Source organism: Lactuca serriola, chromosome 2 (assembly GCF_051521515.1).
Source record: "Lactuca serriola cultivar US96UC23 chromosome 2, Lser_US96UC23_V15, whole genome shotgun sequence".
Lineage (NCBI taxonomy): Eukaryota > Viridiplantae > Streptophyta > Magnoliopsida > Asterales > Asteraceae > Lactuca > Lactuca serriola.
The window spans coordinates 38,570,806-38,642,894 of NC_136409.1; the positions used below are offsets into that span (position 1 = coordinate 38,570,806).

The window sequence follows — 72,089 nt, forward strand, 5'->3', positions numbered from 1 at the left end:
AGAACTCCAACTCTATGCAAGACAATTTAACAATGTGATTCCAAGGATGAAATGATATCTACTCAATTCCACCTAAGTTGGTACTTGAAAGTGTTAACAAGCTCTAACACTTTCCATTCACCACAATAATTAACCAAAACAAGCTCTTTGATTAATCCTAACCTTACTAACCTAATCTAAAAAAGCTCTTAGAATTAGATTGGAAGATTGCATGAAGCTTTATGTGAATGTTCCCAACAACACCCAATACTCCTCATAAGCTCGGGAGTGTAAAAGTGTATGTGAATAAGATTTACACTAAATCCATTCAATGGAAATCAATTTAGTGTTTGTTACTTAGTTCAATTCACAAAACAATTACGGATTTTGCAATTTGATAACTTGAATGACCTAACCCTAATTCAAATGGCCAATAAGAATCACAATTAGAATCAAACATTCAATTGAAACAAAATCAAATTCAATAGGTAGGAATTAGAAGCAAACATCAAATTACATGATTGAAATCACAACTAAAAAGTCAAGACATGAAGTTGGAGAAACTAGGGTTCTAGCCACTCATGACTAGAACAAGATCACAAATCTAGAAAATGAAATTAAAGTTCTTACAAAATGAAATCAAATGTTCCCAAGTGTTAATCAACTCCAAAATCCTCTAGAAAATCGCCTTCTTTGCTCCCAAAATCGACCCCCTAAGTAAAAAGTCGGTTCCCCCCTTTAAGAATGGTGAAAAACTGCTTTAAAACCCGCATTTACGTTTACACGGCCCGTGTAAATTAACACTGTCATTTACACGGCCCGCGTAAACGCAAAAATACACTGCGCAGAAATCTATGTTTACACGGCCCGCGTAAACGCAAGGCTTCCATTTACACGGCCGTGTAAACGTCTGTAAAGCCAAAATCTTCGTTTCTTTGATATATTGCTCCTCGGTGCTCCGCAAGTCCCGAAATTTTGTCCGTAACTCTTATTTACCTCCTCCAACAATATCCTACCTCCAAAATTCCCTGAAATATCACAAAAGTATTTGAATGAAGTTGCCTCATGAAAAATCCCGAAAAACATGCAAAATGCATGAGTTTAAGCCTAAATGCAATGTACTTTTATGAAATAAAGCTACAAAATGGTTACATGAAATGCACCTAACATGGTGCTTTTCGAGCGGTTGGTTTTTATCTATATGGTTTGATGAGCGATTTCGAGGGCGAAATCTATTTCAAATGGGGGAGAATTGTAACATCCCGAAAGTTAGTTGCATCTCTTAAACCCTTCTTCTTTTCCAACTTGTCAAGTTTAGTCATTAAAAGTGAACCAAGAAAATTGAGTACGCTGGGCGTACTAAGGAGTACGCTGTGCGTACTCAAGGGCGTGTTTTGGACGCGGACTCCACCCGGTATGCTGGGAGTACCTTGAGCTACGCTGGGCGTAGCGGGTCCAGACTCAAAACCCTAATTTAGACTTGAGCCCTATATAAAGAAGGCTATGGACTTATCTTTAGCCACCATTTGAGAGAGTGAAACCCCAAAAGAGAGCCAACCTTCGTTCTAAGATTGTCTGAGTGTTTTTGGAGCTAAAAGTGCATTTGTGTGTTAGTAAAGAAGAGGAGGAGATTCTTGTGAAGGCTAGAAGTTGGAGTGCAAGCTTGGATCTGAGTTCTACAGAGGGAGAAGCTTCACTTGGAGGTAAAAAGCTCAGAACTTTCCTTGTTGTTATTGTTGTGTGCTTCTTGGACCAATTTTAGGGTTTTTGGTCCCAAGGTGGAGACTTTATGAGCAAAAGGTCTCCATAAGCTTAGATCTTCTATATTTCAGAGTATTATGAGTTGTGGGTTCATAAAAATCCAAACTTGGATGTGGATCTTAAGTCATTCATGAGATGTAAGCTTTATGAGGAAAAAGGAGAGGTGTTAGAGTGATTAGTGACCCTTACAGCCATGCAAAGGCTTAAAGGTTCCAACTTTATGGAATAAGAGGCTTAAGGGAAGTCAGATTTGAAAGTTGGATGAGTGTATTAACCGTTTAAGACCCAAAGATCAAAAGAGCATAAAACTGGGAGTTACACGGGGCGTAACCCCGATTCTGTGAGTGGTCGGGTACGCCCAACGTACAGTTTTGGTACGCGCAGCGTAACCTGGAGGGATGACTTTTGGTTGACTTTTAGGGTTTAGTCAATGGGTGGATCTTTGAGTCATAAGAGGGGTAAAATGGTATTTTACCCTTCTAAGAGAACTTTAGAGATGAGACTATGAGAGAGTATTGATCAGGAATGTTATTTGAATGATAGGAGGAGGCTAGGTCGGGACATTGAGCATGAGAGTTTATCCGAATTCATTTGAGGTGAGTCTTCTCACTATACTGTACCTGGAAGGGTACCTATGTGTGACCGGAAGGTCTTATATGCTATGAGATGTATGTGCTATATGTTGTTATGTGATATGTATGTGTTATGTATGTTATGTACGATAAGGACCGGAAGGTCAAGATGACATGGACCGGAAGGTCAAGATGATATGGACTGGAAGGTCAAGATGACATTGACCAGAAGGTCATGAGGTTACGAACCAAAAGGTCGATACGGGTAGGACCGGAAGGTTTATCGGGATTTGGGACGGAAGTCCCCTGAGACACTTGGACTGGAAGGTCCCATAGAGTTATGGCCTGGAAAGGCGTGGGGAACTCACCAAGCATTTATGCTTACCGTGTTATGTGATATGTGTTTCAGGTACTAGCGAGGATCACGGGAAGGCGTCGGCATGATATGTACACACTGATGAAGATTTATGTACTTAAGATTCTGGGATATGTTTGTAATGATAACATTGGATACATTATGTTTTGATATTATCTTGTGAATAAAAGTATGTTTTAAAAATGAAAAATTGTTTTGAAACTTACGTTGTTACATCCTGTAGACACAATCCCATCTGCTGGATGACAGATTCTCGAACTATCAATATCAAAACATCACCCTATTAATAATTGGGTCCCAACACATAACCACAAGTTCTTGGAGTAACAGGCTACATTACCCCCATCTTGGCTTGATTCAAGCCCAAGGCCTAATCCAAAGACCCAAAAGTCAAACTAGGAATCAAAGCCCAACTGTGACATCCCTAATATCTCGGCCATAAAAGATCGATTTAATTTATGCTTTTTAAAATAAAATCAGAGAAATCTTGTTAAAAAATGTTGTGGAATTGGTCCCCAAAACAAAACATGATAAAGGTTTAGCAAAATATTTCTTTAAGAAATGTATAGTTTCATTTCATATCAAAACCTCGGGATGTCATGTTCCGATACAGATCAAAAGCATAAACAAGACATTATAAGCCTTTCAACAGTTATTTACAACTACTAGCCTATAATCCAAAAATCTCTCATCGTCCTCCGACTATGCTCGGGGTCTACTACCTGTAACATAAAAAGCTGAGTGGGTCAGGCTTGGGAGCCTGGTGAGCATATAGGGTTTTCAACCCACAATAATAATAAACTTATTAAGTTCATCAATCAACAATAACCCTGATTACCCGTTCACGTTATCCTCACTTTACGTCCCTAAACATTTATCACAAGGGACGTAGCCTAAGGAATATCATCGGGATGAACACTACTGCTATGGGGTTTCCTCAGCCATACATGTCCTAAAGGCAACTATGAGGGGGATGGAGTACAGTGAATGAACACCCAAGTTCATTAACACCTACAGGTTGCGGGCCTGCTAGCGTTCCACTGGACTGTCTAGAAAGTCTGTGGTCGTCATCCTAACTCCGCTAGATGACTGGATCACAATCACATCGAGGCCTCTCATCACTTTTATTTCATCATACATCACTATCTACCCATGTTTTACCCAACATATTTGTAGATAAAAATACATATACTGTTTAAAACTTGTATAAAACATCTATTCAACAGTTACCTCAATTAAACAATTAATATAATTACACGTAGCACGTATTTATAGAAAATACTTCATATCTAGGTGTAAGATGAAGGTGACTATACACTCACATGATTTGATAATAATCGGGCAACATTTCGTTTCCTAAAACGTTCGTTTCTAATAAAACCGGGAGTTTTATTGAGAAACCGGGCTCTACGAGGGTCGGGCTTCGAAACAGAAAAAATAAATTTCCTGGGCTTCTCGGGCACTCCGGGACGTGTTCCGGGGCGTTGGAAATGATCTCGGGGCTTCGGGGGATGTGAAAATAGCCAAAATATTGAAAAGGGGCCAAAATTGCCAATTTTCCAAAAGTACCCGGGAAGGCTCACAAGCCTTCTATATATAGGGCCGAGGTTCGGACCCGAAGCAGTGAGAAGAAGACACGCATCACAGTCTGCGAGGTTTGGAGGCTAAAGGCGTTGCGAGGCTCGGACAGGTGTTGTCGTCGGATTGGTCCAACTCCGGATGACTCACCTGCTTCGGATGACTCACCGAGCTCGGACACGGGGGTGCACACGCGTCGGATGTGCGAGGGACGAGACTTCGGTCGAATAAGGAAGCGACACACCTTGCCAACTGGCCTCGGGTGACTCAGAAATTCGGACACGTGGCGCGCTACGAGCAAAGGTGATGTGGCATTTCCGGGTGAAGCTCATCCATGCGAAGTTTCTCGAATTTTGTGCCAAAATCTTCTAAAATTCATAACTTTCGCATACAAGCTCCGTTTTTGATGTTCTTTATATGCACGCGTAGGTAAAATTACGCTCTACAACTTTCGTTTAGACTTTGTCAACTAATTTTGACTTTAATTTTTATATTATTATTTTTAACAGACCGGCACATGAAATCCGTTAAAAATTCATAACTTCTTCATCTGATGTCCGTTTTTGTCAGACTTTTTACCGTTGTGCTACTATTGACGAGACCTTCAATTCTCGTTTAGGCTGTGTCTGCTAAAAATCACTCGATCTAAAATTCGAGTTTTTAGCTGTCTACTGCTAAGTTGAAACTTAGAAAAATCATAACTTCCTCATACGAAGTCAAATTTGGGCGTTCTTTTTATACATACTCTTAGTTTAATTAACACCAAAACATTCATTTAGATAACCAAGGCGAAAAAGTGGTTTATCAAAAACTCACTTTTTACGACATTCAGCACCGTGCCGGTTTTGTCGCGAAACTTCGACATGTCATAACTTCTTCGTTATAACTCGGATTTCGGCATTCTTTATATATCCGTAATCCTTTTCACGACCACTACAACTTTCTTAATAAATATCGGCTTTATCTAATATTTATTTTTGACGCTCATTTTTATTCTTAATTAATTAAACCCTGATTATTAAGCATAAAACACATAATTCACATAATATTCATATCATTCCTTTTCATTTCTTCAAAATGAGTTACAAAGGTTAACCTAGACTATAACGTCAATATTAATGGCTAACCTAGAAACACGGGCATTACACCAACATATGGCCCAATTTTCCAAATTGGGCCCAAACCTTTACATGGTCATAATCAAAAGGCCCAACTACTTAGTCAAGTCGAAACATTTGGCATTTCCAATGGCCCTTACCCTAAGACCATCAACATATTCTAGTTCATATGATTATTCTTGGATGGCCTATTAATAATCCAATTACCAAAGCCCAATGGAAAGTCCCAACTCAAGGCCCAAGTGAAATAGGGTTTTCACATGAAATGACGATTAAGGTTAAGTGTTTCCCACTTAACCCATTAAGGACTTAATCTATTAAGTCCATTACTTTACTAGATAAATCATATGGTGTGATTGGTTGTAATTCACAATTCCATTCCAATGGCCCAAATGTGGGTTTCTTTAATGAAATGATGACTAGGGTTAAGTGTCCCTACTTAACAAATTAAGGACTTAATTCATTAAGTCCTATATTGTCTGAGATTAATTGCAAATGATTATTAATTAACATTTTAAGTTTATAAAATAGTTCTCGTGTGTGTGTCCCGATCAAGTCCCAAAATTAGGGTTTCACGACATTAGGGTTTTCCAAACCTTAATTAGGGTTTTCTACCCACTACTAGCCTATTGATCAACTGGTTGGGCTTTTAGGCCAAATAGGGCTTCATTGGGCCCATTAGGGTTTCATTGGGCCTACTAGGGTTTCATTGGGCCCACTTTGTCCAAACATCCCAAACGAGTCCAAAAATGCAAACGAGGCACACCGCCACCCAACACGGCAGCCAGTGGCGGCAACCACCACCTTAAGGTGGTGGTTATAGGTTTTTCCATTATTATTCGGGTTACCAATTACAATAATACACACAATAACCTAAAATAAACTTCCCATAACTATACCCACCACCACCTTGTGGCGGCAAACGGTGGTAGAGAGTGGCAGCCACCACCTCACGGTGGTGGTGGTGGCCCTCTTGTGACTCCATCCAAGCCAATCACACACACAAAACACACACTCTTCTGTTCACGAGGTAAGCCTAGCCACCCACCTGGTGGCGCGTGATGATGGCGGCAGTGGACAGAGCTGTAACATCGCACGGGTGATACGATGACGAGGGTGGTGATTTCGAATGACAGTCACGGTCCCAGTGGTGCAACGATGGCTAACGACGTCACGTGTTCAGCCAAGAGCAGCGGCGTCTATGAAGTCGTCGACGAGGGAAGATGCGATAGCAAAATGAGGTGGTGGTGATGGCTGGAATACAATTATCCGAACAAAGACAACCTCACTTCGGTTCCCGGTGGCCCTTAACGCCAACAACATGAGCTCCGTGTGGTTCTTCTGATTTCTCGCATCTTCCGACGGCTTGAGGTGGCGCTTTAAGGCAAGGCAGCGACAACTCGTGAGCAACAACAGCGGCGAAGGGGCACCTGCTCGAGTCTCCATCGGCAGCTCCAGTTCATCAACATGGTAGTAGCTTTGTCGGCGTCCATGGAAGGAGGTGGCGGCGGTTGAAGATGAGAGGGAGGTATAAGGGTGGCGACTGTATCAATCCATTAGGGTTAGGGTTGTGGACGAGCAATCAAACAGTTAAATACCCGACTCCATGCAAACTGTTGGATTAGTGTCTAAGTCCATAACTATTTTGGTATGTACTTGACCCGATGGTGCATGGTCCTTTTGGGTTGCCTTCACCAAAGCAACTTGATAGGATAAATTATGGAGAGAAAGGATTAAATATGATTTATTAATATATTATGGGAATAATATATTAAAGGAGAAATCATATTGTTTAAATTAATATTAGTCAATAATTAATTGGTAATTAGTTTTGTGACTAAAAGAAATTAATTAAACTTAAGGGACTGGAATTGTAATTATGAGATAATTGCATTTTGGGCCATGGATTGCCTTGTATTAAGGGATGGACGAATTCTATGGGAAACCCATATGGAAATCGTCCAAGGCCTTAATTAAATGAGTCCATGGGTTGCTTGGGGCTTAAGCATCCAAATTAGGGTTTCCTTATTAGATAACCCTAATAGCCTTACTATATATAAGACCCTTATGACCCAAAAACGTGGAGAAGACTTCTCTAGGGTTTGTAGACGTTTTTGGGCAGCCTCCATCCTCTCTCCTCTTCATCCTCTTGCTTATGGTGTTTGTGAACCATTAGAGGAGTGACAATTGTGACTCTATGCTTTCTAAAGTCAATACAAGGAGGAATTGGATTGTTATTGCTACATAACAATCAAGGTAATATCTTAAACCTATTCTTATGTTAATATGATTACTTGAATGCTAGAATTAGGGTTTATAGTCTTGGATAACTTGCATGTACAATAGAGAAACCTAGATCCAAGCATTAGGGTTTGTATGAGCACATAAGATGTCTTATGACCAAAACCCATCAGTGGTATCAGAGCCTAGACTGGTTTATATTGTATTGATGCTTGATATGATTGAAATTTTCGATTTTTGTGTTTCTGGGGGCTGAACTCTCCGAGTTTTTTAGATGAACTCTCCGAGTTCATGCTGAACTTGACGAGTCCATGCCTGACTCGACGAGTCGGCTGGTCAGAGTGAGGGAAAACCGGGATTTCTTGCTGTTTTTGCTTGAGGATACTTGCCTTATCATATTAGATCAATATAAATCCGATTTTTTGATATATATGACTATATTCTTGATCTAATTGAAGATATTTATCAATTAATAAAATATTTGTTTCCTTATGTGATAATTGATTAATTATTTTGATTAAATTGGTAAATTGCTTTGCAAGAAATCATTAAATAAATCAAATATGGATAATTATGTGATTAAATGTTAATTTAGATTATTTGTTATTTGATCCTTGTGCTTTGAAAAGTTTCATATTTCCCCTTTAGGTTTTATAGTTTAAATTTGAACCCAAAAAGTTTTGTTGTTTTGAAATTTAAATAGTTGAAACCCTAATGTTTTGAAAAAGGTTTCAAAACTTGCCCTCAAGTTTTGGAATTTAAATTTTGATTAATAGTTTAATTTTGATGTATATTTAAATTCTAAACCCTAATGTTTTGAAATGTTTCAAAACTTGCCCTCAAGTTTTGGAATTTAAAAGTTGATTAAAAGTTTAATTAGGAATGTAAAATTCTAAAACCCTAGTAATGTTTTGAAAAGTTCAAATCACTCCCTTATGGTTTTATTAATTAATTAAGGTATATAATTAAAAGAGGTTTAATAAATCCATAAAAGTTTAGGTTAACAATTTAATTGAATTAAAAGTATAATTGTTAAATTAAACGACCTAGTATTTTAAAAGTGTAAAATACACCCTATACTATATATAACATTAAAAGTATAACATTATATATATGTATGAGTAAAAGTCAGTCTTACCGTTAGTAGACCTCATTCACGAAGCTGGTCTATAAGGGGTGTTTAAGGAAATTGCCTATAAAATGGCGATTGAATGGGTATCCACTCTTAACCACCGCACTCTTGACTAGTGGAGGGTCGTTAGCCGAACGGGTAGGATAGGACGAAACCTTCCATTATAAGTATAATGAATTACTAAAGTAACTAAATGTTTTTCAAATTCCCAATCTTAGTTACTTAGGCAAAGTGAATTGATGCAATTCCCAATCTTAGAATATTGTGTTGGGTCCTAGCCTTAGTATCTTATTTGGGTGATTTACTAAGGACTCAATCAATCAACTAACTTGAATTCGTTTTCTCCCGTTTTGTAGATGTCAAAGTTCGACAACTATGGTCTTCCCAAATCCCGTGGAACAAGCATTCCACATGAAGATGGTATTCCACGATTCGATCGAGGAACAAGAAATCATGCTTCACTTCCTCCACCTCCTCCATTTATTCTCCCTAACCCACAAGTTCGAAGGCTTGAAAAGTTCAAGATCACTCAAGCCCTTTTGGCAAGTAAACATAAAGGAGGAAAGTCGGTGTGTGCACACGTCCTAGGGATGAAGTCACACATTGATAGGTTAAGAATGTTGGGATCCGTTGTTTGTGAGGAGATGGCTGTTGATTGGGTTCTTCAGTCACTTCCTAACTCATATAGTGAGTTCGTAAGAGAGTACTATATGATGAACCGCGACGTGACCATTATAGATCTCACCTATATGCTTATTGTTGCTGAATCAGCAATGGTTTGGCGCAATAGAAAAGCAAAGTTGATTGGTGAATCTGCCTTCAAGACCTCTATGGATATAGACAATGGAAGAGTCAAAACGTATGGCTCTGCTTTAGGTAAAATCCATTAATTAACTCTTTTATGCTCCTATTCTAGATTCTTAATACATAATGTGATAAGATTACACTTGATGTTTTGTAGGATCGAAGAAAAGAAAGAAAGCTTAAGGGAAGAAGTGAGCAGAATCTAACCGTGAAGAAATGGATTTCGATCGCATTACTTGAAGATTAGATTCTTGAGCTACTACTTAGAGTTAGAATTAGATTGCTAAGAAAGATGTATTAGCATAAGTTTTTCAATGAGTTGCATTGTAAGGACAAATTTTTCCGCAATAAAATAAAATTTGATTTTATAATATTTTTTTATCCTTGCAATGGCGTATATGAAAAATTGATGTTTTAATGTTTCTATTATTAGCAATAATGGATTTGGTTCTTATTATGTTATTTATGGAAAGTCGAGAGTTTACCAAATAGGGAGAGTTTCTCATCGCCCAAGTTTCAATTGGACAGAAACTTGGAATCATGCAACTTGGTTGCATGATGAATGAGAAATTTCATATTTGGAAATTAGACTAATTCATTGACAAAGTGTCAAGTGAAGGACTAGGAGATCGAATACACAAAGTTGTGTGTTGATCAAGTTCATCATAAGAGTAACAAAGATATTCGTCATGTTTTACTAAAAGTTTAGTAAATGTGATTATACTTACAAGATTAAGTGTAATTATGAATTGATTGAAAAGGTTTAAATCAATAGCAAAACGAATAAGAAGAATCAAGTAGGCAGAAAGATAAAAGTTTCTCCATTCTAAGAAGAAGGGAGAGTAGCTTTTATGCTTTATGATAGGACTTAATGATTAAGAACCATATCTCAATTGATCCTCTAAGTGAGTCTTAGTACAATTGTATGTATAAGAAGAGGAATCAAGAATTGAAGAAATGGTTAAATCAAGAAGTCAATCATACTTCGCTTCAAAACAAGTCTTAGAGTTAAGATTGTGACATTGAGTGGAAAAGTATTAAGAAGGTTTATAACATTCATCAAATGTGGAAAGTTGTGATGTCTTGGATAAGACAAAGACCAACTATGACCAATTTATGAAGAGTTTTGATAAAAGCTACACTAACTCTTGAATATTTGTTTGTCAAGAAATGTTTTGACAAGAGAATCTTATATGTCAAGGAGTCAGTGGGAGTCTTAGTTGTCTTGAAAGGTTTCAAGAACAAATCAAATAAACCTTATCGATCATCACTAGCACACGAGTTAAGGTTTACAACCTATCGTGTTGACATTATTTTGTTTCTGTGCCAATCCAATCGAGTTAATTATGCATGTGAGTCCTATGAGTTCTCATTTGAACGCATAAAAGGCAAGGCACCTTAATCAATGAAAGGTACATTGATAGGAAAGGGTGAGGTGCTTAACTACTTGGAAGAAGTGGTGAGCAGCTGTGCTACCATAAGGCAAGAAATCGAGATTAAGAAAGTTCGATCCATATGAGTTTGGATTTGTCGTAAACTTTGGTTTTGACAAATTCACATGGATAGGAACAAATACACCGTTTAAATCTAAGTGTCATAAGATTTCCTCCTTCATGAAAATGATTGTGAGGAAATACTTTCACTAAGAAAGATTTTAAGAAGATAATGATTGTAAAATTGCATTCTCGAATTCGATTATGGTTACGGTATCCCTTTCCATAATTTGAATTGTGAGGTTTGGTAATTGTTTACACACACATATGAACTATCTAAGGCAAAGGTGTATAAGTTCAAGAAGCCTTGATAAAAGATTATCAAAGCATTAAGTATTAGAAACATGAACTTAAGAAATTCAATAAGCATTGTTTTTCTGAAAGTTAAGTTGTTTCTGAATACATGTCAAAGCTAGTGGGAGCATAAGTGTTATGTTTTATAATAATCATCATGATAGTGGGAGCATAAAAGTTATGATTGTATGATTATTAAGCCACGTATTGCAAGTTGGCAATATTAATTATAGAAAACAAGAGTTATACCTTGCAAAGTCGTAAGGGTTGTAAAGTTGTTTTGCTATAATTAAGGGAGAGAATATTATGCTTCATTTCAAATATAAAGGATTAGGTTGAGAATTCATTTCAAATCTAAAGGATTAGGTTGAGAAATGTTAATAAATTTAGTCAAGGGTACATAGTGTGTTCTTAAAATTTCGATTATGATTACGGCATTCCTCTTCACAATTCGAATTTTGAGAACATAGCAAATAAAACATTATGCGTCGTGTCCCATACGCTTCGGGTATAGGATCGTTTGCAAATGGTTTTATATTTGACCATTCTAAAATTTTCCAAATGTCTAGCGCATTTAGAGGGAAAAGGGACTAGAATCGGTTTTGATTAAAATAATTAAACAACTATCAAAGGACAATCCAAAGTTCGACGAGGATTGGTTGCTTGTGAGTAGTTGGAAGCATGGTATTAGATGGACCATATCGACATTATTATGAGTAGAAAAGATTCTATTAAGAATGAGTTGTCATATGGAAATTATGGAAATGTTTCCATATTGGATGGACCATATCGACATCATTACGAATAGATAAGATTCTATTAAGAATGAGTTGTCATATGGAAAATATGGAAGCGTGTCCATATTGAGAATTGGATATTGAAAATCTATGTCTGGATTAGAAACTTTTATGCAAAAGGATGTTCAAAGGAATGTACCTTGAGGAATTGTCTTGTAACAATGTCCGATAGAGGACTTTGTAATATCATTGGCAATAGTCTTTGTGACTTTGGTGCAGTGATATCACGAAACGATCATTGCATAAAATGTTAGAGTCTAGCATGATCTATAAGTAGCAAGAATTTGATATTCTTTCACTTATGGAAAAAGGATTTGGAGTTGTGAAATGAGAATGATTGGGAATGTGCTCAATTTGGTCTATTTCACAAAGTAAGAACCATAAGTAAACATTGTGTGCATGCTAGGAGCATGGGACAAGTGTAATAATTCAAGTAAGAAGTTGATTACCCGAAACGACAAATAACGAGTAATCGATATGGTGATAAATAAAAGGAGTTTTATTTATACTCAAAGGTTTGAGGCCATATGGGATTAGTATTATTCTTGTGTTTCACATTTGCATGTTTTGACTTCCAGAATAATTGAGTTTATTAAGAATAATCGAATTATTCGAACGGGCCACAGTCGTTCATATGTTGGAAGTAGATATGAATAAAGACTGTCGTGGATTGGTGTGTGGATTGTCTAAAAGAGTATTAGACATAAGCAAATGTTTGTTGCAACGTTCATGAGTGCTTATGAATATGATTTGAGCATTGGATTAAACCCACTCTCACTTGGATCACTCCATGAATTGTATCACGAGTGATTGGTGAGACGATAACATCTTATATTCTTGAAACCGAGATGTGTGAGGTGTATCTTGCAAATCGGTTGCACATTGATAATATGTAAATGCACTAGTAACTTGGTGTTATAAAACATATTATTGTGTGTGATTCGGTGAGCGAGTGCAAGCAAGCATTGTATCAAAGTTTATCCGTTCCTTTTATCCAAAGTAGGATAAAAGCGATATCTTTGGGCCCCTCGATGATTTAGTGATGACAAACGTAAATGCTCGGCCGGGCTAGGGCTAATTTGATTTGTTCAATTAGTCAGTCGTCATAAATCGGGAATCGGGATATAGTACAAAGAGAATGATTTGAAATCATATCTCATATGATATCTAGAATGGAGGAATATATGATCCCTTATCTAAGGACACGCGTATCTGATAGGATCAGAGTTGACAGCGGCTTTGGAAAGCTACAATTGCAGATCAGGATCTGAAGTCATACGCATAATAGTTATTAGACTTATCCAAGTGGGAGACTGTTGGATTAGTGTCTAAGTCCATAACTATTTTGGTATGTACTTGACCTGATGGTGCATTGTGACATCCCCATTTTCACGGCCAGAAAAGACCGATTTTGTTTATGCTTTATAAAAATCAGAGTACTTCATTTTATAAAAATGTTGCGGAATTTGTTCCCAGAAAAACATGGTAAATACGTTATTAAAACATTTTCGATGAAACGTATTTATTTCATTTTAAAACGTTTGGGATGTCATCGTTAATACAGAAACATAAGCATAAACAGAACTTACAATTATTTACACTAGTGATCTACATCTCTTTAAATCTCTCAGTGTATTGTGACTTCATATCAACACCTGTGATAAAAATAAACTGAGTGGGTCAGGTTGGGAAACCTGGTGAGCACATAGGGTTTTCAACCCACAATAATATAATTATTATTTTTAAACATCAAACAATCAACCCAATTACCCATTCCCGTTATCCTCACATTACGTCCCTAAAACATCTAACACAAGGGACCTAGTCAAAGGACTATCATTGGGATGGAGTATATCTGGTGAGCACACAGTTCACACAGTTCGAATAAACACACAGTTCGAATAAACACACAGTTCGGTTAAACACAAAGTTCGAATAAACACCTACAGGTTGCGAGCCTGTTAGTGTTCCACTGGACTGTCTAGAATAGTCCGTGGTCGTCATCTATACTCCGCTAGATGACTAGATCATCAAGAACATCTATAACGAGGCATCTCATTATTTCATTTTATCACACAGCAACTAATACATCTACCCATGTTTTACCCAACACATTTTGTAGATATAAAATACATATACAGTTTAAATCATTGAAAACATGTATAAAACGTTCATCCAGCATAGATAGCAAGTATACAGATAATATACACACACAGCACGTAATTTATATAAAATACTTCATATCTATGTGTAAGCTGAAAGTAACTATGCACTCACCTGAGAAGGTGGTGACTCGGTACTGGGACAGCACTTCGTTTACTTTAAAATAATTTCCTTTGACGAAACCTAGTATTATCACCACTAGATTTTAGTCTAATATTACCGTGACTAATTATTAGTCTTATTATTATTATTATTATTATTATTATTATTATTATTATATAAGCGTTTAAACAATACTTTCCAACTACTATGTACAGACAGGGGCCAGACATAAAACACCGGAGGGCAGGACCATTTTGGCGTATAGCACTTCTGAAATCCAACAACCCTATGCGGCCCTTTAAACCAGATTCCCCGTACCGCGAGTAGTTAAAAGATATTATAACGACACTTATATAAGTCATAATAATAGCCCAAATATTTATTATAAATTTATAATAACAATACTAATTTTAAATATAAACTATATTTAAAATAGGGTAAACATAACTTACTTTCAAGGGGATTTTAGCTAGGAGTCGGGCTCTGCAGGGGCAGAACTTCGTCGCTGAATCTTTCTAAGAAAGATTCGTGCAGCGCTTCAGCGCTCACCTTACTATACTAAAACTACAGAAAGAGAAGTCGAATCACGAGGGACCGAAATGCTCGGGGGATAAGGAGAGAAAGACTCTTGAATCAAGAGAATGGTGCAACAAATATGAGAGCCCAAGGCTCTTATTTATACTAATTGAATTTTGAAAAACTACCCTCCATAATTACTTAATGACCTTTTAGTTATATAAACAACTAAACACCCCTCTATAATACTATTTTAAATGGATTTAATGATCTTTGTACTAAACTAATGTCGAAAGAACTCAACATTAGTTTTATAATAACCGCATCGTCGATACCTTTCTAATGATATATACATATGTATATATATGTGTACGTATACATGATTTATACTTTATTTTAATACGTAAATATACTACTATAATTTGTAACTCGCTCATACGAACTCCGTTTTTGACATTATTTATATCCACGCGTAGGTGGAGACATACTCTACAACTTTCGTTTAGACTCTGTTGGTTAATTTTGACTTTATTTTTAAAGTTATATTTTTAACAGGCCAGGACATGATTGGTCCGTTAAAATCTCATAACTTCTTTATTCGATGTCCATTTTCGTCTGTATTTTTATCGTTACGCTACTAATAACGAGATCTTCGATTCTTGTTTAGGTTGTGTCGGCTAAAAATCAATCGATCTAAAATTCGAATTTCGGGCTGTACACCGCTAATCTGAAACTTCGAAAAATCATAACTTCTTCATACGAAGTCAGATTTGGGCGTTCTTTTTATCGATGTTCTTAGTTTAACATATTCTACGAATTTTGTTTAGAGCGCTAAGGCTAAATCTCTATATATCATAAATTTACTATTTACGCTTCCCGGCGCCGTGCCGGTTCCGACGCGAAACTTCGACGGGTCATAACTTCTTCGTTATAACTCGGATTTCAGCGTTCTTTATATGTACGGAAACCTTGTGACATATTCTACAAATTGGTTAAGATTATTTATTCTAAATAATCTTTTTGTCAAAAAGTCGTTTTCGACCCCTATTGCCTCTAAATTGACTAGCCCGGATCTGCGGGCGTTACATGCATGGTCCTTTTGGGTTGCCTTCACCAAAGCAACTTGATAAGATGAATTATGGAGAGAAAGGATTAAATATGATTTATTAATATATTATGAGAATAATATATTAAAGGAGAAATCATATTGTTTAAATTAATATTACTCAATAGTTAATTGGTAATTACTTTTGTGACTAAAAGAAATTAATTAAACTTAAGGGACTGGAATTGTAATTATGAGATAATTGCAATTTGGGCCATGGATTGCCTTGTATTAAGGGATGGACGAATTCTATGGGAAACCCATATGGAAATCGTCCAAGGCCTTAATTAAATGAGTCCATGGGTTGCTTGGGGCTTAAGCATCCAAATTAGGGTTTCCTTGTTAGATAACCCTAATAGCCTTACTATATATAAGACCCTTATGACCCAAAAATGTGGAGAAGACTTCTCTAGGGTTTGTAGATGTTTTTGGGCAGCCTCCATCCTCTCTCCTCTTCTTCCTCTTGCTTATGGTGTTTGTGAACCATTAGAGGAGTGACAATTTTGACTCTATGCTTTCTAAAGTCAATACAAGGAGGAATTGGATTGTTATTGCTACATAACAATCAAGGTAATATCTTAAACCTATTCTTATGTTAATATGATTACTTGAATGCTAGAATTAGGGCTTATAGTCTTGGATAACTTGCATGTACAATAGAGAAACCTAGATCCAAGCATTAGGGTTTGTATGAGCACATAAGATGTCTTATAACCAAAACCCATCACAAACTTATAGAGAAAATGACAGAACTGGTCCCTCCCATTCCAATCTCTTCAAACAAACTCCCATAATTACCATTTAAACCATGGCTCCTTAAAATCCTTTTAACTTTGATATAATATTTTACCAAATGGCCCTTCCATGACAATTTCTTTTCAGCTAAGGTCCATAACTTAGGTCTTGTTTGTTTTTTTCCTGCAGATCTTCGTGACCTCTTTTGTCTTCGCCACGCAGACAGCGCACACACGTTAAGGCCTACAGAGTGTTTGTTTTTTAGAAGCCCGTAGATGTAATAAGGTCTGCATGCTGTCTTCCCCAAGCAGACTTGTGCTTGTGTCTGTGCGACCTCTACAGAGTGATATTAAAAAAAACACGTTGTCTTTCACAAATATCATCCAGACCATCGACTCCTACAAAACACACGCCTTTCTTTTTGTAACATCCCAAAAATACAGTCTGAAAATTTCGTTTTAAATTAGTAATAAAACCATATTCATCAAACTTCATATAAGAATCATAAAGAGTGTATCTCAAAATATCTTAACAACTGTCAAATATATCAAAGTATAAACATCCCAGGCTGAACAAATGGTGTGTGGACTGCAACCTCTCCGAGCTCCTCTTTTGAAAACTGAGTACCAGAAACCAAAACTGAAAACCGTAAGCACGAAGCTTAGTCAGCTCCCCAAACTACCACATACCATACAACATATAAAGCACATACTGGGCCTTGCCCACTACATCGGACCAAAGTCCGGAACTACATCGAGCCGAAGCCCGGACTAACTGGGACCATGTCCCCTGCATCGGACCGAAGTCCGGAAACTGCATCGGGCCGAAGCCCGGACTAACTGGGGCCTTGCCTCCTGCATCAGACGGAAATCCGGAAACTGACTAGGACCTTGTCCCCTGCATCGGACCGAAGTCCGGACTAACTGCATCGGACCGAAGTCTGGAACTAACTGAACAAAGCATAACATGAACATATCAACTAACATGGACACACATATACTGCATACTGCATCGGGCCGTGACCCGGAACACATAACACATAAATCCTGTCTGAGCCACGAAGACATCAAACATACTAACTACTGCATTGGACCGAAGTCCGGAAACTATTGCTAGCTAATCGTGCCGACATTGTGGCCGTAGACCCGTTCCTACTGTAAGGAAACTCACCTGAACTGCTGAGCTCTACCGATAATCCTCTGGCTGCTAATCGACAATCCTCTGAGCCGCTGCTCCTCCAGCTCTCCGAGCTACCAATATCTATATGACACTTAGTCTGACAGTCCTCTAAAAGTCAACTAAGTCAACTCTGGTCAAAGTCAAAGTCCTGGTCACAGTCAACCTTCCGGGTTGACCCTACTCGCCGAGTCAGCCTACTGACTTGCCGAGTTCATAAGCTCATAAACCCCTTCATTCACGACTCGACTCGCCGAGTCAGCCCCTGACTCGCCGAGTCTATCGATTTCCGAGTCCTGACCTGACCAACTCACCGAGTCCTCACTCAACTCACTGATCCGAGTCTTAACTCGAAGGGGTTGGGGTTTCGCGACTTGACTCGCCGAGTCCAAGAACAAACTCGTCGAGTCCGAGGCAATCTTCAACAGACTCGCCGAGTTGTTCGTCCAGCTCGTCGAGTTCATCTCCATCTTCATACTACTCGCCGAGTCCACTCAAAGGACTCGCCGATTCTATTCAGTCCTTCATATATTCAGAGGCTTTTGAGTCATGCATGGACTCCAAACTGTAGATCCACTCTTCTAAAGCCTATTCCTTACGTAAAATGGCAAACTTTACGTGTAGCTAAGGAGATCTAGGCTCAAAACACTATAAACTAGGGTTTGAGACAAAGGGGATTAACAATCAACCCATAGACTGATGCTTTATGATTCTCTAGGCCAAGATACACATAGATCTGACGTAGCAACTTCAGATCTGGGCTTCTAACTCGAAATGGTTCATAAACTTGTCGTAAAAGCCCTAAATCTCATGAGAAAGGTTGATCTATATGCAAAAGAGGGAAGGTAGTGAATCATTACCTTCAAATGTTCTGGAAGACCTCACAAACTCTGGATCTACTGCCAATCCTTGAATCCCCAATGGGTGCCTTCTTCCTTCTTCCTTCAAATCACCCAAAATGGCAAGAAAGCTCGAATGAGCAACAATGGAGGCTTAGGGTTTCTGGTTCTGGACTATAGGGGCCGCAAATGAGCCCTAGGGAAGAGAATAAGATGCTTAAATAGGGTACCAACTCCCGAAATTAGGGTTTCCCAACCCAGACCAGACTCGCCGAGTCCACTTTCCGACTCGCCGAGTCGGTCACTTACTTTACACCCGGATCCCGCTCCGACTCGCCGAGTTCCTTCCTAGACTCGCCGAGTCAACCCTCTTTAACTTAGGGTTTCTCCTTTCCTTTATTGACCTTTCAGATTTCGGGTGTTACAACTCTCCCCCACTTAACTAAACTTCGTCCTCGAAGTTCTCTATGGTCAACTGACCTACAATACGCCTCAACACCCTCCCTGGTGACTTTAACCCTTTTGTCCATCACTCCAGCCACTCACAGTGCTGGTCACTACTAATGGTACATACTGAATTCTTCCCTTTTCCGTAATTTCCTTAGCGTTACTTCCTCCGACTGAAAATTTTGTTGCCCCTTATTCGCCTACCGGATGCACTGAGACTACCCTGGTCTAACTAATCCGCTGATATCTGGGTTACCGGACTCCCACCGGTCACTACACTCCATCGCAATCTCCTAGTCGCTCCCAGCGACTCCTGGAGATACTTCGACTATCTATAACTGTTCTATCCATTCTTCCATCCATACTGAATCGATGCTGCTGGAACTAGCCTGTTTATCTCTCATTTGACTACTCAATTTCCAAAAAAAACTTGAGTCTCCCTTCCTGAAAGAGAGGCTACCTGCCTAATTACCCTCGCAGATCACTTATACTTGGCAGAAGACTTAACTGATCCTGCTGAGAGGGACTTGCCATTTCCAATTCAACCAACTATACCGCCCTCACTTGCATTCCAACACAAATACTAATATTGTCCATAACTCTGAAACTATCCGAACACTGAACTGCCTGCAACACTGAACTGCCTGATACACTAAACTGCCTGAAACACTGAACTGCCTGAAACAATGAACTGCATGAAACACTGAACTGCATGAAACACTGAGCATGCCTATATGACTGCTTCCCAAAATACCTCAAGACCTTCCTGGTCTCCAATCATTCGTCGGTTATCTGCAACACCGAGTTCCAACTCAACTGTGGAGTCAAAGGACTCCTCACTTAGTCGCTCCCACGACTTCTGAACGAAATCTTTCTCTGGAACTAGTTATCCAGTCACTATGGCTCTAATAACCTCCCGATCCACCGGTCAGGTCCCAACGTCACATCCTGCATCATCAATTCCACGACTAATAACATGACGGCTCCCAGACTAACGGTAGCCCTTAACATACACGAACCCAACGGTCCACTGCTATCCTGATCTCATAACTGAGGTGACGATCCGACTGTCGAATCGCCGACTTAACCATAACTGACTCATTTGAGAAATCCGAAATCTGACTCGTGGATTCCCATATCTTCACTGCTGCACCCGAACTGGTGGGTACTACTGTTTCCCCTGCGTCCAAACAACGGGCTCATGCTATCTACTAACCTGACGAATGCTACGGCTACATCCGTAGACTTACAACACTATACTACTATCTGTCTGCTAGTGAATGTTATGGCTACCCCGACATACTTACAACACTACACTACTGTCTGACTGCTAGTGAATGCTACGGCTACACCCGCAGACTTACAACACTACTACTACTATCTGACTGCTAGTGAATGCTACAGCTACCCCCGCAGACTTACAACACTACACTACTATCTGACTGCTAGTGAATGCTACAGCTACCCCCGCAGACTTACAACACTACACTACTATCTGACTGCTAGTGAATGCTACGGCTACACCCGCAGACTTACAACACTACTACTAATATCTGACTGCTAGTGAATGCTACGGCTACCCCCGCAGACTTACATCACTTCCCTCACTAACTTGCTGATGGGGAATGTTGCGGCTATTCCGCAGTCCTGCTACACTCTCCATTCTGACTCTACACCGCCTACTAATCTGAAAGCATCCCATGCCGGACCTTCACTACATCTGCATCTTGACTTACTCGAATCCTGTCAGCGATCCTCCAACCTAGTTTTTCCTAACCAGCTATTGTCTAACGTGATTACTATGGTCATCCTGTAGCCTCGCTACACTTCCCGTATTGTCTACCTGCTGGTGAATGCTACGGCTGTCCCGTAGTCTTACATCCTAACTAATATCACATCCTGCCGAGAAAATCTTCAACCTGGTTTCCCAAACCAATCATCTACTGATCGCTATTACACGCACTTAATACTGGGGAGTTTCCCAACTCCCAACTCACGCGTTTCTCAATCCGATCAGCCACTCAGACTACTATCCTGCTCAACAAAGTTGCGAACTCATCCCAGCTTCATACTTTCTTCCATTCCTGACTATACGAGGGTTCCTCCTCCACTTCGATTCAACTAGCTCCTTACAGTTCACTGTCTGGAAAGGATTCCTGATCCTTCTTACAGTTCACTGCTCCTGCTAGAACCACGCTTACCCTTTCTAGTGTTTTCAACACCAGCTAATCCAAAAGATCACCCAACTTCTAAAAAAATTCCGAATAAATCTCTCCGGTAATAACCCGTTAGACCTAGGAAGCTCCGAATCTCAATTGGAGACCTCGGAATCTCCCACTGCATCATGGCCTCTAACTTGGCCGGATCGACTAGAATATTCTTCTGATTGACAAGGTGCCCAAGAAATTGCACCCCGCATAACCAGAACTCACAATTAGAGAACCTTGCGAAAATTCCCTCCCTCGTTAAAGTCTCTAGCACCTCCCTCAGGTGCTTCTCATGTTGCTCCTTAGTCTTGGAATAAACCAAGATGACGCTGTACTTCCCAATCCCGCAATCTGGGGGATTGCTCTATCACTATTCGCTAATGCTTCTCGGTATGCAATTGGCATATGACATCACTTAAAAATACAATTCAGACACAAAATGAGGATAACTCAGGGCTACACTTACTCAAACCTCTGGAACGAAGGCTCCCTTGTGCAGTTTCTCGCAAGTGCTGCATCGAATCTGGTCCTGCTGGTCCCTCGAAAGCTAATCTGAAATTTACGGTCTCCTCCCGAGACCCCTCATTATAAGCAACTGATTTGGTTCCCTCTTACCAATGTGCTCCAAGTCCATATCCCGAACTCAAGCTCTAGAATTCATATCATTCAGGGTCTTGCACTCCGAGACACTCACGATCTCCACGCTATCATTCTACAATATGTTCTGATAACTTACCTTCTTAAATTCCTCATCTGCTGCATACTGTGGTACCATATAAGCTCTTTCCTGAGACTTAGCAGTGATCTCTGCCACAGTCTCAGTCTTCTGGTGGAGATCTAACAACCATTGTGCCAACTGCTGCGCCTCAATCTCCTGGGCACACTCTGCCCAAAATCTGGTCTAAAAGTCATCCCATGAACTAGCATTAACCGCATCACACAACTCACTACCGACCTCTTCCTATCAATCTCGTGCTCTATACCTCAGGAGACAAGAAGTAAGTCAGATCTTGTCTCCTTTCGAGACAATGTCTGATACGCAAAGCGTTGGTGACATCCGCTAACCATCTACTGCTAACAATGGGGTCCCTAACCCCCATGACAATCTGAAGCCTCACAAACTCTGAATTCCCGAAACATCAACGTACGGGTCTCTATCATGACTGCTATCTCAGTGCAGAATGCACTCGGCCTCTCATCACAAATCTCTATAATGCCCTCCTTGATCACACTGAGGATCATAGGAGTCTGGCCAATGATATTGCACAAAATTCTCAGATGAAATGAACTCTCTCATCTGATCATCAATCTGCCCGGCTCCAGAGTCCGAGCCTGATCCCCTATCGACACCAGAACTACCACCTGGTCTACCACATAGCGTCACTATACTCGAAAACATGCCATCACTAACATTACAATACTCATCCAATCTCGAGGGATCTCACACACTACAAGTTCCGTGGATTCATCTCAGCCTTCCTTGATTCGAGTACGGATCCTCTGCTTTCAGTAGTACGGGCCCATACTACCTTCCACGTCTATCCGTACTTTCCTCAAGTACTGCCTCGACTCCACCAAGTAACTTCTACTACTACTGATCTCTGCTACTCTCATCCTAGGCTTGCCCTAGGGAAATCTCTGACTCCACCCAAACAGTCCTTAGCTGCTGAAGGCCTCCTCGTAATGCCAATTAGCCACCATCTGAATACCATCACATGCAATGAGGCTCGGATAATCCTTCGAGTAAAAGACTCGTCCCTACAACGGTTAGACTCAAACGAGAGTTGCGCAGTAGGGCCAAATCCAGCACTCTGAGATTATTCAACCCTAATCACATGTGATGTGACGTATTCACCTAATGGCTAACTCCCATCACTCAGAGTCCCACAAAGCACAAAGCAAGCAACATTCGGATAAAGGAAACATACTCAGGCAAAACTATTCTCATGACAAGAAACTGTACTAGCATACAATGCTAAGCTCATACTATCAGGCATAACCTACACAGGTTATCCTACTACTGTCTACTCAATACTAGCATGAAATTCTTATCAAGCTGAAACACATAAAGCAGGCACATAAGGCATCCTCCTAGATCCTTAGTCCTATACTAGCATGCTGTTCTACTGAAACTGAAACTGAAACTGGAACTAAAACTGAAACTGAAACTAATGATCATAAACTTGTATGGGTAATTTGGGAGTACTTAGTTGAGCTCGGCTGATTGCATGCACCACACCCTTTTCTCTTTTCAAAATTCTTTTCGCTTTTTCTAAAACTCTTTTCTTTATACTTTTTCTAAAATTGTTTTCTTTTCTCAAAATTCTTTTGTAACCATGGTTTTTCTCTTGAAAACTTTATACCTCTTCCTTAGTTTGAGTTCAGACACACTCGGGAGTGCACCCGAATCCCTCAAACCAAGGCTCTGATACCAACTTGTAACATCCCAAAAATACAGTTTGAAAATTTCGTTTTAAATTAGTAATAAAACCATATTCATCAAACGTCATATAAGAATCATAAAGAGACTATCTCAAAATATCTTAACAACTGTCAAATATATCAAAGTATAAACATCCCAGGCTGAACAAATGGTGTGTGCATTGCAACCTCTCCGAGCTCCTCTTTTGAAAACTGAGTACCTAAAACCAAAACTGAAAACCGTAAGCACGAAGCTTAGTGAGCTTCCCCAAACTACCACATACCATACAACATATAAAGCACATACTGGGCCTTGCCCACTGCATCGGACCAAAGTCTGGAACTACATCGGGCCGAAGCCCGGACTAACTGGGACCATGTACCCTGCATCGGACCGAAGTCCGGAAACTGCATCGGGCTGAAGCCCGGACTAACTGGGACCATGTCCCCTGCATCGGACCAAAGTTCGGAAACTGCATCGGGCTGAAGCCCGGACTAACTGGGACCATGTCCCCTGCATCGGACCGAAGTCCGGAAACTGCATCGGGTCGAAGCCCAGACTAACTGGGGCCTTGCCCCTGCATCGGACCGAAATCTGGAAACTGACTGGGACCTTGTCTCCTGCATCGGACTGAAGTCCGGACTAACTACATCGGACCGAAGTCCGGAACTAACTGAACAAAGCATAACATGAACATATCAACTAACATGGACACACATATACTGCATACTGCATCGGGCCGTGACCCGGAACACATAACACATAAATCCTGTCTGAGCTACGAAGACATCAAACATACTAACTACTGCATCGGACCGAAGTCCGGAAACTATTGCTAGCTAATCGGGCCGGCATTGTGGCCGTAGACCTGTTCCTACTGGAAGGAAACTCACCTGAACTGCTGAGCTTTGCCGATAATCCTCTGGCTGCTAATCGACAATCCTCTGAGCCGCTGCTCCTCCAGCTCTCCGAGCTACCAATATCAATATGACACTTAGTCTGACAGTCCTCTAAAAGTCAACTAAGTCAACTCTGGTCAAAGCCAAAGTCCTGGTCACAGTCAACCTTCCGGGTTGACCCTACTCGCCGAGTTCATAAGCTCAGAAACCCCTTCATTCGCGACTCGACTCGCCGAGTCAGCCCCTGACTCGCCGAGTCTACCGATTTCCGAGTCCTGACTTGACCAACTCACTGAGTCCCCACTCAACTCACTGATCCGAGTCTTAACTCGAAGGGGTTGGGGTTTCGCGACTTGACTCGCCGAGTCCAAGAACAAACTCGTCGAGTCCGAGGCAATCTTCAACAGACTCGCCGAGTTGTTCGTCCAGCTCGTCGAGTTCATCTCCATCTTCATACTACTCGCCGAGTCCACTCAAAGGAATCGCCGATTCTATTCAGTCCTTCATATATTCAGAGGCTTTTGAGTCATGCATGGACTCCAAACTGTAGATCCACTCTTCTAAAGCCTATTCCTTACGTAAAGTGGCAAACTTTACGTGTAGCTAAGGAGATCTAGGCTCAAAACACTATAAACTAGGGTTTGAGACAAAGGGGATTAACAATCAACCCATAGACTGATGCTTTATGATTCTCTAGGCCAAGATACACATAGATCTGACGTAGCAACTTCAGATCTGGGCTTCTAACTCGAAATGGTTCATAAACTTGTCGTAAAAGCCCTAAATCTCATGAGAAAGGTTGATCTATATGCAAAAGAGGGAAGGTAGTGAATCATTACCTTCAAATGTTCTGGAAGACCTCACAAACTCTGGATCTACTGCCAATCCTTGAATCCCCAATGGGTGCCTTCTTCCTTCTTCCTTCAAATCACCCAAAATGGCAAGAAAGCTCGAATGAGCAACAATGGAGGCTTAGGGTTTCTGGTTCTGGACTATAGGGGCCGCAAATGAGCCCTAGGGAAGAGAATAAGATGCTTAAATAGGGTACCAACTCCCGAAATTAGGGTTTCCCAACCCAGACCAGACTCGCCGAGTCCACTTGCCGACTTGCTGAGTCGGTCACTTACTTTACACCCGGATCCCGCTCCGACTCGCCGAGTTCCTTCCTAGACTCGCCGAGTCAACCCTCTTTAACTTAGGGTTTCTCCTTTCCTTTCTTGACCTTTCAGATTTCGGGTGTTACACTTTTCCTCCCCCGTCGACTCCATCTCTTGCACCTTCTTCACAGTCGTCGGCATCACCTTCCTTGCCGTCGTCGTCTGCGTAAGAACTTCCTTCTGCCGTCGTGACCTGCGTCTCACCCAACGTCAACAACCATAAGCGACCTCTCCCCAATACAACCACCATCGGTCAGATTCATCTTCTTCTTCACAAGTATGAAATATTCTCTGAAATCGGTTATTTTCTAGGTTTAATTTCTGAAATCAGATTCATTTCCAAGGTTTAATTTCTAAAATTGGTGACCACTGGTTTGATTTTTTCTAGAATTGGCAACCCACTGGTTTAATTTTTGAAATAATTGATATCATCAACTGTCTTTCACATTTGTTTATGGAAAAACAGGATAATTGATTCATTGTATTACTAGAATTTTCAATCAGGTTATATATTAACATGACAATCATAAGTTTTTTCAATCAAATTAGGGTTGTAGTCAACTCTTTCAATACATAAAGCATGTGAATCGAGGTTGTTGTGTAATTTGGGCTAAATACTTCAAACAGTGAATTAAAAACATCTGATTCATTTACAATACAATATCAAGTCTGGTAATCATGTAAACATATTGTAAATTTTATAAAAATTCAGTTATGTATTTGTTGTAGAGGCTGATGGTGCCATTGCTAACGAGGGAGGAGCTGCGGTGAAGCAAGAGATTGCTTTGATGGATATTTGAGGAATGGAGGTGTTTTTGTTTTAAAATGTGATAATTTAGATGATTATTTCTTATATGAATTTTTACTTGTTTTTGAGTGTCTAATTCAATGATGAAGTTCTTTTTAAAGTTTAATTATATTTTAGATATGGAAGTGTGTTCTTATTCACAAACACATATTGTAGATTTAAAATAAAGTATGTTACTATGCTTTTAGGAGTGAAAGTATGTTTCTAGAAACTAGAATTACTGAAAACATTTTTTAAGTTTAAAAAATTAGTTTTTTTTTAACTTTCTTTTTTATATAGCCTGCAGACTTAAAAAAAAACAATATTTTTCTTGCAGACTGCAGATGTATAGTCTACCTCTTCTTCTGCAGATGTCTGCAGTTGTGGTCCGCAAACTGCAGACATTTTAACTTTTAAAAAACAAACATCGCCTTACTCTTTAGTCTCTACTTCCATAAATCCTTACATATTAAATCCAAATAATACCAAACACCCCTTGCCTTATAAAAATCTTTACAAATTGAGTCCCAAAGTTACACTTTAACCCCTGGAGATTCAAATCTTGTCATTTGGTTTCCCGAAATCAACTCACAGCTAAATACTTAAATTGATTTTGAGAAACCATTTATTTGTTTGAATACTTAAAACTAGAACTAGGAACTAATAATTCATGATTTTGACAATCGATATATTTTTTTAAAATCATATATATGATAATTATGAAATTGATAGTCATTTTTAAAAAAATATAACTTATGAACATATGGATTTAAAAGATTATTATTCATATTTAGACGTTTTATTTATTCTAGAAAACAAAAAACAACCTCGACATCATTATAAACCTTATCCATTCCGTACTTGATATGAAAAAAAACCCTTAGTTTGTGTGATATAGAAAAACAAACCAAACCGGCTAACAAACACTACTTGTTTTCTTGCCATGAATGAACCTCCTCAAATACTTGGCTATTCCTCGTTCCATAGGCCTCAAGCCATGTTCAACATGTTCAACGGTCCCACCATCGCGTGCACCACTCGTGTTAGCCGTGAATCGTACACCTTCAAGCTCGTGAACCACTTTGATAATATCTGCAATGAGTCTATCCGCTAGGCTATGGCTAAAGTCCTCACGAATCACGACTCGAAGAACAGAAATATGTTGTGCGTCTGGTGGCATGGTGTAAGCGGGAACAATCCATCCAAATCGTCTTAGAGACTCGGATATATTAAACACGGTGTACTTTGAACTGTCTTTAAGAGAAAAAGCTAGTAATGGGACCCCGATGTCTTTGGATATTATATTAAACTTTCCCATCTTTTCTAACCCTTCTTTGAGTACCATTGTGTTTTCGTGACAATTTGTCATGATATCCTTGTAACCCTAGTGAATCAAATCGAGAAAAATCGACGAGTTTGTTTCAAGTCAAAGTGAACTTCATGAACGTGTAAATTGTAAACATTTTATCACAAATGGTTAAATGCAAGAAATAGCAACGTAATATCGTTTACTTGGTTATTATAGTATCTCACTTTCATTTCTTTTTATTATAATATTATACTTTAAAAAATCTACAAACACTAATACCATGTTATCCAAATACAAAGCAATTTGTCAATGCCTAGACTTTTCAAAGTACAATCTAAGAGGAAAAAATTATAAGTTCAATGTTGTAGTTATGTAGTTTTTTTTATTTTATTTTTATAAAAGCTTAAGCATGTTGCTATTTCTTGCATCTAGCTCTATTGCTCCAAGATTTAGCAAAATAACATATACTCAAACCATTACCTCAAACCCAAGACGAATAAATTGGTAGTATTGTGCAATTATTTGGCTTGACCCTATCCATGTCCACAAAACAAACAAATTAATTCCCTTAAGAGACTCTATATGACTATATGTGTATAACATATTCATAAATGGACCTATAAAATGTGTTTGATTGGTGAAGCAATGATATAAGGTTGTAGCAAACACATTTTACCTTTGGAGAAATTGAGAGTAAAGGTCGGCTGATCCGATCCCAAATAGTTTATATGAAACACAAGCTCATCCGGCAAATCATCTTTCGTCCTCCACACAACCCAACCAACACCAGCATACACGAGCCCATACTTATGTCCACTAACATTAACACTCTTCACAAGTGGCAATCTAAAATCCCATTCAAGATTAGGGTAAAGAAAAGGAGCAACAAACCCTCCACTCGCTGCATCAACGTGAATCGGGGTTTCCCATCCTGTTTCTTCGTTTTTCTTCATTAGAAGGTCGTTCAGAAGCTTCACATCTTCGAACTCTCCGTTCATGGTGGATCCGAGAATTGTAGCAACACAGATCGTGTTTTCATCCACCATTTCTACAGCTTTTTCAGGGTCCATCACGTAATACCCTTCTTTCAATTTCACCTCTTTCAATTCCACCTCGAAGTACCTCGCGAATTTCTCCCAACAGACCTATGGAACACGACCACAGACAATGATTACATGCAAATAAACAAAAGTAACGTTGATATTTCTTGCTTTTATCCTAGTATATATATATATATATATATATATATATATATATATATATATATGTCGTAACCAAACCTGCACATTAGATCCAGTGACAATGTTCGGATTCTCGCAACTCTTTCCTTGTGATTTCCGCTTGGCTTGCCACTTTCTTTTGAAAGCAAGACCTGCAAGCATTATCGCCTCTGATGATCCAACGGTTCCTACACCAACAGCAGCATCGTCTTCTCCAATGGGAGCATGGAAGAGATGCGCTATCATGTTCACACATCGATTCTGAAGTTCAGTTGTGACAGGGTACTCATCCATGTCAACGTAGTTTTTATTGAGAGATGACATGATAAGCTTATCGCACTCTGGCTCCATCCATGTCGTCACAAATGACGCCAGGTTTAATCTCGGGTTTCCATCGAGCATCAACTCATCGCTTATTATTTGGTATGCTGCATCCTTTGGTATAGATTGATCAGCCATCTTAAACCTGCTAACAATTAAGTTATTAATAACATAATTATCATTGTTTAGTTCGCTGATTCTGTTAGCAATTCGATTGATAGCAATAGCGATATGGAAATATTATGAGAATTAATAGGCTGGTCAAAATCGGTCAACATGGAATTGACATGAAAATCTTCCGATCGGTTTTAAAAAGACGAATTTGAGCTTTGAAAATCGAGTCATGGCGTCTACAGAAAATGAAATTAGGAGACGAAGGTACCTTGGAAGAGATGTACGGACATATCTGGAAGCGAAAGTGGAGTGGAGGTTCTGATCGGAGTCGGCGATTGTAGTGCTGATCACCATTTCTCCCTGCCGTCGATTGGTTGTTTCCGGTCACCGTCGACTTCGCCGGTAAGTTTTACAACTTTGAACTGCGTTTCATTCACTCTATAAGATTCTTTGTCTAAGCATCTATTTATCGACTCTCAAAAGTGACACGTAAACTTGCATTAACTTTTATATATATGTACTTTACCTTATTACCTTATAAACATAAACATAATATATTTTGTCATTTTCTTGACTCATTTGCATGCTAAAAATATGTAAATAATAAAACACGATATTCCTGTTAGAAGATTTATCATGGAGAATTATGTCTGAATTCACAATTTTAAGTATAAATAAATTGATTAAATCAGTAACATAAAATTTTGTGAGCTTTTTCTAAAATGAAAAATAAAATGGTGAGACTTGAATCTAATGTTTTTGGGTTTTTATCTTTTTATTACATAACGAATAAAAACACAAATTATTATTCATGTACATCATATATAGATGCTGACCTTTTTTATGCTTGTAACTACGGAATGAATGTACAATTTGATACATATCATTACACTATTAAATTAAAGATTAAAGTTAATTAAATTAAATTAAATTAAAGTATATAATAAACATAGAACAAAAATACTACGTGGCATCAACACAAGAGCTTGAGTCCTTTGGTGCATCCACGTGTAACCTTTGGCGTACAGTTTTATGACCTCCGTTCATAAATTTTGGTCTGAATGCATGTGTCGTGTTTGACTAAGATAGCATTGAGATTGAGGTGACCAAGTTTTGACAAGTTTTCACTCTGGTGAAAAATGTTAGATAATCGATGGAAAAAATTAAAATAACAGCAGATGTATAAATGATGTTATGATCATGGTTAGACATGATTTTTTTTAATAAATAAATTGGTCTTATTATGATATAACTAACTGGCAAGATGGAATTTCGAGTCTTTAAACATTATTATATCTGAATTTTATAACACTAGATCTATTGCTCTTTTTGGCGCAAAGGTCAAATGATTGGCAACTATATGGTTAAATAATGTTTTTACTCCTATTCTTGTGTTCATAAGGGTTATGCTCGATCCAAAACATTATAAATGTATTGTAATCAAAGTATTTCCCCATCATCTTCTCATTAATGTCGATATAGAGAAAATGCATACAAGAAATATGGGCCGGATCCAATCCATGGAGGACAAGGACTGGAATACAACACGTAAATAATATATTAACAGCCTTCGTGATATAACGGGAGGTCTATTACGGACGTTTTAGACGGAATGTAAAATCGAGAGACGAGTTGAGTCTTTTGGTGAAAATGTATGCATGTGGAGATGATGAGGGAACGTGCAACATACGAACATTGCCTATGATGACATTGTCTCGAACAAAATGAATATCAATTTCAATATGTTTGGTTTTTTGATGCTGTCGCGCTTTGTTTGACAAATAAACAACATTAACGTTATAACAATAGACAATGGTGGTTTTGACAAGTGGTTGGCGCAATTCACAAAGTAGATTATGTTTTCTTAGCTAAATATACTAAATTATATAACTTTAAATAAAGTTTTACATAGATATAATGAGTAAACGAGTAACAAGCTGTTTCCCCATCATCTTCTCATTAATGTCGATAGGGGTTATGCTCGATCCAAAACATTATAAATGTATTGTAATCAAAGTATTTCCCCATCATCTTCTCATTAATGTCGATATAGAGAAAATGCATACAAGAAATATGGGCCGGATCCAATCCATGGAGGACAAGGACTGGAATACAACACGTAAATAATATATTAACAGCCTTCGTGATATAACGGGAGGTCTATTACGGACGTTTTAGACGGAATGTAAAATCGAGAGACGAGTTGAGTCTTTTGGTGAAAATGTATGCATGTGGAGATGATGAAGGAACGTGCAACATACGAACATTGCCTATGATGACATTGTCTCGAACAAAATGAATATCAATTTCAATATGTTTGGTTTTTTTGATGCTGACGCGCTTTGTTTGACAAATAAACAACATTAACGTTATAACAATAGACAATGGTGGTTTTGACAAGTGGTTGGTGCAATTCACAAAGTAGATTATGTTTTCTTAGCTAAATATACTAAATTATATAACTTTAAATAAAGTTTTACATAGATATAATGAGTAAACGAGTAACAAGCTGTGTCACAACCCCTTTCAGTGACCAAATGTGACCAAAGGCAAAAGTACCTTACAATTAGAGATCCTACTACATGGTCTAAGGCATTCTTCCAAGAGGGAAGAGATTGTGATGCAATGGAGAATGGGGTCAGTGAGAGTTTCAATTATGCTATTAGGCATGCTAGAAGGAGACATATCATCACTATGCTAGAGAAGATTAGGTTATTTGTGATGGAAATGATATACACTCAAAGAGTTGAAGGAATGGAATGAGATTTAGATATATGTCCAACTATTTGGAAGCATATAGAATAGAAGGAATGGAATAGGATTTGGATATATGTCCAACTATTTGGAAGCATATAGAACAGTTGAAGGTTAAATAGAGGTAAGGGTTTTAGTTTAATATGCATATGTTAATTATGGAGATGTGTTTTTTTTTTTTTTTTTGCCTTAAACAGATTGTGGGGAGTTACTGCTTGTGGTTATCAAAAGTATATTGTTAGATTCAATGATGTTGCATATGGAGTGGATTTAATTGCAAAGAAGTGTGCCTGTAGAATATGACAACTTACAGGGATACCATGCTTACATGGAGTGACTGCAATCTCTTACCTAAATCAGGATGCAAAGAGAGATGTATCCCAATCCTACACTATAGAGGCTTACCTAAGATGCTACAAATATAGCATTAATCCTCTCAATGGTAGTGATATGTGACCAGATGTTCCCTACCACAAGCCTTTGTCTCCCAAAAGAAAAAGATATATGGTAGGCCATATGTAACATCCCAAAATTGAGACCCATTTTTTTTTGTTTAATTATATTACTTATAAGTTTACGGAAACATCATTTCAAAACATCAAAAGATCACAAGTCTCAAAACCATAACATCAAATAGTAAAATATCAGAGTACAATCTCAGGGTTCTCAAAGCGGAAACCATATGTGTGCGATGCGCTGCTACCAAGAACGACTCGCCGAGTCCCTTCTTGTCCAAAACTATTCAGTCGATTTCAGTGGGTCTTAATGCATCCCAATCATAGATCTGGCCTCCTAGGGCCCCTTTTATACGTAAAGTCCCAAACTTGACATCCATGCATGGGGCTTTTGGCTCAAAAAGCCATAAAAAATCTACAAGATGCATAGGGTGCATATGGCAACAAAATTGACACCTTTATGCCATATGGACCCCCAATAGTTCCAGATCTGAAGTGCAACACCCAAGAAATGCTCAATGCAGAAATACCGTGTTCGTTGGTGATGGAAACTCGCAACGAACACTCCAACTCTCCAAGAGTCATGTCAAAGCTCCTACTAAAAGACCGAAACACAAAATATTGACTCACATCTGTGTCAAAAAGCACAAGAGCAGGCAAGGAGTTCACTAAGAAGGTACCTAGCAGAATCATAATCATAAGCATGCAATAAAATAACTTGATAGAATAATAAATGAAAACATACCAGTAACGATGTCTGACGCTGCCCTGGCCTCCTCTGTTGTGAGTTGGAAAGCATGAACTCGATCCCTCGGGGGCTCCGCCCTACCCTGGCATCCACTTGTGATCCTCAAAGTAGTCGAAGCCGGTGTTTGCGTTGGTCTCGAAGTAGGCAAGGGACAGTTGGCCTTCACATGGCCAATCTGATCACAGTGATAACAAATCCGAGTGCTTGGTACTGGGCCTGCTGACGACAATCCCTAACAATGTGGCCCTTCCTGCCACATTTTTGGCATCCAGAAGCAAACCGACAAACACCCTCATGAACCTTGTCGTATTTCCCACAAGTGTGGCCCCTCGGACCTCCAGATTATGAATCGTTGGGCTTGAATCACTTTGTTGCAGGCTAGGACTAAATCAGAGCCTAGCGCTCCTCCTTCGCATAGGTCTCTATCTCAATCTCTCACCTCCTCTCGACATCCTGAAGCTCGGCGAGGGTACTGTAACGTTGGGTGGACAAAGATTGCCAAATTTCAGTTTGAGCATGCTCAAGTATCGTGTTATCTGGGCCTGCTCTAATGCAGCAAACTTGAGACAGAATAAGGCCTTCTTGGTAAACATCTTGGTAATCTCCATCATAGTCTCCTTCGTCTGTCTCAAATCTAGGTACTCCTGAGGAAATCTCTCCCTCTCCACCAGGGGAACATACCTCGTTCAAAACACCTCCGAGAAATACTGTCAAGTAACAACAACCCTCTTGGTAAACATCGTGTACTTAGATACTTAAAGGCCTTACCATGCCAAGGCATTCTTCTCTCCCAGGTAGGGGAACTTGTTTTAACCATTTATTGTGACTGTGACTAGTTAGGATGTTCCCTTACGATACGTTAGCATACAAGTTATTTTCTCTTACTAGGCGAGACTCCCATCTCCTGGAAAACCAAGAAACACTATGTTGTCTCGCGATCTTCAACCAAAGCCGAATACAGGGCTATGGCTTCCACGACCAGTGAAGGTATTTGGGTTCATTGGTTGTCTAGCGAACTACATGTTGACATTTCCTTGGCCACGCCTTTATTCTGTGATAACGAAGCTGCTAATTATATAGCTAACAATCTGGTTTTTCATGAGAGAAATAAGCATGTAGAGACTGTTATTTTGTTCAAGAACATTGAATCCAAACAGATTATTCCCTTATATATCAACAACAAGATGTAAATAGAAGACTTATTAACAAAGGGGCTAACAACACAACAACTTCAATTTCTTTTGGGCAAGATTAGCATTGCAAATTTGCATGCTTCATCTTGAGGGGGAATATAGGATCTCATATTTTATTAGCATTGCAAATTTTCGTTCCCGTTTGATCCCGTTGACATCCCTAGTCGTAGCATCCTTATTTATTTTCCTTTGTATTTTTGTTTGGAGTATCAATAAAAACTTATGTTTTCTTCCTCTCGTAAAATCCATCAAACCACAGCCTAATTAATATCATTTGGCCCACTTTGGCTGAGAGGGGACCATGTAACAATTTCAAACATTGATCCGGATAAGATACGATTATATTTCCAAATGCCAAATATTTTTTTATAACTATTTACATAAGGTATAAAATGTTAATGACCAGGGCCGGTCCATTGGTTTTCTATACCCAGGACGAGATGATTAAATGATGCCCTTATATTTGTATCGACGATATTTATATAACATAAATTTAATTAATCATATGTACAATAAATTTTCTATATAATTAAACTCTATCAGTTTACATTTACATCCTTCTAAATACAATGCTGATAAATTTTCATAAATTAAGAATATGCCTCAACCTGCCAACCAAAACATACATTTCATACTTCTAAATGAAAAAAAAAAAAAAAAAACAAAATACTAATAAATGATTACATAAAGGCGAATCCTTAATAAGTTTAAGTTTTATATATATATATATATATATATATATATATATATATATATATATATATATATATATATATATATATATATATATATATACACCAGCATATGATTAATCAAAATAAAACCTTTGAAACTTAACACTGGATAACATTTTAAGAATCAAAGCTCAAAGTAAATAACAACTTTATCAATCTTGGATCATCTGAAGTACTATTTTCATCACTGCAAGAGTTTAACAAAATCCTCAACAAAAACGAAATCAAACATAAAAATCCAAACTTGTATTCTTTAGTTTGATGCAGAATCAGCTCATATTAAGAAATTCAATCATTTTATGTCCTTTACTTCATTGATTAATCTTAGAAGCGATGATAAATCAATCAAGTCACTGTTTTGATACACAAATAAATCTTATGTGTAAAATAGAACTATTTTAAAGGAAACCAGTTGTAACAGATTAGACCTCCAAGTTAATACCACCTAGGGTTAACTATATGCCTCCATGACTAAACTTCATTCAAAAAGAAATTTGAGAAAAAAGCTTCATTCGTGTTGAGATGTAAATGGCGATAGAACTGCTAGGATGTGAACCAAGAACTTGAGAAGAATATTTGGTGTGGCTTGCTGTTTATCACCCACATAGAAGCAATCAACGCCTAGTGTGAAACCACGGCTTTACCAAAACTTAACCACAAAACTTCAAATTAATGAAATTAGAGTATTTAGAAATTAGAAATCGACTCATAACACTTTGAGGGCTATGTAATCGACTGATAACTAATAAATTTGAAAGCATAAAATCAGATTTAAATAGAAATCTCCCTTCTTATCTATGAAATCCACGATTGAGAAAAGTAATAACGGACAATTTCTATGTGTGGTACTCCGATCGACAACAACTTGGTTCTAGGCAAACGTTTAGTTTTTCTAGGCGCAATTTAGGAATACAATCGATAGTCTCTTCAGTTGCTACATTCCCGCTCGCCGCTGCCCTTCGTTCACACGCCTAAAATCAGAAAATAAGAGTATTGGGCTATTTTAGTTGGCCACTGTTATAAATACTATCTATAGCTAGACCTAAAAATTGATGCCATCAAAATTATGCTGCCCTGGGCCTTAGCCCAACTCGCCCAGGTATTAGGGCCGGCCCTGTTAATGACAATTATATAAACTAATTGATAAAAAGTAACTTGACAATTTTCTATATGATATGAGCAAGATATTCCAGTTTATGCTCTTAATTTATATTGAAGTTGAGATTGAAATTTACTACTGTTAATTGTTATATACAAACCTGCTCTTTTTGTAAGCATTTTTGTTTAGCCTAACAATGTTGGTTTATTGAATCAATGACATACAAACATTAATATACTGGTTACAAGTTTATTGGCAGGTGGAGTGAAGACATGTGAGTTTGACTATGACTAGAGAAAGTTCCAAATGGGCCAAGCAACAAGGTGAAACCTATAGCGTATGGTTTTGTTTTACCTTCGTGTCGTTAATTTGTAAGTCCATTTCTAAAATAATACAAATCCGTCACTAACAATAGTTAATTGTTTGTAAGTCCATTTCCTTGTACATCATTCGGAAATCAAGACAAATGGATTATGCTTATTAAATTATAGTAAATTACAGTATAAGTTATTGAGATGGGATATGACACAATACCAACATATCCATTTTGTTGGGAGTGCCGAGTCCAATACTATCCAATAAAATCTTAACTTGTTAAAACAGTACACCTTGATCCGTATTTGTGTTTAGAAGATAATAAACTTAATACATCATTGAAATTAAAATTATAGACCATATTGAAAAGTTATTAAGTTTATGGACGAGAGCCATCATGCGATCAACTACGATTAAACAATCCGTAGCCAAGCGATAAGTGAGAAGAGTTTTGCGACATTTAGTAAAAAGTGTAAGTATCAAATTTATAGAATCATTGGACTTTTACACATCTTTTGTACTTGTCACTTATACAAAAATATCTATACACTACCACAACACACTCAAATAACTAAATAAATAACACCCTCAATTATATAGTTCAACATAAGTTGCTTCCGGTGGTGCTCCACGTACAACTGTTTCTTTATTTAGCCCCTTGCATTCATGGAACGTCAAATGTCGGATAGATAACATTGTGGTTAACCACATGGGCAGTTCTCGCATTCCGAATCCTCTTATGGTTAACTCAGTGAGTGAAGTGAGGTGTTGTATTTCTTCTGGCACTGACTCCCAATGATACCGACCTCTCAAGTCTAACGAGTGAAGGTTGTCCCTTAACTTCTCAATGCCTTGGAGACTCGGGAAAGAAGCGAGCTCCTCTGAAAACGCACCAAGTTCCAACTCATTTAAGAAAGCAAAACAGTCAAACATTTGGTGAGGCAAGGAAGTCAGTTTGTCACAATGCTTAATTTGCAAAGTCTTCAAAGATTGACATTGGTTGGGCAAATCGGTTATTTCTAAAAGACTAGGACACATGACAATTTCTAAAGACACGAGAGACGTGAGGCCTTGTATGCTCTTAATGGATATCAGACCTATGCAGTAACATATCCTTAAGGAAACAAGAGGATGAGGATGACATTCATCTAAGAGAATAATCTTTGGGCAATCGATAATTACCAAGCTATCAAGGACAGGTGAAATCATTTTTGAGCTGTTGGTTGCTCCATCTATCCACTTTTCAAGTCTTTTCATGCCAAATAGTTTGAGCGATCTCAACGATGGAGACAAAGGTTTTGTTGATTCATTAACATTGGAACTTCCTAAGCATGTCAAGTTGTCCATATTCTCCAACACAAGATCCCGAAGATGTGGTAGGTGCTCAAGCGTTGGAAGAGAGAGGCAACTCCTACATCCAGATAATGTGATTGACATGAGTTTGTCAAGGGGTGTTGATTTCCCTTTGATATCAATATCCATCTTCATTACCCAAGCTGGAAAATTATCACCAGAAAAATTGTTAATTGTTAATATTTTCACATCTCGTGGGGGTTGCAAGCCTTCCAATATATCCATCACGTTTGTATCATCTCCATCTTCGTAGTACCTACTCCAACTAAATTGAATATCGTATAAATATTTCTTTCTAGATAAGTCTGCCTTGATAGCATCCTCTTTGCTCCTAACATTTTCAAGATCAAAAATACAGAGCTTTCCACTAAGGTTGTTCAAATGGTGTAGCTCTTCAATACCGTGTCCCTTCCTTCTAACAACTGTGAAGGAAGGCAAATTTCGAAGAGAAATAATTTGTCCCACAATATTGGCGGGAAGACTTTTTGTAGACATGAAATTTCGTAGGCTTATTAAATTTCTCATGGATTTTGGAAACGTCTTGAGATGGCAATGTTGTAACTTCAGAGTTTGCAAGTGGTATAGTTTACCAATAGATTCTGGAAGAACAGTGATACCGGGATATGACAAATGGAGATACCTTAGATGCACCAAATCTCCAATTGAATCGTCTAGCTTCTCCGATTTATGTGATGTGAGTTTAAGGACTCGCATGCACTTGAATTGTTGAAATGGAAAAGTCTTTCCAATTTCATGATCAAGGAAGAATGTATGCAAAGTTTCAACTATTTTAGCCCTTTCAATGAACAAGGATACCTTGTTTTGGAATTCGTAGTCCTTGTTCTGCTCTTGGTAAAAAGCGAGATGTTTAACCTGAGGAATACGATCAATATCATCATTCATCGCACCCACCACACATAAGCTTTCATGTTTGGAAAGTGATAATGAAAGATCATGCACCAGATCATGCATGCTACATCGAGTGATGTGACCATATTCATCCCTTTCAACATCTTGGAACAACGAATTGCTGACCAAAATTTGAAAAATATCATTTCCCACATCCTCCATCTCCTTGTTTTTTTCCTCGTCCGCTTGAACAAACCCTAAAGCCATCCAAAGTTGGACGAGTTCTTCCCTTTCCATGACCGTGTCTTTCTTAAAGATGGAACAATATGCAAAACATTGTTTGGCCATAGAACTGGGAAGATTATCAAAGCTCAGTTCCAAACTCTTTTGAGTTCTCTCCCTTTCAACTTCTAGATCCCAAACTTTGCTATTTTTGATGGACAACCACTTCTCTAAGTCGTCAGTGTAATTTTGCAACACCCCTCCTATTACCTTTACTAGCAATGGCAAACCACGACACTTTTTCACAATATCACGCCCTATCTCCTCCAATTCGGGTTGTGGCGATTGTCCTGCTAGAAACGCCCTCTCTTTAAAGATACACCAACAATGATCATCAGAAAGACCTTTTAAAGGACACGAATCAATCATCATAGCCTTAGTTCCGATCTCAAGTTTCCGGGTAGTGACAAGAATGCTACTTCCAGTTTGTGAATTTACATTTATCATAACACTCCTAAAATCTTCCCAATACAATCTCTCTTCATCCCAAATGTCATCCAGGACTAGCAAATATCTTTTTGCTCCCAACTTCTTTTCAAGATCTCGAACTAAATTGACCATAGTTTCCGACTTAGGTTTCTCTCCAACAAGAGATTCATAGATATTTGAGAGAAGTGTCTTGATGTCAACCTTAACCGACACACACAACCAAGCTTTAACCTCAAAATGTTGCTGGATTTTTGGATTATTATAGATGGACTTAGCCAGAGTGGTCTTCCCCATCCCACCCATTCCCACAATGGGAACAATCTTAAGTTTTTCTTCTTTTCTTGACTCGGTTAAAAGGTGTATGATGCGCTCTTCATCATCCTCTCTACCAACAATTTTGAATTCTCCTAAATATGGATCTGTCTCCGGGTAGGGACGATCTGGAACAGCAGGGCGACGTTGTTCATTTTGTAGTCCCAAATCGTTTGCGTCCTTATTGATTTGAGACAACTTTTCGTTAACCTTTTTTATTTTATGACCCATTTCCCTACGAAATAAAAGCTTTTTTAAACTTGGGAGAGAGGTTACCTTTATTGCCACCCGATTTCGATTCTTTATCGCACGTCTCAATATTTCGTAGTCAACCTCATCCAACACATCATCAACTTCACCAACCACAACTTTGAGCTGTTTCAGCCACTCCATCACACCATGTTTTTGACCTTTCTCATTCTCGGCATCCTGTAACTTGGCACGAATCATTTTCAAGGTCTGTTCAAGTGTGTGCAACTTCGTTTTGTAACCCCAAGCAAAGGCGATTTCGTTGGCAGCTATGGATGCCACCTTTTTCAGGATCACATCGGCAGTAATAATGACCAAAGCGTCGGCCATTTCCACTGTTGAGAGAGAGAGAGAGAGAGAGAGAGAGAGAGAGAAAGAAAGAGGAAATAAGAAGCCACGGCCGTTTATAGATTTTGATAAAGCAAGGCCCCACTTGAGATAAGGTCACATTTTAGAACCCATGAAATGATACCGAAGATTCGTCCATTTAAAATAATTTTTTTTTTTTTTCTAGTTTGCAAAAGATTCATGTTGACTCTTCAATTAAATTTAATTTTTGATATGTTAATTTTTTAAAAACATAAAATTTTATGATTGGTTTTTATGATTTGTATAAGATATTATGTTAATGACAACTAATAAAACGGTTAGACGTTTTGTGTTTTTTATTTTCAACTGAGAGTCACGAGAATAAATTCATTTTGTTAACGTCACAAACGTTTTTAGGATTTTGTTTGGATGATTGGCTTGTGCGAAATAATAATATATTGAATCGATATAAAAACTGATAAACACAAAGAGATGGGTGATCTGGTAATCTCATAAACATAAAGAATATACAACATCCTACATAATGGAATTCCCATACAATGACCAATTCTTTCTGTATTTATAGGAGAGAAGTGAATTTTACAAATCACAAGGGAATATTTTAATCTAAATACCACTCATCATTGGAGATTATTTCAAACTCTGACAATATCCCTATAAATATTTTGAAATAATGTAGGATATAAATACAGTGATAACTAGCAAGTGCGATAATAGTTACGATACATGATGAGAAATAAATATTGAAATGTCTTTGAAAATCTGAAGTACCTGTGTTGTGTTGTTTTTATATACTAAAAATAAATAAGGTTTTTAAATTTATAAAATCGTTTCAAGAAAACTAAGAAGTAGCAAACAATTGAGCAAATGTACTCAATCTAATGTTATTATAGTTGAGGTAAGATTGGGTTGTCAAACACTTTAGAAGCGGGTATGATTTTGATTCAGAAAAGAGAAATTACAACTAATAATTAAACTACAGAACAGAAAAGTAAAAAAGGGGAATTGTTTAAATCTAATTAAATGTAGTTTAATCTAAACTATTAAAACTAAAGACTTTGATTAAATCAATATAGTAAAGGTACTTTCACTTAGATTGTGGTTCCCTCTCAATTATGGTTGATACTTAGAAAGTGCAATAAATTTATCTTGCTGCTTATAGATTTCTATAATAATTAGTTATCTTGGTATGATCAACTAATCTTGATAATCACTAAAAACATCTGTATGAAACAAACTAGAAGGTTCAGATACAACTTACATTTCTATTCAATCCAAGGAACTCATGGGATTTAATTATGGCAAGCACAAGAGCAAGAAAGAAAAAAGATGTAAGGGTATAATGGTCATATATTCTAATTCAACATGGGTTCTTCAATTTTGACCACAAACCTTTAGTCTTGAAATGACTTCTCATGTCAAATTCTTGATTACGTGGTGTTATTTTGCACAATCCGGATATTACTTCTTTTTGGGTTCCATGTTTTGATCCCAAAAGAACAAGATTCGGATGCACTTCTAGGAAACTGATCTTCTGTAATCAGATTGATTCCATACCTAATTAAAGGTGAGTTCTTTTGTTAAATCTTTTCAATTTTCACTTCTTTTCACATATAGTTACTATGATTATTTTATTTTTTGCTCGATTTCTATATAAAGTTTGAGTTTTTATTGATTGGGTATGCTAAATTCTACATCATCTATCCTTTAATAGTAAGAGTGTTAAAAGCAGTTGTCATTAAGAATCTTGCTAAAAGTAGCAGCTTTTCCTCAAAATGGTCCACCAAATTAGTTTTACAAGAGGAGAAAGTTGGAGATTTGGTTATTAGAATTAAAAGAGATGTCTTAGATGCATGCTCAAAGTTGGATGCTAAAAAAAACTTTCTTAAAGGCATAACAACAGACGAGAGCATGATAATTCATGTTAGTGAATTCCATATTTTATAAAAGAAACTTGCTTAAAAGAAAAATAGCAACATCCTTTCATTTATTTGTATGTTAGAGCATCCTATTTTTATTAAAACATTGTACTTTAAGAATCCTATCCAATTATGGCATTATATTTTTATTGGATAGCATTAAAATTGTGATGTTGTAATAAGGAGAAATGGAAGTATAATGTTATAATAAACAAATAAATGAAACTACATTGGTATTTATTGTATTTTACCCTTCAATTATGTTGTAGAAAATGTTTTTTTGCCATTTTTTCTAATTAATGTTATTGCTAAAAGATGTAAATATTTTACACAGGCACTCACCAAATTCCGATATTGAACTTTTAGTTTGACTTTGTCATTTAATCATTAAATCGAATTTATTCATTCGTAAAAGTGCAATTTCATTCAACCTTCACCATTATACTCGAAATTAATTGACATACTTCAGCACCTCGTCATTGACTTGTGAATAGATTCAAATGCGAATAGAATCAAAATCAATTCGAGTTGTGTGACCTCTGAAACCTTCGATTTTGATTTTTCCGTTTGACATTTCAATTGATTCAGACTCACACACAATCATCAAAACAACTTCACTTTGATCTGTCTTCATCGCTTCGATAAACATCAAATTCCTTGATTCCATAACTTTTTCAGATCGAACGATTAATTTCAAACAAATTCATCATCGTCTTTAACTGTTCATCATCTAATTCTGAAATTCCAAAACTTTTCCAGATCAAAACAGTTAATCGATCATTAATCACTGATTCTAATCCCAATTGAATCAAAGAAATCAATCTCCGGAATAAATTGATATCAATACCGAATAGAGATTGATATTTCAAAGAATTTAAAGCATGATCATGATGCAAAAGCTTGGATGAACAAGAAGCAAGATTGAATCAAAGACGGAAAATCAATCGAGATCAATCCTTGAAGACATAAAATCGTGAATAAGCAGATAACGTCCTCAAAAATAAAATTATGAATAGAGAATTTAACTTTGAATTAAAACATAATCTGAAAAGAAACAGATAATGAAATAAGGGCCAAATGTCGGATCCTATGAGCAGTAGCAAATCTCAATATTGGCTTAATATTGGAGGGTGTTTGGATTACTTTGTAGTTTTAGTTTCAAAAGATCTCTTTGCAAAACGATTTTGGTAAAAAAAAAGTTTTGGTAAAAAAACTTTTTTAAATTATGTTTGGATTAGCTGCTCTTGAGTGGGGAGAGCTGTTAATGATCGGTAAGTTTAAGGGTATTAGTGTAATTTACTTTCTATTTGTTTCAAAAGTCACTTTTTCATGACTTTTGCCACAAGTTACTTCAAAAGATCTTTTATAACTTCCCAAATAACTTTTACACCCCATTTTCGAGTTCAACTTAACAAAAGAAAGAAAATGAAATGAGTGGAAATGAGAAGAAAATAAAAGAGATTGGTGTTTCGGAGTTTCGTTAAAGGAGGGAAGTGGAGGGAAATGGGAGGATCACTTTCCCTCCTAACTTTCCTTCGGATTTGGGAGGATTTGGAAAGAAAGAACAAAATGATTCATTTTTCTTCCACTTCTCTCCAACTCGGGAACACGAAAGAAAATTTTGTTTTCCTTTCATTTCTCTTCTTTTCTCTCATGACTTTCTTTTCTCTTCTCTTCTTTTCTTTTGTTAAACTCAGGAACGAGGCGTTATATTTTTTTGACTTTTCGTAAAAGTAAAAATTGTAAAAGTTGTTTAAAAAGTAATGTCAAACACCTATGAATGAACAATAACAAAATCAAAGAGATTTTAATTTTGGCTTTGGACTTGAAAAGTGAACAAGACATAAGGATCAAGAAAATTGGGCAAGAAAATGAATATGATCCAATCGAATCAAAACGAATCACAATCGATAACAAAAACATTATTCTAAGAGATTATTGAAAGACTCACCATAAATCGCTCAAATTGTGTTGATTGTTGTCAAATCGAGAACCGTTTCCCGAAAAGATAGCTTAAATTTCAGGGTTAGACTCTGGTGATTTGATTTGACATACAAAATTGTAAGGAACAATGAAGATGGTGATTTGAGTGTTTAAGAGATGTATTTGATTATATAAGGAGTTACAAAAAAGTATAAGATAGATCTAGACAAATAAATAACTCACAGTCACACTCTCAATGTTATATCTCTCAAACACATTTTAATAGTGATATGCAAACCACTATCTATAGAGGTGTCACAATTAGTCTCTCTCTTAGGGATGATCAGAGTCGGGGTACCCACCTCATTTGGCGAGAACCGAAACTGAACTAGAATCGGCAGTTCATAGAAAGTTAGAACCGGAACCGAAACCTAAACCAGCTTAGGCGGTTCTTAAATTTTTGAAACCAGTCCCGGAACCGACAGTTCCAGTTCTAAGACGGGGTAATCCGGTTACATCAGATTTTTTTTTTACTTTTGTCAATAAAAACCGCAATTTAGTTCGTTCCAAATCGAATTAATTCGAACCAAAGACGGACAAAATCGTACCATTATTTTCTAAATTGGTCTAACTCAATGGAGCCAACCAGATGAAAAGAGAACCTAAATATTTATTCTATGAATTTCAATATATATATATATATATATATATATATATATATATATATATATATATATATGCAAACACACACAAGTGGGTTCTAGTAAAAATGAAAAAAAGATGTGAAAAAGAAAAGAACCAATAGGAATAAAACACGTATATATGAGTAGTTTTTTTCGGTGATTTCAGAGGTTATTTACTAGTATTTATATTATATTTTAAGTTAAAGGTTATTAATGTAATTTTTCGATGTAGGTTATCTAATATCAATCTAACTGGCGGCGAATATTGTGGAGGTAGTTTTCAAATGTTTGCAACCGTTTACACAATGGCGTATGAAGATTTACATTTTCATTCTTACAAAGTTTCTTCAGAGTTTTCTGTTAAAATTTTCTGGAATAATAAATTTTGCATTTTTATTTTATTGAACTTAATGTTTGCGTTCAAAGTGTTGTTAGATGCGAAAGTAAAGAGGACTAGGGTTAGTTCGCATACAAAATTCAAGAAGAAATATAAAATGACATAAGAGAAAATGGTTTTCAGGAAGAATGATTGTGAAAATGATTATGTGGACAAAGTTGATTTCATGGTTAATTATGTTGATCATCCTATCAAAATAGATTGTGATGAAGTATCAGAAGAAGAATTTTGAAGCGTTGACGTGAAAAAGGAGAGTAAGTTAAAGTGTTTTGTTGTTAAATTATTTTAAAATGATCGAATTAATATTGTATTTGTTTTGGTTTTGTTCTGCATCTATTTTCAGATATGGAGCATCCAATTGAGATTAATTCCAGTAATTCTATGAAGCCAATTGACATTTCATCTAGTAATTCTTGGAAGAAGAAAAAGGCAATGAATAATGTTTATGAGTATGTTTATAGTTCAACGAAAAAGAGAAAACATGGTTTGTTTGGTCGATTAAATTCAAAATCATCTGATAGAGAAGGTTAGTTATCCTAAGTGTATTATTATTTGAATTAATTAATTATAAGATTTTTAGTTAATATTTTTATTTTTATACATATTTTAGACTATTTAAGTGATTCTGATTTTGAAGTTCAGAGCATTACAAGGAACAGGAAGTTAGTTAACAAAGGGGATAAAATATTTAGTAAAAGAATTGACGACAATCATGGTAAACTTAATTATTTATTTTGTTTTTTGCTGCTTATTTATTGATATGTTGTTTCAATATATATGATTTTAATTCAAAATGTCTATATGTTTATTTTTTTGTTATAGACTTTTCAAGTGATTCAAATTTTGAGGATGGTATTAGTAGTAGGGTGAAGAAGATGGATAAGAAAGCTGATAAAAAAGTTATCAAAAAATGGAAGTGAATACAAGTCGAGTTCTGAATTGACCTGGTGTCGGGAGTTACGCCCATTGCCAAATCACCCTAGAGGTTGGCTCCTGTGGAGATGCAAGAACTTTCAAGCCAACTTGGCGAACTCTTGAGCAAATGATTCATCCGACCTAGCTTCTCACCCTGGGGAGCTTTGGTCCTCTTTGTTAAGAAAAAGGACGGATCCTTTAGAATGTGTATTGATTACAGAGAACTAAACAAGCTCACTATCAAAAATCGCTACCCACTTCCGCGAATCGATGATCTATTCGACCAGCTCCAAGGAGCAAGTTACTTCTCTAAGATAGATTTGCAATATGGATACCACCAACTCAAAGTCCGGGAAGAGGATATCTGTAACATCCCAAATTTTACAAGAAAATTTTTCGTTTTAATAAGTAATCCGATTACATATTCCATAAGTTTTCAAAACATTTGTTTCCAATTCACATTCATTACATCATTGTTGTGTTTTTATGAAATCATCAGAGAGTCCCCAAAACGTCCAAAAGAGAGGTAGAGTACACGCAACGCCATCACGCCTTGCATTTGCCCTTAGGCTCCGAAGTACCTGCAACAATCAACAACCTTCTGAAAGTGCTCCACAAAGGTAGATCTTGAACCCCCACGAGTCCTTTGCTTCTTCTAACTTGTTTCTTCAAGTGCTCCCTTCACCAAAACCTTCCTTCAAGCTTAAATCACCAAGAAACACACTCACACTCGAATCAGGGTTTTTGGGAGGAAAGGAACTGTAAAGGAGAGGCTAAGGGAGGCTTATGACCCTTTAAATAGGGTGCAAGGCCCCGAAGTTTAGGGTTTCATCTGCCAACATCTACTCGTCGAGTCCCATAACGAACTCGGCGAGTAGATCATTAAACTTCACTGGCAAACCCGCTACTACTCGACGAGTAGGGGGGCCAACTTGCCGAGTAAGTACTAAAAAGACAAACCAAAATATCATTATTAATACCTGAGGATCAGGGCATTACAACTCTCCCCCACTTGAATTAGGCTTTGTCCTCGAAGCCTGCTGGTTCAAATAACTCTGGGTAGAAACCTCTCATTTCATCTTCCGATTCCCAAGTCCATTCGGAACCCCTTCGGTGCTGCCATTGCACCTTAACCAACTTCACTTCTTTATTCTGGAGCTTCTTTGTCTTCCTGTCCAAAATCGCAACTTGTCTTTTGACGTAATTCAAGCTCCCATCCAACTGAATGTCGTCCAAGGGTATGATTGAGGATTCGTCGGCGACACACTTCCGAAGCTGAGATACATGGAAGGTGTTGTGAATCCGACTAAGCTCATCTGGAAGCTCTTATCGATATGCCACCTTGCCCACCCGGGCGATGATCCTGAACGGTCATATGAACCAGGGACCCAATTTACCCTTCTTGCGGAACCGAATAATCTCTTTCCAAGGCGACACCTTTAACAAAACAAAGTCCCCTTCCTGAAATTCGAGGTCTGATCGCCGTCGATCTGCATAACTCTTATGACGACTCTGCGCGACCCGTAACCGGTCGCGTACCTGCTGAATCAATCTGGTGGTCTCGAGTACTACCTCCGTGCTCCCCAAAACTCGATGCCCAACCTCGTCCCAACACACTGGGGTCCTGCACCTCCGCCCATATAACATCTCAAATGGTGCTCGGTCAATACTAGCATGATAGTTGTTATTATATGAAAACTCTGCCAGTGGAAGATACGCATCCCAACTTCCTCCGAAATCCAGCACGCATGCCTGCAGCATGTCTTCCAGTGTCTGGATCGTCCTCTCACTCTGGCCGTCGGTCTGGGGGTGATACGCCGTACTAAAATGCAGCTGGGTACCCAGTTCCTCATGGAACTTCTTCCAAAACCTGGATGTAAACCGAACATCCCTATCTGAAACCACTGATAATGGCACTCCGTGCCTCGCCACCACCTCTCGAACATAAATGTCCGCCAACTTTTCTGCATATATACTTTCGGAGATCGGGATGAAGTGGGCACTCTTCGTCAGTCTATCCGCGATTACCCGTATGAGATCTACTCCCCTCGCTGTTCGTGGTAGCTTCGTGATGAAATCCATAGTGATCTCTTCCCACTTCCACATGGGAATGGGTAATGGCTGAACCTTGCCATGGGGTCGCTGGTGCTCGGCCTTGGCCTTCCTGCAGGTCAAACACCGCTCCACATACCCGGTGATTTCTCGCTTCATGCAGGGCCACCCATCGCCCCGCCTCAAATCCCTATACATTTTTGTTGCACCTGGGTGAATAGAAAACCTGGACTTATGCGCCTCCTCCAACAGTCTCTGCCTTACTCCCCCTGACATCGGTACCCACACTCGGCCACACTGAGCCAATAAGTTGCGACCATCCTTAACAAACAAAGGATACTGCCCCTGAATCCTTTCCATTTTCCAATTCTCTTTCTTCACCCCTTCGACCTGAGCCCCTCGAATCATGTCTATCAAGGGGGGACTTACCGTCACCCTCATACAAATTCTCCTGATTGGTGACCCCGTCGCCTTGCGACTCAATGCATCGGCCACCACATTGGCCTTCCCTGGATGATATAGTATCTCGCAGTCGTACTCCTTTAGCACGTCTAACCATCTCCTCTGTCGCATATTTAGGTTATGATGGTCCATCAAATACTTTAAACTCTTGTGATCGGTATACACAATGAATTTCACCCCATACAAGTAATGCCTCCAAATTTTGAGGGCAAACACCACTGCCCCCAATTCCAGATCATGAGTGGGGTATGAAATGACCCAAAAATCACGACTAAAAATTTCTTTTAAAAACATTGCTAAACCAGATTTATAAAAACGTATCATAAGTCAAAACATAACTTTCGAGTATTAATTCAAAACATAATCTTATTATCAGAGTCAAACATCCCCAGGCTAACTGACTATGGTGTGTGCTCTGCAATCTTCCCGAGCTCCTCTTTTGAAAACCGAGTACCTGAAACCAAAACTGAAAACCGTAAGCACGAAGCTTAGTGAGCTCCCCCAATCTACCACATACCACATAATAACATGTAAAGCACATACTGGGCCTTGCCCACTGCATCGGACCGAAGTCCGGACTAACTGGGGCCTTGCCCCCTACATCGGATCGAAGTCCGAAGCTGACTGGGACCTTGTCCCCTACATCAGACCGAAGTCCGAAGCTGACTGGGACCTTGTCCCCTACATCGGACCGAAGTCCGAAGCTGACTGGGACCTTGTCCCCTACATCGGACCAAAGTCCGAAGCTGACTGAGACCTTGTCCCCTACATCGGACCGAAGTCCGAAGCTGACTGAACATAACATAAACATATCAACTAGCATAAACACATAAATCCTGTCTGAGCCATGAAGGCATTAAACATACTAACTACTACATCGGACCGAAGTCCAAAGCTGACTGGGACCTCTGTCCCCTACATCGGACCGAAGTCCGAAGCTGACTGAACATAGCATAAACATATCAACTAGCATAAACACATAAATCCTGTCTGAGCCACGAAGGCATCAAACATGCTAACTACTGCATCGGATCAAAATCCGGATACTACTGCTAGCTAAACGGGCCGGCATTGTGGCCTTAGACCCGTTCCTACTGGAAGGAACTCACCTGAACTGCTGAGCTCTGCTGATAAACCTCTGGCTGCTAATCGACAATCTCCTGAACCACTGCTCCTCTAGCTCTCCGAGCTATCAATATACATATAACACTTAGTCTGACAGTCAACTAAGTCAACTCTGGTCAAAGTCAACCTTCCAGGTCAACCCTACTCGCCGAGTCCTCCTAGTGACTCGCCGAGTTCATGTTCTCAGGGTCTTTCTATTCGCGACTCGACTCGCCGAGTCATTCTATGACTCGCTGAGTCCAACTAGTTCCAAGTCCTGTCCTGTCCAACTCGCTGAGTCACCACCCGACTCACTGATTCGAGTCTCAACTCGAAGGGTTTGAGGTTTCGCGACCTGACTCGCCGAGTCCACTAATAGACTCGCCGAGTCCATGGCAATCTTCAACCAACTCTTTGAGTTGTTCTTCCAACTCGCCGAGTTCACGCTTAACTTCATCCGACTCGACGAGCTGTTCATCCCACTCGTCGAGTTCCTCCTCATCTTCAAGATACTCGCCGAGTCCACTCGAAGGACTCGCTGAGTCTATTCAGTCCTTAATCCATGCAATGGCTTTTCGAGCCAAGCAGGGCTTCCAACTCATATATCCATACTTCTAAGGCCTATCCCCCACGTAAAGTGGCAAACTTTACGTGTAGATCAAGAGATCTAGGCTTAAAACAATCCAAACTAGGGTTTAAGACAAAGAGGCTTCACTATCAACCCAACAACAAATGCTTTATGACTTCCCAGGCCAAGATACACTCAAATCTGAAGTAGCAACTTCAGATCTAGGCTTATAACTCGAAATAGCTCTTAAGCATGGCATAAAATCCCCAAATCACATAGCTAAGGTTGATCTATTAAACAAAAGAGGGAAGGTAACGATTTATTACCTTTGAATGCTCAGAAATGATCCACCGACTCTGGATCCAAGGCCCCCTTCTTGCTCCACAAAGACTAACTTCTCTCTCTCAAGCTCCAAAAGCTTCACTAAGGGTAGATCTTGCTCCAAAACGATTATGGCGGCTAGGGTTTAGTGATATGTGCTAGAGAGGCAATAAAGGAACCCTAGGGGAGAGAATGAGACGTTTAAATAGGATCCAAGTCCCGGGTTTAGGGTTTTCCTCGTTCAGACCCAACTCGTCGAGTCTCCTTGGCCGACTCGCCGAGTCGGTCGCTTACACCTCGACCCGGATCCCGCTCGGACTCGCCGAGTCCCTCCATGGACTCGCCGAGTCTCCCCTTAAAATTGAGGTCTTCTTCCTTTTCTTGACTTTCCAAACTTTGGGGTGTTACAGGGTAATTAGCCTCATGAGGCTTTAACTGTCTCGAGGCATAAGCGATTACATGCCCCCTCTATATCAGCACTGCACCCAACCCTGAAATAGATGCATCACAGTACACTACTAAGTCATCCAATCCCTCAGGCATAACTAAAATCGGAGCCTCACATAATCTCCGCCTCAGGGTCTCAAAAGCCCTCTGCTGGTCTTCACCCCCACCGGAAAGTCACATTCTTCCTGGTTAAGCGGGTCAATGGCACGACAATCTTGGAGAAATCTTGAATAAATCTCCGATAATAACCCGCTAAGCCCAAAAAGCTACGAATCTCAGAGGCATTCCTCGGTACTTCCCATCGCATCACCGCCTCCACCTTTGCTGGGTCAACCGAAATACCCTCCTGATTGATGACATGACCCAGAAACTGCACTTCCCTCAACCATAATTCGCATTTGGAGAACTTCGCATACAGCTTCTCCGTCCTCAAGGTCTCTAGTACCTCTCTTAAATGCCACTCGTGTTGTTCCCTGGTCTTAGAATAGACCAGGATGTCTTCAATAAATACAATCACCGACCAATCCAACATCGGCCTGCTCACCCGGTTCATGAGGTCCATGAACGCGGCCGGAGCATTAGTGAGCCCAAATGGCATCACCACGAACTCATAATGACCATAACGAGTCCTGAAAGATGTCTTCGGTACGTCCTCATCCTGAATCCTCATCTAATGATACCCTGACCGAAGATCAATCTTGGAGAACCATGATGCTCCCTGGAGTTGGTCAAATAAATCGTCAATCCTAGGCAAGGGATAGCGGTTCTTCACCGTCAGCTTATTCAGCTCCCTATAATCGATGCACATCCTGTGTGACCCGTCCTTCTTTTTCACGAAAAGGATCGGAGCTCCCCACGGAGAACTACTCGGACGGATGAACCCTCGATCTAGTAGCCCTTGAAGCTGGGCAGATAATTCCTGCATCTCGGGTGGCGCCAAACGATATGGTGTCTTTACTATCGGGGCGGCGCCTGGCACCAAGTCAATACGAAACTCCACCTGCCTCTCCGAAGGCACTCCGAGTAATTCTTCGGGAAAAACGTCCCGAAAATCCTGCACCACTGGTACACTATCGATATCTGCTACTGCCTCCACTCGCGTATCTGAAACATAGGCCAAAAATCCCATGCAGCCCTGCTGCAGAAACCTCCTCGCCCTCACAGCTGAATAAAGGGTAGGGCCATGCGTGGTCCTCTCGCCGTGAATAACCAGTTCTCCCCCCCTTGGGGTACGTACCCGGACTAACTGCCGCTCACAATCGATCATGGCCCCATTGGCTCCCATCCAGTCCATCCCAATAATCACTTTCAATCCTCGCAAGGGTATGGGAACCAAATCAACGTGAAACCTTTCGCCGTGCACATTCAGTACACAGTCCTGATATACCCTCGCAACACTCACGGTGCGATCATCTGCAATCTCCACCTCGAGCGGGGCATCCAAAGTCCCCGGTGCGTCCCGGAATTTCTTGCTAAGTGCAAGAGACACGAAAGATCGGGTAGCCCCCGAATCGAATAAAACATGGGCCATCATACCATTGACCTGAAAGGTCCCTATACAAAGCACAATAAGCATACATGCAAACATTTAACACTAAAAGAACAGAGGATAATGAAAACATACCAGCCACAACATTTGGCGCGGCCCGAGCCTCCTCGGTAGTCAGCTGGAATGCGCGGCTCTTCACCGCTGGAGCTTCCGCCTTGGGGCGGCCATCAGTAATCCTCATAGTGGTGGGGGCGGGCGCCACCACAAATCCTCCTCCTCCACCCTGCAACCTTGGACAATCGGCCTTTTTATGACCTGTCTGGTTGCAGTGAAAACATATCAAGCCCTTCTTGGGGCAATCCTTACTCAAGTGGCCCTGTTGGCCACAGGAGTAGCATCCTGACATCCCGACTATACGACAAGCCCCACTATGAAATCTTCCACACTTAGCACACCGACCCCGACCCTGTTGGCCCTTACCCGAAGAATCAGAGGTCTTAGGCTTTTTAGCCTGAGTCCCCGCTACCTGTACCTGCTCAGTCTTCCACTTTGTGCGGGACTCCAACTCCATCTCCCTTTCACGGGCCTTCTCAACCATCTCATTCAGGGTTTTGCACCCTGTGAAACTCACAAACTCCCGAATGTCCTCCCTCAGCATAGAGTGATATCGGGTCCTCCTCATGTCCTCATCGGTCGAATACTGAGGAATCAGCAAAGCTCGCTCTTGAAACTTGACGGTAATTTCCGCCACAGTCTCAATAGTCTGCTATAGATCATGAAACTCTCTCACCATTCGTTTCACCTTAATAGGTGGTGCAAACTCCTGATCAAAACGTCGAACAAACTCAGCCCACGTCATGCTAGTCACACCGGCTGTCCCCATTTGACTAGTAACCTCGCCCACCAATCTCAGGCCCTGTCCCTCAGCATACAGGAAGCAAATCTGACCTTTGCCTCCTCTGGGTAAGAACTCGTATGCTGAGCGTTTTCAATGTCTGCCACCCAGCGTCTACTCACAATGGGATCCCGGACCCCTGAAAACTCCGGAGCTCCACATGCCTTGAACTCCCTAAACGAGGAAGTTCGAGCTCCACCCTGGCTCGTGGAAATATCAGCCCTGAATGCTCTAATTCTCTCCTCCATGATCTCCATCATACCCTCCTTGACCGTCCCAAAGATGACTAGGGTAGCGTCAAGGATGCCCCTCGTCACCTCGGTCGCGATCAGCTCGCGCAGCCTCTCGTCAATACCATCGGTAGGGCCGCCTGACCCACCCCCGGATCCCGATCCCGATCCTGATCTTGATCCTGATCCCCCTTCTCCAAATCTCGTAACCACCATTATAACACCCGCAGATCCGGACTAGTCAAATTAGAGGCAATAAGGGTCGAAAATGAATTTTCGGCAAAATATTATTTAGAAAAAATAATCTTAACCAAGTTGTAGTATATGTTACAAGGTTTCCGTACATATAAAGAACGCCGAAATCCGAGTTATAACGAAAAAGTTATGACCCGTCGAAGTTTCGCGACAAAACCGACACGATACCGGGAAGCGTAAAAAGTGAATTTACAATAGAGCAAGATTTAGCCTTAGCAATCTAAACGAAAGTCGTAGAATATGGTAAACTAAGAGTGTCGATAAAAAGAATGCCCAAATCTGACTTCGTATGAGGAAGTTATGATTTTTTGAAGTTTCGAATTAGCAGTGTACAACCCGAAATTCGAATATTAGATCGAGCGGTTTTTAGTCGACACGACCTAAACAAGAATCGAAGATCTCATTAAGAGCAGCGTAACGAGAAAAAGATGGGCGAAAACGGACGTCGGATGAAGAAGTTATGAGAATTTAACGGACCAATCATGTCCCGCCTGTTAATAATATAAAATTTAAAAATTGAGTCAAAATTAGCCGATGGAGTCTAAAAGAAAGTTGTAGAGTATGTTCCCACCTTCGCATGGATATAAAGAACTTCAAAAACAGAGATCGTATGCGAAAGTTACAATTTTTAGAAGTTAAGAGTGCAATTTGCGAAGCTGGTGATGACGTGGCGTGATCCTAGCCTTCCCTTGCCCCCCACGGTCTCGCATCCGATGACCGACATGTCACCTTCGCCTACGCCCTGCGTCCGAATTCGGTACACCCAGCGTACCTTCGCTCCTTGTCATCCGATGCACGTGCGAGACAGCTGGACCGAGGCTGGCAGTCTTATCCGGAGTTACGCCCAGCGTAGTCCGAAGCCAACAGCCTATAAATAGATGCGAGAGTGTCCGGATTTTTCACACCATTTCTCATTCTCTCTCTAGGGTTTTGAACCCTCCTTAAGGTTTAGGTGAACCCCTAGCACCCGAGGGAAGCCCCGAGGCTCCCGGAGTCCCGAGAAAAAGGGTCTTTCGGTTTCGAAACGCTGCTCCGAGCAAAACCCGATTTTCTTTAAAATCCGCTGTAAGTGAGCTACGCTTACGCAACTTTTAATATAGCTTTCAAATAATTATTGCAATGTTATTAGGTCCTTAAAATAATTATTTGGGCTATTATTATGAGTTATATTGAGTGTTATTTAACGCTTATATAATAGTAATAATAGTCAGGCTATTAATTTGTCGTAGTTATCGTTAGCTAAACCCTAGTGGTATTGGTACTAGGTTCTATCGAAGGAAAATTGTTTTGAGAGTATCGTTAGACTAAACCATGCTGAACTGTCATAACACAAACATAAAGATCAGGATTCCCACATCGAGATTGTATCCATACCAAGCTTCTTTGGAATTCCCAGATAGAACTTGGGTTCGGATACGGGTCCTGTGCTTCCAATAGTATGGGCCCAGTACTACCTTCCACACCTACCCATACCTTTCCCCCTACTTTACCCAGTACCTCCAAAACTATCATAACTGAAAAACTATGACTCACAGTCCTCGCAAGAATCAATCCCTGAATACCCTATGATTGTCTTACTCACAACAATCATACCAATCACTGCAGGTTGCTACTAGGCATGCAAATTATACACAGAAAGAATCAAATAGAATTTTGAATAAGAGATTCTACCCTAAAACCACATCTGAACAAGGAAAAGGAAATAAGGCTAAATCACTCATTCTGAGGCTGGAACTCCTAACTGTATATAATTTTTTTAACATACACTTAGCAATTTCGCATAATCAACAGAGCTCATTTTCAGTATAACATGGCTATTTGAATTGGGAAACTACTTACTTGGCTCGGCTGATCACGCGCATTGTACTCTCTTCTTTTGGGCTTAAAAATCCTTTTTAAGTTACTTTTGAAAACATTTACCACTTCCTCAGTTTGAGTCCTGACACATCCGAGGATGTGTCCGAATCTCTCAAACCAAGGCTCTGATACCAATTTGTAACATCCAAAATTTTACAAGAAAAATTTTCGTTTTAATAAGTAATCCGATTACATATTCCATAAGTTTTCAAAACATTTGTTTCCAATTCACATTCATTACATCATTGTTGTGTTTTTATGAAATCATCGAGAGTCCCCAAAATGTCCAAAAGAGAGGTAGAGTACATGCCAGGCCATCATGCCTTTCCTTTGCCCTTAGGCTCCAAAGTACCTACAACAATCAACAACCTTCTGAAAGTGCTCCACAGAGGTAGATATTGAACCCCCACGAGTCCTTTGCTTCTTCTAACTTGTTTCTTCAAGTGCTCCCTTCACCAAATCCTTCCTTCAAGCTTAAATCACCAAGAAACACACTCACACTCGAATCAGGGTTTTTGGGAGGAAAGGAACTGTAAAGGAGAGGCTAGGGGAGGCTTATGACCCTTTAAATAGGGTGCAAGGCCCCAAAGTTTAGGACCTGATGAATTGAATCTGCCGACCATTCCTCGAAAATTTTGTCATTGTTTTCATCGACGATATCCTAGTCTATTCTCTAAGTGAAGAGGAGCATGGCCGACATCTCCGGCAAATCTTGGAAACCCTACGAACTGAAAAGTTATATGCAAAACTCTCTAAGTGTGAGTTCTAGCTCCGTAGTGTGAACTTTTTGGGTCACGTTGTCAGTCAAGAAGGGATACATGTGGACCCTTCTAAGGTCAAAGCCATAGAAGGGTGGGAGGTCCCAAAGACACCCACATAAATTCGCCAATTTTAGGTCTCGCAAGCTATTACAGGAGATTCATTCAGAACTTCTCCAAAATAGCCAAGCGACTTACCATGCTTACACAAAAGGGCGTTCCATTTGAATGGACAGAAAAGCAGGCGGTTGCCTTCCGAATTCTGAAGCGAGCTCTTTGTAGTGCACCAGTACTATCACTACCGGAGGGAACAGAGGACTTCGTAGTTTACTGCGATGCTTCGAATCAGGGTTTAGGTTGTGTACTCATGCAGCATGGAAAGGTGATAGCTTATGCATCCCGACAACTAAAGACACATGAGGTGAATTATACTGCTCATGATCTCGAATTGGGAGTTGTGGTCTTCGCATTGAAAAATTAGAGGCACTACCTTTATGGTACCAAGTGCACCATTTTCACCGACCACAAGAGTCTCCAACACATTTTAAATCAAAAGGAGTTAAACATGAGGCAGCGAAGATGGGTTGAGCTGCTAAACGATTATGAGTGCGAAATCAAGTACCACCCACGGAAGGCTAACATGGTAGTTGATGCCTTGAGTTGGAAAGAATACTCAAATCGTCGTGTGAAGACTCTTTCAATAACCATTAAATCCCATTTGTCCTCACAAATCAAAGCAGCCAAGTTCGATGCCATGAAGATAGAAAACAGAACAAGCGAAGCGTTACATGGAATGAAAAAGAACTTCGAAGTCAAGGAGGACGGAGCATACTATTTCATGAATCGAATTTGGATCCATAAACTTGGGGGATTCAGAGAAGTAGTCATGAATGAAGCCCACAAGACACAATACTCCATCCATCCGGGTTTAGATAAAATGTACTTGGATACCAAGCATCAGTATTGGTGGCCTAACATGAAGGCAGAAATTGTCACTTATGTTAGCAAGTGCCTCACCTGTGCTAAGGTGAAGGTTGAATATCATAAGCCCTCAGGACTATTACAACAACCAGTAATACCCGAGTGGAAATCGGAAAGGATTACTATGGACTTTGTGACCAAATTACCCAAGACAACAAATGGATTGGATGCCATATGGGTAATAGTCGATAGATTGACAAAATCCGCTCATTTCCTGCCAATAAAGGAGTCATACAAGATGGAATGATTGACGAGAATCTACATCAAGGAAATTGTGAGACTCCATGCAGTACCAATATCTATCATCTCAGATCAAGATAGTGGATTTACTTCACGCTTTTGGCAATCGCTTCAGAAAGCTATGGGAACACAACTCGACATGAGCATTGCCTACCACCCACAAACCGATGGTCAAAGTGAGCAAACCATTCAAACGCTTGAAGATATGCTTCGCGCATGCGTGATAGACTTTGGAAGGTTGTAGGATACCCACTTGCCTTTAATTGAGCTTTCGTACAACAACAATTATCACTCAAGCATCAAAGTTGCTCCTTTTGAAGCCTTATATGGACTTAAATGTAGATCACCGTTGTGTTGGGCTGAGGTAGGTGACACTCTGCTAGCAAGAGAACAGACACCAAGCAATGCATTAACAGGACCATAAATCATACGCGAAACGACAGAGAAGATAGTTCAAATCAAAGCTCGACTTCAAGCATCACGAGACCGACAGAAGAGCTACGCTGATAAACGGCGGAAGCCCTTGGAATTCCAAGTCGGGGATCGGGTGTTGTTAAAAGTCTCTCCCTGGAAAGGGGTGATTCGTTTTGGGAAATGGGGAAAACTAAACCCACAATACATTGGACCATTTGAGATTCTTGCCCGAATCGGTCCAGTGGCTTATAGACTGCAGCTACCAACCGAACTTAGTAGTGTACACCCCGTGTTCCATGTTTCAAATTTGAAAAAGTGTTTATCCGAAGAGAATCTCATCATCCCGTTGGAAGAAATCGAAATCAACAAGAATCTCATGTTCGTGGAAGAACCCATCGAGATCATGGACAGGGAGGTGAAGCGTACTAAGCAAAGTCGCATTCCAATAGTTAAGGTTCAGTGGAACGTGAAACGTGGACCGAAATTCACATGGGAACGCGAAGACCATATGAAGCAAAAGTACCCTCACCTATTCTCGCATTCTTAAATCTAGCTTCAAAAAGAATTTCGAGACGAAATCCCCTCTAACGGGGGGATGATGTCACAACTAGCATTCTAGCTAGGAAATTTTGTACTTTTGTAAACATTACCTACTGTAAACTCGTAACCCTAATTCAAGTTATGCTTGAAGTTCAACCTATGGAAACACATTCAAACCTAGATTCATCAAGTAAAGTTGAAAAACCCAAGAAATCCTGGTTTAAGTCCTATATGGACTAGGATTTCCTTATTGGGCCTAATTGGCCAATAAGCTTCCATTTTGACTATTTTGGACTTAGAACTCTTAAAATGGGCTCTAATTGGACCCACTCTCATGAGACTTAACCTTTTTGGGCCTTATAAGCCTAAAATGGACTAGTTTATCTTTAATGGGCCTTATTGGGCCATAAGTTTTCCTTATGAGCCTCATGAACTCGAGCCAAGGCAAGAATGGGCCAAAGTGATTACTTCCTCCTTCCTTAGCCCATTTCGGCCCAAGTAAAACAATATATATATATATATATATATATATATATATATATATATAAGAATGGATAAATGAGGGTTGACAATTGTAGTGCCACCTCACAAATATACATGGGGTATCCAAGCACCATTCTCATGTTTCCATGCATGTCAACTCATTTCACTCTCTATCCTCTCCCCTCTTCTTGTTTCGACCGAAGACACATAACACACACACACACTACACAAAAATCTCTCCATTTCTCTCTAAGGTCATCTCCTTCCTTCAAGGAATTCTCAAAAATTTGGCTTGGATTCAAGAGTCTTCATCAAGTTTTGTCAATCTTTGGTAAGTCTTTACACATCCACGCTTCATAACTTCACTCTCTTGTTAGATCATTCCTTTACACAAAGTTTTTGGTGTTTATACTCTTAGAAATCTTCTTGAGTTCGAGATCTACTCAAGGAAGTTGCTAGGACCAAACTCTTCCATTTCTTTCTTCAAAACCGAACCCACAAACCTAAGGTGAGTTCATACCCCTCTATTTTCGGTTTTCATATGATTTATGGGGGAGAATACAAGTAAAATGTGAAGATCTATGTGTATTTGTATGTTATGTGTGATTTCTTGTGTTTATGTGGTAAATATGTGCTAAAAATGTAATATATTTCGAGATCTATAGTTCAATAAGGAAAAATATGTGATCTAGGTTATATTTCATTTAACATGTCAAGATAAACTACCATACAAGCTTTATAATAAACACACTACAACATAAAATTTGTTATTGGACCATTTTTGATAAATAAACAAAAGATGTCATTCACGGTTTCTACAATGATCAAAAGGTCAAAACAGCTAAAATAAGAGTTTTTATAAATATTAGGCTTTTTAAAGGACTAAAAATGTAAATTTTAGCCTAATGGACTAAAATTTGGGCTTTTCGGATATTTAGGCCCAAAAATACGAAAAATCAAATTTAAGGGAATGAAATGGAAATTTTTCTCAAAACAGGGGCTATAAACGTATATAAACCTATTTCAGGGGTTAAAATGGCCTTATTTATCAAAAGGGACTAAAAATGCAAAGATTTTGGATTTTGGGTAAAAATTGTAAAAATTGCAAAAAGTGTGGATTTAAATGCAAATCTTTTAAGTAATGGGCTGAAATTGTCCTAAATAAAATTTTGGGCTTAAAACCTCATTTAATTAAGTGTTTAGGTCAAAAATGTCAAGAAAAATAGTTCAAGGACCTAATATGTCATTTTTCATAAAATGGGCTAAAAATTGCCAACTTTACCAAATAAGGGGCTGAATTGGTCAAACAAATATTTTTAGTCAATTATGCTAATAATAAAATAATTGGGTCAAAATATACAAAACTTTATAACTTATGGGTTTTAAATAGAAAAATAACTATTTTTATAAATCTATGAATCGTTATAAAACAAACTAGTGATTATTCCGACATATCGATTAAACAACTTCGCAAAACTAATACTATACAAAACAAGTAAACATTTTAATTGTTGGGCTTGAAAGATCCTAGTCATGCTTATTGGGCCTTCGTGACCCATTAACATGACTTTTGGGCCCAACATAAATAATACATGTTATTGGGCCTCCCGTGACCCAATTACATGCTTAAGGGACCCTCAATGGCTTTTACATGCTATTGGTCCTCAGTGGCCCATTAGCATTGCTAGTAAGGTCCAAATAAATCATATGCGAAATGGGCCAACGCGTCTTTCGTATACTCAACAGCCTTAAATAACATACAAAATTAGTAGGGCCTAGTAGTCCTCTTCTCCTCGTCTGTTAAGGCTTACCTTATCTTCAAGTAAACTAAAATCAGGTCATTAATCAAGGTTAATCAAATTCATTTAGATTAAGTGAGTAATAACGGGTGACACCAATAAGTGTTGGTCGTAGTCTGTAGTTGTAATCAAAGTCTCCTGGAAGGAGAGCAAGAGTTTGTGTATAGATCTATACGGGGGTGACTCCCCCACACATAAGTTGTTCGCTACAGTTAGACTCGGCCAGTCTAGGGCGACAAAATCTTAAGATCAATTCTGGTGTTCATTAGAATGCCAAGACAGACGAACTAGTCATTATCAGGCATGGTTATAACGACTCACATAGAGATCCAATTTCATCTAAGTAATCATGGGAAATCATATTCATTCGCTGTGACGATACAATTCTACAAAACAATCATAATATTTTATCGGAAAACATCGGGTTTTCCGGGGAAACCAATCTTGTTCACTTGTTCTTTCAATAACTATAATGCAAAACTTCTCATTTATACATGTTTTGAAATCATTCACGCATATACTTACACGATCATCACAACTTTTTCATGAAAAGTCTTATTACAGAAAATATCGGATTTTCTGGGTTTTACAAACGAAATAAACTATTTTAAATCAAACCTACTTATGAACTCACCAACATTATATATGTTGACCATTTTCAAAATAACTTGTATTCTCAGGAAATTGTTAGAACGAAGAAGCATTCCAATGTGTTGAAAGTTACTTTTGTAGTTGCTCATCATCAAACACTTTATATTTTGGGATCATGTAATGTAAACCATGTACTTGATGTAAACAATGCCAGTTGTACTATGTAATGTTTGGTGATGAATGTGTTATGTTTCATATATACTCATTGTGATGATATTTCAATTTGAGTCATGCGAGCCCTCGGACGTTTTCGCCGTCTGGTTCGGGGGTGTGACATAATGTGTTTGTATATATATACATATTTATTTGTATAAGGATTAACATGTTTAATGGATTTTAATTGTATTTTAACAGGGACAATTTTTTTCATAGCATAAATGGTCAACGTGGGGAAAGATAGTTCGAGAGCTTATATCCTAGAGAATATCTTTTTTCTAGGATATTGATTGTTTTGTTGATGTGTTAAACTATGATGAGAGAGCAAGGAATTTGGACACTCCTGCATGTTTCTTCTTCAAGACATTGGTACTTATATTATTTGTTATTTATATTTTTTTTATATTAGTATGATGTTAATTATATTGAAGGTTTTGTTTTTATGATCCTGCATACATCCATAGTAAAGCATGTAAATCTGATGATGAGTACAACAATTTTAAAGAAAATGTTGTTCATTGTTGGGAGAGTCTAAAGACAAAAGAATCTTAAAAGGAATTGATTTCGTAAGTTTAGTTTTATTTTGTAAATTTTATTATTTTTTTTGTTTATATCTAATTAGGAAACTGAATTTTTTATATTTAGGTGTTCTTTCCTGCATGTGCAAACAATCACTATTTTGTGTTTGTTTTTTATTTTAAAAACCGCAAAGCTATCATATTGGACAACATATTGTATAGATGCTCTGAAAATCCATACCCTCATCTTACTCAAAATTTGGTAAGTTTGATTGTTTTTGTTTGTAATTTATAGGTTTATTTATATTCAAAAAGTATAGTTTTTATTATAATGCATATTGTAATATTTTTTTATTGGTTAATGCAACAATATATGTTTGTTAGATATCTTCAAGAGATAAATCATTTTATGGCATTTTCAGTTAAATATGAAATGGAATTTGTGGATCAGTATATGGCGTGGAAAACAAGAGGTAACATTAATGATTGTGGGATTTTTTTGATGCGTCCTATGGAAACTTATAAGGGAGGTGCTTTAGCTCAATGGACATGTGGCTTTTTAATGGAAAGTGATGTGCAGATTTATTAACTTAGAAAGCTTCAAAGAAGATATTGTTTGAAAATTGTATTGAGTGAAGTGAATATAATGAAACATGAAGTTGAGCAACTTATTGATGAGTATCAAAAGCTTTCTACAAATAATAGGCGTGTATTGTATCATGAAGGTATTATCAATATAGGAGCTCGGTTAGCTGCATTTGGTCCATGAAATATGTTTGTTGAAGTAAACAACTAGTGGTTGGTATTATGTAGAAGTATTCATATTAATGGTTATGAATGAGTATTTAGAACAATTTGTTTGAAGTATTTTATATCTATTAGGTTTTGTTTTGTTTATTGTAAACTCTTATTTATGTTAGAATTGTATGCATTCCATCAAACATAATAGTTGTTTTATAAATTTTGTTTTAATTATAATACTTTTGTTTCACATTCGTAGTATTATCTGGTTTCATAAAGGTAAAGTTAATAATAATCAATATGTATAGTTTTTAATATTTTAAAAACAAATTTGATGAAATTTCAGCACATAAAAGAGTTTTAAAAAAAAAACAATAGGTAATGAAATTATGTATCTTCACACGACTTAAAAGAAAAAGTATAACAACGTTTATTTGCATTAGACTTTGTTAAAATTCATTTATTCAAACATTTAATATATCAAATAAAATATTATTAGTTTATCTATAAACATATTAAACAAGGCTTGTTTATCCAACATTAACAACCATCATCGATAATATTTATAAATATATTACATTAATCCCCAAAATAAGCCTACATAAACATATGACATAAAGTTCAAACATTAACAAAATACAACATAACAGTACTCTTAATAAAACCACAGTCAAAAACCCCAAAACCTACATTTCCACCTTGTTGTTTCCTCTGAGAAGATTCACTTGAAACTTTGTGTAATCCAAAGCTTCATGGAGTTTGTGAACATCAATCCAAAAGTTGAATATGTCAAAAAGGTTAATTCTTGCTTCCTACACATTAACATTTGGATTGGATGCAACCAATGTATACAGTAGTGTGCAAACTAACTATTTGTGGCCAAGTTTAATGTGTGTGGGAAAAAGATTGAAACAGTTTTGCGATGATGTTCCAGATATATCTCTTGAACACACAAGAAACCATTAGTTTTCACTTTTTTTGAGAAATTCAAAAATATCCTTACCATTTTCAAGATTGTTTAAACCAACATCAAATGGAGCATAAGAGACCAAAGAGTAGCAAAAGGTTTTGTTGATATCATAACCAAAAGAAGTTATTGTTTTCTGAAATACCTCCAAAGAGAAATTAGTTATTTTGATGAAATCAACATGATCAACTATTCCTTCATGGTAACCTCATTCTGGATAGAACAAGAAACTTCCTCCATGGTTTATCTTCATTGAGAAGTATTTTAAGTTTTCAGATCCTGAATGCATCAGAAAAAAATTAGATAAATTTGAATATTATAAGATATTAACAACAAGAAACATGCCATACAGTTCATATAGATCAAGATACTCTGATGGGTTGCGTAATTCCCAATTAAATGTTTCAAAAAGCCATGAATGGAAATTGTATGTGTTTTTATGTTTATGATAATTGCAGAAGTTGTGGAGGAGGTATATATATCAGTAGTAATTGTAGTTATTAAATGTGGTAATTAATTAACTAACAACATTTGCATTGATAAGAATGTTTTCCTATTTTGGCGGTTATAGAGTATTAGCTAATCATATAAACTATACAACCTATATTATAATGTTTATCCTTTCTTAATGTAATTTTTAAATATTTTTGTTTTTAAAAAAACGAATCTGCAATTTATATAAACTATGTATTGTTTGATATATATAAAAACAATTCGATGTGACCAGTTAGTATTAATTCATTGATTCAAAAGTTTTAATAAAAGAATATTATTTTTTATTTTAAAAATATTTTTTTTTCAAAAAGTAAATATGTAATATTAATGAAAAAGGTAATGTTTGAAATATAAAAATTATTAAATATATATTGCATTCTTTTAAATGGTTGATATAAGATTTTTTTTCAAATAAGAAATATGAAATATGTATAATATAGGTATTGTAGGAAGTCTAAAAGTAATCAATATACATTAAAATTTCTTATTTTTATTTTTTCAATATTTTTTCTTTCAAAAAAGAAATATGAAATATTATTGAAATAGTTTTTGTAGGGAGTATAAAATTAATAAATATATATTGAAAACCATTTAAATGTATGATATATGATTTTTTTAAAGAAAATTAATTGTTTTTTTTGTTGGTAATTATTCGATGTGATCATATAGTATTAATTCATTGATTCTCTAAGTTTTAATAAAAGAATATTATTTTTTATTTTAATAATATTTTTTTTCGAAAAGTAAATATGCAATATTAATGAAAAATATAATGTTTGAAATATAAAAATTAATAAATATATATTGCATTCTTATGAGCGATTGATATAAGATTTTTTCAAATAAGAAATATGAAATATGTATAATATAGGTATCGTAGGAAATCTAAAAAGTAATCAATATATATTGCTAGTTTTTTAAACAGATTAGAATTAATGTTTTTAAGTAAAATGATTGTTTTTATTTATTGTAATTAATATGATTTGACTATTCAAATTATAGTATTCTTATATGTTTTTAATAAATTTGTAATTTACATTTGTGCTTAGAAATAAACCTGAAAGTATATATAAAATTTCTAAGTTTTATTTTTTGATTAATATTTTGTCTCACTCATATAAGTTTGATAAGTTTGATTGGTGTACGTATATTAAATTGTGTAAAAGAAGAGAAATAGCTTTGGAGCAGAAGTGATATAAAAACTTTCTTCAATGGTCCGAATGTGTTTCTAACGGTATTTCATTTAATAGTATTTGAGTTAATATGTTTAAAATATAAGTATTATTTATATTTTGTTTTTAGTTTTTTTTCTAATTGCTATATGTTGATAGGATTCAATGTAAGCAAATGTTAATGGTTAGAAGATATCCAGTGATTAATCATTGGACATTAGATCAGTTGAAAGTAAGGGAATTAAAGGAAATTGCAAACGGAGGTTTTGGAACACCATCTGCTACATTGAAGAGTGTTAATGAAGTTGGTAGAGGATCAACTTTAGTAAGTAATATTAATTTTGTATTTGATATTGTTCATGATCGTTGTGTTAAGTATTTTGATATTGGAAAAAATTGCAGTAAATTGAGTCAGATAGTGATTATTTAAATGTATGTTGAAATTTTCAGATTTAGTTATTAATTATAATTTACTAATATTTTTTTTGTTCTCAGGAGTTTCATTCAGAAATTAAGTGGTGTTTAATAGATATGTCTAAAAAGGTGAATAAAGCTTTTAAAAAGCATGGAAATCTGAATAAAATAGAGTTCTATGGATTGAAGGTGAAAGAGTTATGTTCTACATATAAAGCTTTTCGTCATAGTAATTCTAAATCTGAATCAACTTTTGAGTCATATGACAAAAGTAGTAGTTGTGATGATAAGTTTTCGGACATTGGAGATTTTGGTCAGTCTATTAAGAACAATGTTGGAATTAATAAATCTGGTGTGGGTAAAGAGTATGGCACAACTGGTTTTAATGAAACTAATTTGCATGTAGATTGTGAAGATGTTCATAGGAACAAGTGTGTAATTGAGGATATTCCTTCTTTTAATTTAGGAATTGAGGATGACATCTATACTCCCAGAAAAGTTATTATAGGTGTTGATAGTTATTTTATTCAGAATTTATTTCTGTTGGAATATGTTCTTCTTCAGTCAAAGGAAATGTAATAAATTCTCATGATATAAGTGAAAATGTTAAAATACTTGAGAATGATATGATTTCATCGAGACCAAAGAGAAGTCAAACGTTACCTCTAGTGCTTAGGTCTCCATTTGTTGTACGAGCTGTTAAGATTGATAGTAATTTGACGAAGGAGGAGAATATCAAATCGAATAGGGTATTCATCTTATGTGGAAATTGTTTGTTTATATATATATATATATATATATATATATATATATATATATATATATATATATATATATATATAAGGATTAATATGTCTAATGGATTTTAATTGTATTTTAATAGGGACAATCTTTTTCATAGCATAAATGGTCAACGTGGGGAAAGATACATGTTCGAGAGCTTATATCCTGGAGAATATCTTTTTTCTAGGACTATTGATTGTTTTGTTTAAGTGTTAAACTATGATGAGAGAGCAAGGAATTTGGACACTCCTGCATGTTTCTTCTTCAAGACAGTAGTATTGGTACTTATATTGTAACGCACGTGTTTCGGGGCTAAGCATTTGTAATTGATGTTAGTCTAGGTCAACTATTGTAACTCTTTTTGTAGTAATAAAAATGAATTATTTGAGTATTATGTGAATTATGTGAATTTATGTGCTTTATACTCAATTATAAAAGTATAATAAATAAAGAATAAAAATAAGCGTCAAAATTAAAGTGTGTGATAAATCCAATATCTTTACACAAAGTTTTAGTGGTCGAAACAAGGATTCCGGATATATAAAGAACGCCGAAATCCAAGTTATAAAGAAGAAGTTATGGCCCGTTGAAGTTTCACGGCAAAATCGACACGGCACCGGGAAACGTAAATAGTGAATTTATGATAGAGGACTTTTTGGCCTTAGTAATCTAAACGAAAGTCGTAGAATATGTTAAACAGAGAGCGTCCCTAAAAAGAACGCTCAAATCTGACTTTGTATGAGGAAGTTATGAATTTTTTAAGATTTGGCTTACCTAAATGAGAATTGAAGATCTCGTTAATAGGAACTCAACAATAAAACGACAGACGAAAATGGAGTCCCTATGTAGAAGTTATGAATTTTACGCGGACATTTTGTGACATCCTCAATTTCATGGCCAGAAAAGACCGATTTGTTTATGCTTTGTTTTTAAAATCAGAGTGATCTTTTAGAGAAAACAGTTGCGGAATTTGTTCTCAAAATATGATAAAGATTTATCAAAGCATTTCTTTAAAGAAATGTATTTTCATTTTATAACAAAATCTCGGGATGTCATGTTCAATACAGATCAAAAGCATAAACTGGACAAAATAGACCTTATAACAGTTATTCATAACTATTGACCTATAATCCAAAATATCTCGTTATGTCAGCCAACTTATGCTCTCGTGTCATAACCTGTAATACAAAGAAAACTGAGAGGGTCGGGCTTGGGAGCCTGGTGAACATATAGGGTTTTCAACCCACAATAATATAATTATTATATTTAATTATCAAATAATCAATCCAATTACCCACCCCCTTTATCTCCATTTATTTCTTAAATAATTATCCTAAGAACCGATTACCCTTCTCCCATTCATTCCTAAGGATTGCCCTAAGGAACTGGCACAAAGTCTAGTACTGCCAAGGTTCTTAGATTACCTCTGGTGAACACACAGTTCACAATAATTAATGAACACCTAGTTCAAGAACACCTAATAGACACTTAGTTCCAATATTACCCAATGAACACTTAGTTTAAAAACACTTAATGAACGCTTAGTTCAAATACTACCCAATGAACACCTAGTTCAAAAACACTTAATGAACGCTTAGTTCAAATATCTCTGATGAATACTAAGTTCAAATATCTAATGAACACTTAGTTTGAATATCCCTGGTGAACCCAATCACCTAAGGAACACAGAGTACGAAAGCTCTTAGTTCAAACAATGTAATAATAATCTACATCTCGATCCTGCAAAACCACTAATATTATAAACACATATAAATCATATTTCTAAAACAATATATCCCATCCCGTCGATCCCCACATACGGGCCCTATACAATGATCTTACGAGATCTAGCCCTAAGAATCGATATGAACCACAAACTGACGAAGCTGCTTCGGAAATTCCCTTGCAGCAAATGAGGATCAATAATGACATCAAATGAGGGGAATGGAATAAGTTTCACCACGAACCTTCGTTCGTAAAAGAAAGAACCACAAGACATTTTAAGTCAGGGGTAGTTATCTAGATAACAATGCCTAGGCGTGGTCTGACTATCATGAGGTATTATACCCCCAGACTCTACCTATCCCAGCATCGAGCTTTGCCTAGCAGTGGCCTGAATACATGAGGTATTTCACCCCCAGACGCACCCTATCCAGCAATATAACACCAGACATACCTAGAAGTGGTCTGTTACCGACACACTTTATTAGGCAGTCTACGAAGTTCCCTTAATTACTTCGTGAAAGAAAACGCTGACATATGAAGCTCGGTCAATCACTTCATAAAAGAAACGTTAACTCCAAAGCTCTCTCAAAATAAAAGTATGGTGAAATACTATTAGAGTACTCCCATACGCTCCGTAATTGACACACAAAATTGTCAAAAAGACTTTGTACATGATAGTACTTCTGACACATTATAGTACTCTAGTATGCGAAAGACTCGTACCCGAGAACATAATAGTACCCTGGCACAAGCAACACCCAAGACACAGAGCTTTGAAAAGGAATTCGTACATAAAATGTACTTCTGTACATAGGACGTACCCCACCGATCATCAATCTCACAACACACGTACTCTTAATATGAGGCTACCCAATGTCCAAACTTAATGGAACTAAACATCCCTATTTAAGTCTTAACCCATCACTAGGCAAGCCTACAATGCTTATAATCAATTTTCGATACTAACTCCGTTTAGGCAATGCTAACTAGTGTATACTTAACACAGAGTTTTAAGTAATAATATCATATATTCACATCTTAACCCATATTGAACCATAACTGATTCGCACGTTGTATATCATCAAATATATCTAACACGTATTTCGGACAATGACAAATACTTCACATACATATGTACATTTCGTACTTTAATCAATACTCGTATTAAAATCATGTTCCTAAAAGGGACTATACTCATGATAACTTATCGAAAGAACACGTAGTTCAAAAATACATAATCCGTACTCCCGGATCTTAAATTTTCCTCATTACCTAATCCATATTCCCAGATCTAAAACTAACCTCTTGATCTGATCCATACTCTCGGATCTAAAACTAACCTCCTGATCTGATCCATACATCCAGATCTAAAACAAGTTTATCTCTTTATCCTTTTATCTCATGATCCAAGTCATCTTTTATCACATACCAACAATCTTATCTACCCATGTTCTATCCAACATATTTGCAGATACAAAATACATATACAGTTTAACTCATTAAAACCTATATAATTTATCCATCCCACAAACATCTCAAATAAACAACAATATATATACACACATAGCACGTATTTCATAGCAAATACTTAATATTAATGTGTTAGAAGAAAGTAACTATACACTCACATGTTCAGAAGATGATCGGACAGTACTACGGCTTGTAATGGTAGTATTCTTCGGTGAAACCGGGATCACTTCACACACCGGGTTTCTCGCGGGCAGAGCTTCGGATTGGAAACTCTTTTCTTCTCGGGATCTTCCGACTTCGGGACTTGCTTCGGGTCTCGGGATGATATCGGGGCTTCGAGGGGTTAAAATAGGTCTTAAAGGGTGTATCGGAAGTGGGAGAGAAGGGATGAAGCAACCATAATCGGCTGGCCCTTCAAATCTATTTATAGGGCAAAATTTGCCCTTGCCATGTTGTGGCACCTTTTCCACGTCGTGGGCTTGGTCGTCATTGCATGCGTCATCGCAAGTTGTGTCTGGGGGACTCCAGGAGGTGTCAGAAGACTTTCCACGTCGTGGCACTGCTTGCCACGTCGTGGTATCTGACAGTTTTGGGGTTTCACGCCCCGAATTTCAGAAATTCATAACTTTCGCATACGAACTCCGTTTTCGACATTCTTTATATCGATGCGTAGGTGAGATTATGCTCTACAACTCTCGTTTAGACTCCGTTGGCTAACTTTGAGTTTATTTTTAATATATTATAAATATATTACTTATATATTATTTTTAGTAGGCCGGGACAGGAAAACTCCGTTCGAAATTCATAACTCCTTCATCTGAACTCCGTTTTCGTTTGTCTTTTTGTAGTTGGACTACTATCGACGAAATCTTTGACTCTCGTTTAGATTGTTTCGGCCAAAAAAACCGCTCGATCTCAAATCGAGTATTTGGGCTGCATACCGCTAAGTCGAAACTTCGGAAAATCATAACTTCCTCATACGAAGTTAGATTTGGGCGTTCTTTTTATGCGCGCTCTTGGTTTAACGAACCCTACGACTTTTGTTTAGATCACCAAGGATAAATATCACTCTAACGTAAATTCACTTTTTACATCATTCAACGTCGTGTCGGTCTTGTCGCGAAACTTCGACAGGTCATAACTTCTTCGTTATAACTCGGATTTCGACGTTCTTTATATCTCCATAATCCTTGTCACGACCACTACAACTTAGTTAAGATTATCCACCCTAAATGATCTTCTACCAAAAAGTCATTTTTGACGCTTATCGTCTCTAAATTGACTAGCCCGGATCTACGGGCATTACACATTTAACAGTATAATCTCCTCGTAGTTTTCAATTTAAGATCGGTCGAGAATTAGCCGACGGAGTCAAAATGAAAGTTGTATATCTTGTTTTTACCTACGCGTGAATATAAAGAACGTCGAAAATGGAGCTCGTATGCGAAAGTTATGAATTTTTGAAAATCGGCTGATTTCCACCCTGTGTGCAATGCCAC

At 37.9% G+C, this 72,089-nt stretch overlaps 2 protein-coding genes and 1 non-coding gene across 3 annotated transcripts; all 3 read right to left on the reverse strand.

Moving 5' to 3' along the window:
• Positions 1–27,468: 27,468 nt before the first annotated feature.
• Positions 27,469–30,115, reverse strand: LOC145086163 (glutamate decarboxylase-like). The gene is made up of 5 exons (XM_079023908.1): positions 29,933–30,115; positions 29,290–29,695; positions 28,686–29,154; positions 28,490–28,542; positions 27,469–28,084 (listed from the first exon to the last, which is right to left on the reverse strand). Exons 1-5 carry the CDS (start codon positions 30,016–30,018, stop codon positions 27,617–27,619), a joined length of 1,482 nt encoding a protein of 493 aa, XP_078880034.1. The 5' UTR covers positions 30,019–30,115; the 3' UTR covers positions 27,469–27,616.
• Positions 30,116–35,818: 5,703 nt separating this feature from the next.
• LOC145090989 (small nucleolar RNA U36a) lies at positions 35,819–35,907 on the reverse strand. Its single transcript, XR_013701907.1, has one exon. It is a non-coding gene; the product is annotated as a small nucleolar RNA U36a (small nucleolar RNA).
• A 1,514-nt stretch (positions 35,908–37,421) lies between these two features.
• Positions 37,422–40,800, reverse strand: LOC145086164 (putative disease resistance protein RGA3). The gene has a single exon (XM_079023910.1). It carries the CDS (start codon positions 40,764–40,766, stop codon positions 37,551–37,553), a length of 3,216 nt encoding a protein of 1,071 aa, XP_078880036.1. The 5' UTR covers positions 40,767–40,800; the 3' UTR covers positions 37,422–37,550.
• Between the last annotated feature and the right edge of the window lie 31,289 nt (positions 40,801–72,089).

Coding starts and splice junctions, on each gene's coding strand:
- LOC145086163 (XM_079023908.1), bottom strand. CDS start 30,018: ATGGTGATCAGCACTACAATCGCCGACTCCGATCAGAACCTCCACTCC. Junction 29,696..29,932: donor GTCCGTACATCTCTTCCAAG/GTACCTTCGTCT, acceptor AATTGTTAGCAG/GTTTAAGATGGCTGATCAAT. Junction 28,543..28,685: donor TACTCTCAATTTCTCCAAAG/GTAAAATGTGTT, acceptor GGACATGGATAG/GGTCAAGCCAAATAATTGCA.
- LOC145086164 (XM_079023910.1), bottom strand. CDS start 40,766: ATGGCCGACGCTTTGGTCATTATTACTGCCGATGTGATCCTGAAAAAG.